The sequence below is a fragment of the Peromyscus californicus genome, unplaced genomic scaffold (genome assembly GCF_007827085.1).
Source record: "Peromyscus californicus insignis strain IS unplaced genomic scaffold, ASM782708v3 Scaffold_6__1_contigs__length_162567912, whole genome shotgun sequence".
In the NCBI taxonomy this organism is placed as follows: Eukaryota; Metazoa; Chordata; class Mammalia; order Rodentia; family Cricetidae; genus Peromyscus; species Peromyscus californicus.
The window spans coordinates 19,437,170-19,506,238 of NW_026294584.1; the positions used below are offsets into that span (position 1 = coordinate 19,437,170).

Sequence of the window (69,069 nt, forward strand, 5' to 3'; positions counted from 1 at the left end):
TTCCTGTAAAAGCTACAGCACATGGAACACAGCACAGAAAATGCATTCCTGGTAAACATGGAAAATAAATCCGAATACCAAGAACCGGGGCACTGTGGCTAGCTAAGGAAGATTGGATCGTAGGCCCCAATGAAGTGGATGTTGAGATTGACCACAGGAAACCAGAGACCACCTCTCCCCTCAATTCTCTTGATTATAATCAGCTTTGATTCTCCCTGGGACGAGGAACTGAAGGCTGCAGCTAAGGAAACCCCAGTACCGGTCTTTGTTAGCCATTTGTGGTAATGAGTGGTTTTGCCAAGAATGTCAATTCTGGCTTTGCCTTGCGAGGAGAACGTACCTACCTGCTTCCAGTTCATTCGTAATTGTGAAGGCACAGGCATTGAAATGAAAGAAAGAATGTGAACACAGTGTAAAAGGCAATGATCTGCTTAATTCATTTATGGAATCTAGTGCAGCTGAATGAAGTACCGTGCTGTTTTGATAGACTTGACTTCACCAGCCACATTACAAGTTTGCTTCATTCATGTGGGTGACAGTGTTCCTTTTCTCCCAGGAGGGCGTTCAGGATTCTTATCTCCAGAGCTGCAACTTTTTTCCTGTACTTCCTACCAATGTCTCGGGTACCCGAACAACAGTCAGTCATCAATCTACATTCAGGTACCCCAACGACAGTCAGCCATCAATCTGCATTCCTTACAACTACGTTTTAGGCCTTCCAACTCTCTCAGGTAAGGTTGACTTTCATAAAGGAAGACAGATTCGAACAAACACTGGAATCTTTCCTTTAATCGGTTTTCATGTCTCCTTTTTGGTATCACTTTCTTCCCTCTGGGTCATTTCAATGAAATTAGACCTTACCATGCCATTCTAAATGAAGGGCAGAGGGAGAGAAAGACTAGGAATTAATGAAATTTGGGTAATGTAATTCTTTTAATGAAATTCAGGTTTATTGCTTTAAAGAACCAATGGTAATTAAAACTCGACTGAGAACTGCTTCATTGAGATTCAGATTTAATAAATAACGAGGGAAGATTTGCAATTAGAATATCATAGCCGGGTACCAGCACAAAAGCTGCCAACATCTGCGAATATTGTATGTGGTAATTCTTTATTCATCTGTCCCATTCACTCCTTCAACATAAACTTGTTGAACAGATATTACTTAGTAGGCAGTATGCTCGATGCCCAGAGTATTACTGTTAACCAGACAGAATTATTTCTTCACCTACCTGTTTTTTGTCTACTCAGAAATACTTTTCCTCTCATTAATCTTTCCCCTTATGATCCCATTTATAATACTCAGTGTGTTCACATAATCACAAACTCACAATTAAATCTGAATTAATGAGCCTTTATTTACCTCTTTTCAAGGGCAGAAACTGATCAGCAACCCTTCTCTTTTTCTGCAGGTGTGCACTGAAGACAAGAAGCTGTCTAAACCTGTGTTCTTTTCCTTTGACAACCTGAGCGAAATGGATGCCTTTTGACCAGGGCTAACCCAGAAGTTCAATCTCCATTTCTGTGATGCCAGTTATTACAAGAGTCCAACCAACGGGATGTTAGGGTAATGCTGTAAAGAAAACACAGCCCTGCATTATACATGTATATATATGGCAGAAAGAAACTTGAAATAATTTGAAATCACTAGCAATGCACAGTGACCTGGTTGTCTTGGGTGGCAAGGTGACTGGCCCCTTCAGCAGGCAAGAATAAGGCTTACAGTTCTCAGAAGAATGGATGACACTTCCACACAACACGGGAACCTGAAATGGCTGAGAGTTTTTGAAGAAGAAATTAGTCCCGGAAGTCAACCCATCACCTCTAAAAGATATGGCTTACTAAACAGCTCTGGATTGAAAGTGAAGTCTCTTCAGGTTGTCGGTTTTACTGAAGTTCCTGGTATAGGTGGGCCCTTTTGCCAAAATGATGTCTTCAGCCAAAGGAATCTACCATCTTTGTTTCTAGAATTACAGTAAAGCCCAGAATTGAATCCCAGATAAAAGATTTTTTTTAAGTGTCCTGAATGTCACCCATCCCACTCTCCCATGCTGTTTTGGGGGGGATCATCTGAGGAGAATGTGAGCCCATGTTGAACCCTCATCCTCAATACTTCAAAGTTTAATCTTACTTGAAGGTAGGCTTTCCATAGACCTAATAAATTTGAAATTAGGTGATTTGGATGGGCAATATTAGTGTCTTTATAAAACAAGGAAGCTTGTGTACAGACTGATGTGGGTGGGGGGCTGTGAAGATAATGTGGGGACACAGAAGATGGATGCCCTGTCCAGTTTGAGAGCCCAAGAATAGCCCTACCCCCCCACCAGCTCCCAGTAGACTGCCCATGGAAAGAACAGGTGTACCAACACCTGGAACTTAGAAGTCCAACCTCTACAAGGGTGGGACCATGCATTTGTCTTGTTTAAGCCTCCAGATCTATGATACTTGGTTAGAGCAGCCCTAGCAAGCTGACATACCCCATAAGTTAGTTTCAGGGAAGGTGGGGTAGGTGGTGGCCTGGATGAGCTTTATCTATACCAAATACTACAAAGCAGGGGCTTGAAACCTGGATTCACTGCATCTCTAAATACAAACCCCAGGCCGTATGCTTCCCCTCTGTGATTCCTCTGCCCAAGTCTCCCTCTTCCCAAAGCAGCATACAGCATATTTTAACTATAGACAAATAGGAAAATTTTATGTAGAAAACTTAAGTCTTGCTTGTCCATGTTTCTCTGGCACCCCTTCTTCCCCCAGTATATTCTTCTCTGTGGCTGTGCATACTAGCTGCACCCCCTTTCAGGTAGAATAGCTATCCGTATATATGGGGTCAGTAGCTGGGGGCTCTGAGACATTGTGGAGAAGAAATGACCTGATGAAATGGTGCTCAGTGTAAATTGATAGTAGCAATCCAAAACAGGATGAGAAAGAAGAAAGGAAAGGGAGAAGCTGAGAGGTGACAATTACTGTAACAACTGAAGCAAGTGAAATGGCCAAGTAGCCACTGGGATTACTGGCCCAGAGCTCCACAGCATCAGTTAGAATCAGAGCCCACTGGAAGACATGAAAACACAGGTCATTGAGGCTAACCCTGAAATCTCATTTTGATGTATCTTAGGTTAGGTCCAGAATGTGTAAGAATACCACCTTGATGATAAACAACCACACGAAGTTCTGTCTTATTGGGGGATTTTTATTAACTAGAAATTGAGGCCTCAGATCCAAACCCCAAGGCAATAACCATGAACCAGTGTCCTCAAATATAGCTACCATCTTTACTTCAAAGTCTGAGTGACACCTGTCTTGTTCTTCCTATTGAGAAGCACCAATTTATAATTTGCAAAGCCTCTCGACTTGATTTTAAAAAGCAATTGACAAATTTACAAATGCTGTTTCTGCTTGTCACTCTGTATGTAGGCTGAATAAACATTACTCTTAATTCACAGATGAGGCTGGCAGTGCTGCGGGGGTCTTACCCTTCTCTCAGATCTGTTCTTGCCAGGATTTTAGTAATTTGCCAAAAGCTTAATAACCTAGCTGCAGAAGCTACCACTTAACTCACAGAATAGGAGAAATCGGACACTGATCTTTACATTCACACAACCAATTTAAAGCAAGGCGCCACACAGAGTCAGTTAAACACAGCTGATCAACACTAACGGACTGCTCTCCATGATAAATGATGGGTTCTTTTTGAATATCTATCTGATGGGACTGATCAGACATGCTTCTTTTCCTGTGTTGTTAAAATTCTTCTTATACACAGTAGCCTCACACCACACATTCAACAAATAGTTCCTTACAAAATGAGAGGAAAAGACATTTCTCTTTTCTGATTTCCTTCAAGTTCATGGCAAGAAAAGTCCTAAGAACTGGAGTTTCTATTAAATTGAGAAGACAGATGTGTCATGGGGAAAGAATTCTGTCCAACAATAGCAGCAGTGCCACATAGCTGACCAGCTGGAACCCTGCCTGGCCAGAGCTCCTCAGACCTTCCTTCCAAAGGGAAGCCAGCGTGGCTCAGGAGGCTCCTCCCAGGGAAGCTGATGCTCAGCCTCCAGCCCAGGATCATTCCTTGCATGCATCTGAAAACTTTATAATCTCCCTGCATCCCTTCCCTCCCATCCCCCACTCCTCTCCTGCATCTCCTCCTTCCCTCCTTCTCCCCAACTTCACCAGAGTAGCAAGTTAGCTCCACTCACGTTATCCATGGGAACTTAATTATTTTACACAAACGATGAGGATTACTCTTACACTTTATCTTCAGTGGAGAGGGGAGGAGATGGAGAGAGGAAGACGTGAGGAGAGCAGGAGGGGGGGTGAAGAGGAGAGGAGAAAGGGGAGAGCAGGGGAGAGGAGAAGAGGGGAAGAACAGGAGAGGGGGAGAAGGGGAGGGGGAGAAGGGGAGGGGGAAAGGAGAAGAGGGGGAGAGGGGAAAAACAGGAGAGGGGGAGAAGGGGAGGGGGAGCAGGAGAGGGGAGAGGAGGAGAGGGGAGAGCAGGGGAGGGGGAGAGGGGGAGAGGGGAAAAACAGGAGAGGGGGAGAAGGGGAGGGGGAGCAGGAGATGGGGAGAGGGGGAGAAGGAGAGGGGAGAGCAGGGGAGGGGAAAGCAGGGGAGAGGGAGAGCAGGGGAAGGGAGAGCAGGAGAAGGGGAGAGCAGGGGAGGGGAGAGCAGGAGAAGGGGGAGCAGGGGAGGGGAGAGCAGGAGAGGGGAGAGCAGGGGAGGGGAGAGCAGGGGAGGGGAAAGCAGGGGAGGGGAAGACAGGGGAGGGGGAGAGCAGAGGAGGGGAGAGCAGGAGAAGGGGAGAGCAGGGGAGGGGAGAGCAGGCGGGCTTTGCCATTCTAGCCTCTCTCTCAGAGTACTATTTAAAGCACTGTCTCCGACCTGGAGAAAATGTAATCTATAGTTCCTCAGTGTGTTTAGTTAAGGACCTCATGAATCTTGTGGATTTCTCCACAACCTAAGTGGTTATTATGCTGACCCCAGGGTGTGCCGTTTGCTGAACACTTCATCTTTGTGTTCCTGTTTATTTGTAGCAAGCAGGTTCAGTTCTGTAAGACACTGATTAGAGGGGCAATGGAAGTTGCTATCTACTGTGAGCAAAAGGCTGCCCAGTGTTGTTCACACAATTGAATGTGTGGACCTTCCCAGCTTGCAGGTGATTTTTGGTTTGGGGTCTTCAGTTCTACCTCAGTCTCCCCATGAGGCCACCGCTGCTCACCTTACATGCTTCCTTTCAGGAAACAACACACAAATGGCTCTTCTGCAAGATTGCAAAGGAGCTGCTGCTGCTTTTCTTAACTCCATCTTGTGTTTAGCTATCCCGAAGAAGCTGCTGCCTTTGTTTACACCAGATTTCAACTTTGCTGGGAATCTTAGTAAGCGGAGGGAGGCAGTGGGGGATGGGGATGGGGGTGAGTTACTTTGTACAATTCCGAGCTGAGTGTGAGGGAGATGCTGTACTTTCTTACAGCTGTTACACATCAAGAGACAGGCTTGTGTAACTCTTTCTTGTCCAGCACCTCCCAGATAAAAGCTAGGCACTCACTTGGTTTTGTAAAGATTTTCTCGTGAAAACGTACACGCAGCATAATTCTGTGCAGTAAGTGTGTAACAGTGATTAGTACAGTGTGTCATTGTCTGTGAATGTGTCTTGGATTGTCACAATTAAGTGTGAGAACACAGAAGCAACATTACTCTAGTTGGCCCTCGCCATCCACATGGCCGCACTTCCTGCTTCCTTGGAGAGAACGCAACCATCTTCTCAAGAACTGTAAGGAAAGAAAACAAGATTCTGAAAAGCAGAAAGAAATAGCCTAGGTCTGGACCTGCTTTGGCCAAAGCCTAGACTCTTTTAAAAGCCCTTCCCTGAAGGGTTAAGTGTGGAGCACCTCCCAGGAAATGACAAATGGCCCCTCAGCCAAAGTTCTACCCGCTCCCCTGCCCCCACTCCCAGTCTTTCAGACATCAAATACTTAGAAACTGTTTGGTTTGAAATGATTCCTGAGATACAGACTCACAGACCACATTCTTTTTACCCTCCTCCCCCAGCCTAGTACAGAGAGAGAGAGAGAGAGAGAGAGAGAGAGAGAGAGAGAGAGAGAGGTACTGTGGAGGGGGTGGGGGGTGGGGACTAGCTTGAAATTCTAAAGATAGAATCTCACAAAATTGTCCACGTTGCTTGCTGGAGGGAGGTGGGTAGGGAGAGACTAGAGCGGTGGTAGAGAGAGGCAATGGAGAAAAAGGGGGGGGGGGGGGAGAGGAAAGAAAGGGGAAGGAGAGAGAGAGAAGAAAAATCTGTATCAAGTAATGGCTCAAAACAGTGTGTTTCAATTAGAGATATTTGTCTCCAATTTTGTTTCTTTGCATCGTGAATTCTTGCTAAAGCTTTCATTTTATGATTGTTCCACTCCAACAATTAGTTTCATTTTATCCACACAGAGTTCTGTGAAGTCTGTGGTCCTTGGGTATCCATAAATCAGAAAGTCAATCTGGAAGCCCTTTTTATCCTGCACATGCTTGGGGCCCACCCTTAAAAATTCTCATTGTGGGAGCTGAGAGATAGGGCTCAGTACTTAATAGCACTTGTTGCTCTTGCAGAAGACCCAGGTTCATTTCCCAGAATCCACATAATGGTACATGGACATCCAGAACTCCAGTTTCAGGGGGTCTGACACACTCTTTTTAGCCTTGTGGACACTATGAACACACATGTTACACAAATGTACCTGCAGGCAAAGCCCTCCTACATATGAAATACAATAAATAAACATATTCTAAAAATGTTTGGAGTCATGGAAAGTAACAGGAAGTAATATTCCTCTAGTAAGGCTAATGCAGAGCTGGATTTTGCATTGTATACACACACACACACACACACACACACGTGTACACACACACACGTGCACACACACACACGCACACGCGCGCGTGCACACACACCTACCCTTAATGACATCATCAGATAAAAACATTTAACACTGGGAGTTCTGCTTATAGGCCTTAGAGAGGTAGCTCAATGGTAGAAGACTTGCTTAGCATGGAAGATGCCCTGACTTCAGTCTCTGGCACCAGAAGTGTTAAAGAAATGAATAAGCAAGTAGTTGGTTCATAAGTCTACTGTAGAGATGGTCTAGTTTTAGTTTTATTGCTAAACTTGTGGGAAAAAGTGATCCTGCTTCCTGAGCCCACAGACGATCACAGTAGATGTAATCTGGCTTCCTTCGAATGACCCCTCTCTCAACAGTCAATAAGTCAATGGCATCTTAATGCTTTAATTTCAAGTTCTTTGTTCTGCCTCAGCATCTAACAGTTGACAGCTGACGCTCTTTTCTATCTTGAAACCTCATTCTCCTTTGGATCATGGAAACCTACTATACCTATACCTGTTTCTCTCTCTCTCTTTTCTCAAAATCCTCATCTACCTTCTGTTACAAAAATCCTCATTAAATTTATCTTTAACTAATTTTAAATTCATCTTCACAAATTCTATTCTAGACTATTTATTCAATCCCACAGCTTCAAAGAAAATTTCCTCCCTAGCAAACTCCAGACCTCTATCTCTCTCCTCCCACCTCCTTCCCAGATCCCATCCCTCTTCCTTTACTACTTGCAAGATTCCTTAGGTGTCTTCCCACCACACCTCCAGAGTAGCATGTCCTAAGGGACCTTAGTCTTTCCTCCCAATCACACTGCTCATCTGATGTTTCCTAATCCTATGAATAGTAGCTATGGAGAGCCAAGTGACCATGTCATCTCTGGTTCATACTGTTGGCCTTCACTACAATACCCAAAGATGAGAATGCTTCCATACAAATACCAGTCTTTATCTTTCTATCCCAACTACCAGATTAAAAAATGGTACTATCTCTCAAAAATGAGGAAAATGGTTTTTGAAAACTAGAGAATCGCCGGGTGGTGGTGGCGCACGCCTTTAATCCCAGCACTCGGGAGGCAGAGCCAGGCGGATCTCTGTGAGTTCAAGGCCAGCCTGGGCTACCAAGTGAGTTCCAGGAAAGGCTACACAGAGAAACCCTGTCTCAAAAAACCAAAAAAAAAAAAAAAAAAAAGAGAACTAGAGAATCCACTGAGGGATTTAAAATGTTCAGTGTGAACCTTGACTAATCCTTGAGCGTTAGGATGTCATATGGTGGAAAGATACACACAGCTATAGCTCGAGATGCAGAACAGGTGAGTGCAATGAAAATTCATCTGAACACAGTCAAGTGTGTTTATTAATCTTCAAAGGGCGCTCCTTATGGAAACACGCCTCCAGGTGATTGCACCATATAACCTGTCCTCTTGTATCTCAGTCAGCACTGTGGGTGTCCTTATCACAGGATACAATGGAATGGATGATATCTAACTTCCCAGGATAGGACGTAAGTCTTGCCGTATTCACTTTCCTCTCTTCAAGATTATCACTTCATGCTAAAGGTGGGGGAGCTCACATTTGTCTCAGAGCCAAACACAGGCATTTCAGTCAACAGTTCAGCTGAACCTGGCCTTCTAGTTAGCCTTTGCATTGGACATGTAAACCCGCCATCTTGGATACTTCCTCCCAGACCAGCTGCCAGATGATCCCAGTGACCACAGCCAATGCAAGGTCAAGCAGAATAATGGTCCATCTAAGCCCTACTTGAATTCCTGGGCCATAAACCAAAAGATATAATAATGCTGCTTTTGAAAGCCCCATTATTTCCTCTGCAGCAATAGATAAAGTGTTTTGTCTAGTAGAAAACAGGGTTAGATACATATGCTGGTTCTAATTTTTACAGATACTCTCTACAATGTCAAGCAAAGAGACTCTTCTTGCTGATGTAGAACATAAGAAGCCAATGGAAGTTTTTGAGCAAAAGAATTATAACTGTAACATAGTTAGTTTGGCAGAAATGCATAAAGTGGATAGATGAATGATGAGGCCTTGGTAATTTGATTTGGAAGACATAGGGCATCAAGTTGGCTGCTTGCTGCTATTGACAAAATTGTCAAGCATATCCCAGAGGAACATTGTCATGGCTAAATGGATAATGTATAGGACATGCTTTGAAAGATCATTCTAAACACTATGTAAAGTAAACTCTTGTCAAACATCAAAGCGATAATAGAAATGGCAAGAGTAGCTAGGATGTTGCAGTGCCAGGTTTTGTGTGGTGCGGTGCATTCCTATCATGGAGTGCTGATCTGCTCCTGATGGAGCCTTATTTTCTGCAACTTTCCATTACACAGTTTCTACTCTAGCTATGGTAACTGTGGATGGAGGCTTCGTTCCCCATGCAGGGCCTTTGCCTCTTTCTGCCTCCTCCTCGTTCTTCTCTGCCATCCCCTTCCTAGTCATCATTAATACTTAGCTGGAGTTTTGCTTTTCTTGTAAACTTTCCCTTGACTTTCGTGACTTCAATTGGTTAATCTTTCATTAGGACAGCCACTATACATCATAGTCTGTCATTTCCATTTCTTGTTTGTCCTTTTGGTAGTCCTTTACTCCGATCACTTTTGAATATCTGATACATTATAATGTCTTAGTAAGTTTTTTTCTTCGCTATTTAGTAACAGTAGAGCCAGCAACATAACAAGGGTGAAACAAGAATTCATAAATGGAAACAAAATGACTTTATAATTAGAACTAAGACTGTAGAAGAACTGGAAGTGAGGTTTCACATGTGTACATCTAGAAAAACATTAATGCATTACAAGACCCAGAAAAAAATAACAAGGACTATGAGTATTATGAAAGAATTTTGGAAAGTTAAGATATGAATATGTCAAATCAAGAAAGTGGTATAAAACCCAAACAATAGTATACAGAGACAATTATGTATATAAGGCCAACACTGATGACCTGCTTTCCAGTCATGGGAAATTACATGCAAGAACTTTAAACAAAATACAATTAACAGACAAGATAACTCATTAATTTTTTCACACTCCCATATCTTCTTTTCCACCAGGATTCTTTATTTCAAAAAAGGCCGAACCCCAGAAGTCAATTGTGATCCATTCTTTGTTCTGATTCTCACAGCCCAAGGCTAGCTAATTTTCCTCATCAGTTCCCACTCTGCAAGCCAGGAAGAGGACCTTCACTGGCGACCAACTCCACTGGCACCTTGATCTTAGATTTCTCAGAAACAATAACAGAGAAAAGTATCCGTTGTTTTAATCTACCTGGTGTGTGGTCTATTTGTTCTAGCAGGCTAACTGAGATGCCACCGAGTTTGTCCTTTCCTTATAGACCCTCTTTGTGTGCCATGCCTTTGTCGCATGTCCCATGCCGCCCTGCATGCTTGCTGAAAGACAGTTCATCAGCATTTACTGCCCAGGCTGCTTAATGTCTGTCTGTTTGTTTGTTTGATAGACTATAAGATCGTGAGGGCAGGAACCTTCTGACTAGAATCTTGGTGCTTGCCACAACATCTGAGACATAGAAAGCATAAAAGGCACACTTAATGAAGAAATGGAGAAATAACTTGATTGTACCATATTATTGTGCTTGTTAATTTTCTTGCTTATTTCCTGGAATGCAAACCCAGCAGATTCTGGCCTATCAAGACTTAGCCTCATCCCTTGGGGAATGACCTTAATATTCTCTGGCCAAGTTAGACATCTCATTTCTGTTTTCCCATGCAAAGCCCTTTAATACTAATCTCCACACATTGTTTATTTATTACATCATCACACTTAACTATGAACAACTCAAAGGCAGTTCTCATCGACATATCCCCCTGTTCTACCAGTGCCTATGTTTTGATACATGCTTTGCTAGGGAAGAGAAAGAATGATTCACTCATTGGAAAAGTAGGTGCATATCTGTTCTTTTTCTAAGGGATGAAGCTATCCTGACTATTCAGCACTTCTAGATTCTTGTTACCATATCCAATAGGTTTATAAACATATAAAAAAATCAACATTTTTGTTTTTAAAAGAACAGAAAATAAAAGTATAAATATCATCTTTTGCATTGGGGATTTGTTTTTAATGGGTTGTGGCAACCACTCTGCCCCTTCCTTACTAGTCCCTCCATAAACTTGTTGCCCATTCTTTTTTTTTTTAATTTATTTACTGTGTATCCTGGGGATCTGAGCTCAGGTTACACCACACTTTACCAACGGAGCCATTTCCAGAGCCTCCTCCTATTCCTTATTTAAAAAAAAAAAATACAAGTTAGATATTTGAGAATTCTTAATATTCTTCAAAAAAGCATTTGAAACATTAAAGGAAATTTAGGTGATATCTTAAGTTTGCACTATTTGATTTTAAACAAATTTTTGAATTCTGTAATCTTATTTATTACTGCCATCATTTGCCTTTACTTTCTGACAATATCTTGGAGATCAAGGCTATAAAAGGAAAAAGATTCAAGTTCCAAGACCTGGTGAACCTGCCTATTTCAGACCTCTGCCACTGGCTGGTCACATGACATTGGCAGAACCACTTATGTCTCAAGAATAACTCCATTATGCCTCACATGAAGTGTAGCAATCAGGACCAGAAAAACAGAGAAAATGGTTTCTTACTCACTTCACTCTCTCTGGCTCCTGCCATAGGCTTCCATTGTTGCTGGGGCTTTATCCAGATAATTTCTCAGTTTGAAGAACACTGTATACTACCTGAGATAATTATAGAGTGTCTTCCTTGATTCACTGCATTTTCACTTGTCTCTCTCATAAGACTGAGTGCTTCCTATAATAATAAAAGGAGAGATGTGTTTAACTGAAACTCCAAAATGGTTTTTGTTATGTGAATTAACTATCTTAAAGTATAGTTAACTCCTTTAATGTGTAAAATTCTGTGTCCTCTAATACATTCATGGTGCTGCACTACCATAACCACCACTTAGAGCCAAAATATTTTATCATCCTCAAAAGAGGTCTCATGTACATTAAGCAATCATTCCCCATTGTCGTCCTTCCCTGGTTCCTGTCCACCATTAATGGTTTCTATCTCTGTGGATTTATTTATTCTGTATATTTCATGTAAGTATGTCACTAACTATCTTACCTGTGTAACTAATTTTCATCATTTGGCATATTTTCAAAAGTTTGGTTCATTGTATAGTATGTATTTACTTCATTCTTTCCAATGATTCCATAAGACTCTCTTTTATCAATACACTACATTTAGTTTATCCACCTATCAACAGACAGGAGTTCTTCCCATCTTTGTCTATTGTGACTAGACTATGGACATGGCAACATCTTAAGAATTAGGATTATTTATGTTGAAATCCTCAAAGCTTAGGTAATGCATTAATCAAATGTGTATTGAAAGTGGGGATCTAAATTAATGCTTTGACAAATGTTCAAAGACAAACTCATAAATACAAACATATAAACCCTGATTCTCTTCCTGTCTTTTTTTATCCTGTGTAACAATACCAATACCCAAGTCAAAAACCTCATCCTATCACCCATACTCAACCAATCACCAAGTCCTATCAGTTCTAACTCCTTGGCATGTGTGCCATTTGTCCTCTTTTCTCTGTCTCCTCTGCTGAGCTTTAGGCTAGGTTCTCACTGTCTCTGGTGTCCTTGTTAGCATTAACTGTCAACTTGTCACAGCCCAAATCTTCTGAAAAAGGAATCTCAATTGAGTAGCTGTATTTATCAGGTTGGTATGTGGTCATGTCTGTGAGGGATTATTTTGCTAGTTTGTTGATGTCGAAGGACCCAGTTTACTGTAGGAAGTACCATCTCTAAGTAGGTGATTCTAAACTATATAAGAGAGTAAAGTTGAGGGACCCAGGAAATGATTCAGCATGCAACCATAATTTCTGCGTCAAGATTCTGCCTTGGGTTCTTACTTTGACTACCATCATTGATAAACTGACCTGGAAGCATAACCTAAGTACACCCTTTCCTCCCAAAGTTGTTTTTGGTCACAGCAAAAGAAAAGTAACAAGACTGGACAATGGTTACACATGCCTTTGGTCTCAGGACTTGGGAGGCAGAAACAGGTGGATCTCTGAGTTAAAAGGCCAGCCTGATCTACAGAGCTAGTTCCAGGACAATGAGGGCTACATAGAGAGACCCTGTCTCAAAAAACAAAAGAGGGGGCTGGAGAGATGGCTCAGCAGTTAAGAACATTGGTTGCTCTTCCTTAGGACCTAGGTTCAATTCCCAGCCCCCACATGGCAGCTCACAACTGTCTATAACTCCTGTTCCAGGGGATCTAACACACACACACACACACACACACACACACACACACACACACACACACACACACACACCCATACATGCAGGCAGAACACCAATGTACAGAAAATACAAATAAATAAATTATAAGAGAGAGAGAAAAAAAAGAGGGGGGAGATAACTGGCCTGCAGGATCATCGTTCCTTACTAAGTAAATGCTTCCCACAGAGCAAAAACACCTTAAGCAGAGGGTCACTGTTCTGGTGGGAGATCATTCTAACAGTGGTACTAAGAAAAGAGCAGTGGGCTCTTCCCGCTGCTACTTTGTTGGTTACTAAAACATAATCAGATAGTAACAGTCTCCTGCATAAAATCCTCCAGTGGTCTTCCAGGGACTAGACACTGAAAGAAGATTCCTGAATAGACCACAAGATGCCCTTCCTGATTTCCCTCTGTCCCACTGACCACCTGATTTTCCAAACACTCTTTAATTAGGCCTCAGTTCCTAATCCTAAATATCTATTGTCTCTGATCTCTCAAAAATAAAAAATGTCACATGAGTGTCGACGATGACTCCAAACCTGCTAGCTCATACAGACATGGTGGAGAATGAAACAGGCTAGTCCCAGCCCTCAGGAGTCTCGCTGTACTCCGTTGTGTCGATGCTGACATGGATGGAGAGAACTCTTTGTGTGGTAGCCATTCTATGTGTTGAAGGATGATGAGCACTGTTCTGGCTTTTACCCTAAATGCTAGGTATACACACTCCTACTCTTAGTTATGACCATCAAAAATGTCTCCAAAGATTGCCGAAAGCTTCCCATGGAGCAAGATCACCGTAAACCGAGAGCCACTGTTGTAGGGGGAGATCTTTACAGCAGTGGTTGTTAAGTGAGTTATTATTATTACGATAGACACCATCTCCTTCTACACACGCATTGTGTCATCTCCCTAGAAAGGTTTCCCTTCTGCCCCTTGAAGTCTTCCAACACTCACCTCCAATATTTCCTCCTGCTGGCAGCTTCCTTAGCGTTCCCCAACAGCACCAGCTACTTCTCACTCTCTTTTCCTCCTTATGAATGCCTTTGAGCCTTGTGATACATTGCTCACTGTATCAATACAAAGTCTCTGTGCTTTAAAAGAGGAAAGCATTGCTTTCTCGGGTTAGGTAAATTAATCCGTCCCCATTAGTGAATTACCTTCACTTTAGATTTTAGGGAACAAGGGAATTCAGTAAATGCAAATTTAGTTTTTGTGTACTTTCTCCCAGCCACAAGAAATTTCACTCCAGTATATAAGAATTATGAGTCACTCCTGTTGGGGATAATTAGGAAAAAGGAAACTGGGTGTTGGGAATAAAAACATAGAGTAAAGCAGATGGCACGCAGGAGGAGGGGGGCTTTGCCTCCAGGCTTTAGGAAATAAGGGAATCAGAGGAGACGTAAACCAGGACCTGAAAATGGCACTCCCACAGCTGCGAGGAAGGAGGGAAGTGGCATTTGTGTAAGAAGGACCTGATGGCATGAGCTTTGGGGAGTTATCTGTGGGACCGAGTGTGCAGGAGTTAACAATTCCGAATCAAGCAATCAGAAAGGCATTGGACACTTGGGGGAGGGGGGACTAGATCCTGCCAAGAGGTTTTCACATGGATACTGTCTTCAGCACAACAAAGCAAATTTATGGGCATTTTGTTGAAATAGCGGGAAGAAAGACCCAGAGAAATTTGTACTGAGTGAGAAATGGTAACTGGAAAGCACACGCCCCACAACCATTGTTAGTAATTAAAGACGTGATGATGAGGCAGTGATGCTGTCTTTGGTGTGCTGTCTTGAACATTCTATCTCAGATAAAACAAGGAAGAATTATAAGGGTTTACATTTCATCTCTTCCTAATTTTATTTGCCTCCTAAAATCTTAAGTACCTCGATCTGCCAAAAGATTTTCTTATCCTCGAAATTGGAGAAAATCTATTGTGCAAGTGACATTCTCCTGCGACTGGAAATTCTATCTTATCCCTCTGTCTCCACATCCACACCTGCCACACAATAAGACCTCCACAGTTATTTGTTGAACATACAGTTCAAACAAGATATGGGGGGAACACTGCCAAGACTCATCCCCTTCTCTCAGATGGAGATTCGGAGAGAAAAATGGAGATTGGGATCAGGGACAACAGAAACCACCAGCTGCAGCTAGCGGCTGCAGTTAGAAGCAGGGAACGCATAAAGACAAAATGCCCGGACTGTCATCAGAGAGGTCCTGCAAGGAGCACTGCAGGTGTTAGAACATGTGCTGGAGCAGAGAACCCTGGGGAAGTGCTGCAGGTGACCCAGGCAAGCACGTCCACACCAGCCGGGGCCACGAACACGCAGTCGTGACACTGAAGCCTGAGGGATCCCAACCTCCTGGGCAGAAGAAAGGGGTAAGGCTGGCAGAGCTGCCAAGAGCATGTCTCAGGCCCAGTATTTCACACTGTGTCTTGCATAGACTATGAGAGCGTGATCAAAAGAATAGACAAAGGGAGGGAGTGATTGGTTTTATCAGACATAGAGGAACCAGGCACATAACCAAAAAAAAACAAAGAAAACTACCTATAACAAGATGAACTGGAAGGCAAGATGTCAAACTGGGTGAATCATTCAGCTCAGACAAGAGAAAGAGGTCCAAAGGACCACCCCCCAACACACACACACACACACACACACACACACACACACACACACACACACACATACACACACCTTTTTCAAGGTTCTGAAGTGCTAGTTTTATTCAAGTATTGAAACACGGTGTAGAAATAACAGATTAAAGACATATGTCTTTGATGTGTCACCTGGGCCCCTGAGGGCATCTTGGAGAGTAATGAATGGGTTTGTAGTTAATCAGGAGTCTTCCCTCCCTTTTCAGACCTGCTTAAGCAGTGATGATATCCAGGGTCCATGGTGGGCTGTAATGGGAGGCTCTGTACCAGGGATGAGTCAGAGGGTATGTGGAGTGATGATATCCAGGGTCCATGGTGGGCTGTAATGGGAGGCACTGTACCAGGGATAAGTCAGAGGGTATGTGCAGTGATGATATCCAGGGTCCATGGTGGGCTGTAATGGGAGGCTCTGTACCAGGGATAAGTCAGAGGGTATGTGCAGTGATGATATCCAGGGTCCATGGTGGGCTGTAATGGGAGGCACTGTACCAGGGATGAGTCAGAGGGTATGTGGAGTGATGATATCCAGGGTCCATGGTGGGCTGTAATGGGAGGCTCTGTACCAGGGATGAGTCAGGGTATGTGGAGTGATGATATCCAGGGTCCATGGTGGGCTGTAATGGGAGGCACTGTACCAGGGATAAGTCAGAGGGTATGTGCAGTGATGATATCCAGGGTCCATGGTGGGCTGTAATGGGAGGCACTGTACCAGGGATAAGTCAGAGGGTATGTGCAGTGATGATATCCAGGGTCCATGGTGGGCTGTAATGGGAGGCACTGTACCAGGGATAAGTCAGAGGGTATGTGGAGTGATGATATCCAGGGTCCATGGTGGGCTGTAATGGGAGGCTCTGTACCAGGGATAAGTCAGAGGGTATGTGGAGGAATGATATCCAGGGTCCATGGTGGGCTGTAATGGGAGGCACTGTACCAGGGATAAGTCAGAGGGTATGTGCAGTGATGATATCCAGGGTCCATGGTGGGCTGTAATGGGAGGCACTGTACCAGGGATGAGTCAGAGGGTATGTGGAGTGATGATATCCAGGGTCCATGGTGGGCTGTAATGGGAGGCACTGTACCAGGGATGAGTCAGAGGGTATGTGGAGGAATGATATCCAGGGTCCATGGTGGGCTGTAATGGGAGGCACTGTACCAGGGATAAGTCAGAGGGTATGTGGAGTGATGATATCCAGGGTCCATGGTGGGCTGTAATGGGAGGCACTGTACCAGGGATGAGTCAGAGGGTATGTGGAGTGATGATATCCAGGGTCCATGGTGGGCTGTAATGGGAGGCTCTGTACCAGGGATGAGTCAGAGGGTATGTGGAGCGATGATATCCAGAGTCCATGGTGGGCTGTAATGGGAGGCACTGTACCAGGGCTGAGTCAGAGGGTATGTGCAGTGATGATATCCAGAGTCCATGGTGGGCTGTAATGGGAGGCTCTGTACCAGGGATAAGTCAGAGGTATGTGGAGTTGCTGAGGCTGTCACCAGACTCAACAGCACCAGCTTCAGCTTTCGTTCCTATCAGTCAACCTGCTTGAAGAGAGGAAGTACGTCTTTAGGCATCCATTTTCCCATGTAAGCCTTGCTACCCAAATGATAGTGTGAACTGATGAAAAGTGTCTTCTTTTGACATTACAAATACTGCCAGTAAGAAACAACTAATAACATTTCCAGATATTCCGCTTATAATCAATAAAACCAAAGAGAATCAAGAATAAAATCAAGTGGTGGAAGAGGAGTGGAGAAAAAAAAAAAAACACTATTCAAGAGCAGAGAATTTCAATTAAGAGGCATCAGCATGGTGGCTGTAATTATATATTTATTTATATTTTATAGTGTGTTATATATTTCAGCATAACTGAAAGAGAAGACTTGAAATGTTTTACATGTGAATGCACAGTGCGTATGTACTAACGTGTGTGTGCAGATGTATGTGTGTGTAAAACCATGTTGAGAGCAGAGAACAACCTGTTCTTTAGGTACCAAACAACATTGTTTTAGAGACAGGGTCTCTCATTGACCTGGAACTGGCCAAGCATACTAGGTTGGCTGGTCAGTGAGCCTCAGGGACGTGCCTCTCGGCCACCCAGGACAGGGATTACAAACTGCTACCATCCCCTGAGTTTTGTATGTGAGTTCTAGAGATCAAACTCTGTCTTCATTTTTGCAAGTCAAACACTGTATGGACTGAACCATCACCTCAGCCTCTTAAATGTTTTTATCATTAAGAAATGCTACATAATGAGTTGATGGTTATGTTAATAACCTGCTTTGATCATTTCACGGCAAACATACATATTGAAACATATTGTAAACATCATATGCCGTTATTGCATACAATGTGGGGCATGCTGGGAAACCTAGGACCTCAGACATACTTAGCACATACCTGATGCTCCCATCTTTGTGTCACAACCATATAATTAGATTTTTAATTTTTTTGAAGCTTTAGAAACAATTTTTTTAAACAAGTATCAGGTAAATCGATAAATTTAAAAAAATTAGTGCCACTAGGTATGGAGGGGATTTGGGGAGTTATAGGAACAGAGAAAAGTAATTGCCCTCTTTACTGGCCACCCCCATTCTTTCTTGTACTGTTCAGATCTACTCTCCACGATGCTATGGAAGTGATTTGTCTTGATCCAAGTATAACTGTAAAGCCATTCCTCAGTACTAGCAGTTTTCAACATGTTGTCTGATCATAATCGCCTGCTGGCTTTGTTAGAGCATAGATTACTGATGACCCAGAGTTCCTAATTTGCTGGGTCTGACATGGGACATGGACATTCGTGTTTTAACAAATTCTAAGGTGATGTCAATAACACTGGTCCAGGGACCACACTTGAAGAATCACAGCAGTAGAGAGAGGCTTTATCTCTCACAGGACTCATTTTTCTCCTTACAAAAGAATAGATATTCTTCAGGTTGTTGCAAGGGTTGAATATTTCAAAACATCCTATGCAAATGTTCAGTGCTGTCTTAGTTTAAAGGAAAGGGCCAAAGACTGCAATAAGAGGTCAGCCATTTGGTTAACACATCTACCATGAACTGGCTAGTCTCTTGCCCTCTCCTGGTTTCTCATTTATAAAATGTATCAGTTTGTGTAATCAACACTATTGAATGACATCTGCATTTACAGACCCTTGTTAGAAACATGGCAGGAACAAGTCTTAACTATATATCCTGTATCTACAGTGATTTGGAAGATGTTGGAGTTACCCTCCAACCTTCAAGCATCTGTTCTTCATACATTTGTCTTAACAAAATAAAAGATCAATAGTTAGGAAATAATTAGATGCTACTTTTCAGAACTAGCTTGACTATATATATCTATATATCTAGATCTAGATATATAGATATATATATATAGTGTGTGTGTGTGAGTTAAATACTAAAAAAAAAATCACTGACAGAAAACAGCTAGTATTTATATTGAACTCTATATTCTCCAGTTGTGTCCTGTCAAGTCATTCTTCATTATTGGATCAATGTTAGTTGAATATCTTTAACTTAGAGAACACTTTGCTAGATCTAAGAATAGGTGAGTGAATTAAATGGGCAATTTTGTGTAATAAAAGAAGCCAAGCAATGAACAATTTATCCTTTCAATTAATCAATCAAGCAGGCTTGTGGTAGATAATAGGTACTAAATATTAGAAGAATGAAGAATCTTAGGAATGTGCAGTGCTGTGGGGAGTTGGCCCATCATGGCATATCAAGGAAGTCTGAATCTCAGTATGTTTCCTCCTAAAATTGGAAATAACAAAACATACTCCACCAAGATTTAGATAATGATTGTTGATGGTTTCAGATAATTTAAAATTTCTACCACCGTACAGCACTTAGCATACAGCATAATAGGCAGTTGTGTTGTTCGTTATTAATTGGAATTTTAGACTTTAACAAGCTCATTGGTACTATCGTTCAATTTGCTAGTTATTTTCAATAAAATGTGATTATAAGAACACTAGATGTGTGATAGCACATGAAATTAAATCCTTACAACTTTTTTCTATATATAATATATTAACCACAGAATATATATCTTCACTCATTCATGATTAAATCAATCAATTATTAACATTTAGACTCTTTCTTGCAACTGCAATAAAAGTCTCATTTTTTCCCCAGACACTTGAAAAGAATTTTAAAATTAAGAGTCTGGAAATCAAGCCAACCAAAGTTCTTGTAAGTCAGAGAGGACATCCAGAATGCATCAGCATTCTGGGACTCTTCAATTGAAGGATGGCCCAGGAACTGGCTGAAGAAAGACAATCAGTATCTTCTCAAAAAAGAGGTGGGCTTAATTGAAAGTTAAAATTTGTGAGTCCCAGTGCATCCTTCTGAGTTATGGGGCTGAGTATAGTCAATAACAAGACTCTGCAAAACAATAATTTCCATACCATCTGTAGACAAGCACACTCAGACATCAGCGTAAATAAAGAAGTAGTGTCTACTCCATATTTCTAAGCTTGAAAAATGAGGCACTGCAGATGAAACTGGAATCTATAAGAGGTGAGATAAATTTTCTGTCTACTCATTTGAAAGAGATTTCACGAGAAACACTTGATTATTCATTCAGTACCAACTTGGAAAAAAATCCATATGCACTTAAATGTCCCATGCCTCAACACCAGAAAGCAAATGAGATTGTGTGAAGAAGCTGAAGGTTTCCCTGGAAGACTTTAAAGTGGGGTTTAGCATCAGAATTACACAGCTACTCCTGGTGATCTTATTCTACACGAGGATAATCCCCTTGCATTTTAACCCAACATTACCCTTAGACTACACCTGGCCCCCTCCAGCCACTGATGTAGCTAAAATTCTATAGCACATGGCTTGTTGTCTCACTTCTCTCTCACTCCCGTTCTCCACCCTGAATTCCATTCCAGGAAAGCTCCTTCACCAATATCCTACAAGATGATGGTTTATATATTTTCGTAACCTTGATCTGGCCTCTCAGACAAATAAGAAACTTTTTCTCTTTTCCACCCCAACAACCTGTGTCCTGTAACCTCTGTGACAGAGACATTCTGGATTTCCTCCACCCAATGCAGTGAAGGTACGTCTTCCTCTTTATTCCTTTCCTTCAGTATTGGAGCTTTGCATCCTTTTTCCCACTATTCTCCGATTTCCATATGCATATACAATCTACCGGATTTCCTACCATGATATCAGGAATCTGATGACTCCTTGACCTATAAATCAAGACCAACATGAAATGTGTACCTCAGACATATCTGTGAGACCTAGCCATTTGCATAGTCCATAGCTGGATGAGTCTGTATACGAACTGACCCGTTTGTCCTCTTCTCCCTCACCCTAATCATCCTCTTCTCAAATGTTCCCAATTAAATGGACCCTCACTTCAGCAGTTTCCATAGCCAGAAACCTGCTGGTGCTTCTTGCATCCCCCTCCCTCCACCTACCTCCGTTTCCACAATCAAACATCAGAGCAGTTTCCTTCCACCTGTCAAGTATTCCTGTAGTTCAATATCTACTCTCAATTCTAACAGCACTACCCGAGTCCAGGCTCCTCCAATTTCCTTCAAATTACTCCTCACTGGTTTCCCATCTCTACTTTGTTCTCCTAATCATCCCTTCAGCATGCAGCCAAAGTCCTTGCTTTTAAAACATTCTTTGATGGCATACTTTCTCCACTCAAAATCATCCATCCATATGCTCTCACAAGACTGAGGAAAACACGACAACCCAACAGCTTCAAGGTCCATTTTCATATGGCCGCTGTAAATCTGCCATCCTTAGCCCTAACTCCTTCCTCTCCTCTCACCTTCAGCCGTCACAGTCTCATCATGCAAAATAAAATGCCTCAGACTGCCAACATTTGAAGAGCTTCTGTAGCCTCTCCTTTTGTTTGCAGGCAGGACCTTGCTATGTATCCCAGACTGGCCTTTGAATGTGAGACGCTCTTACCTTCACCTTCCAAGTGCTAAGATCATAGAGGTTAACTTCCTTGCTGGTTCTCTATCCTCCTTATAAAATGTCTTTATATGGAGGCTTGACAAGATATTGCAGCCCCAGAGAAGCCTAACTTGATTCTACCACCTAGATCTAGAGCTCCCATAAACTCAGAACTATTATTCCCTGTATGTTTTCTATCCTCCAGCAGACCCATAAGCCCTCAGAGGGCAGTGCCTGGTCATTCCTTTTCTAGTGCTTCCAACTTGTCCAGTGCCTAGCACAACCCTAGGCACTGCCTGAGTAAATGCAGCTCCAGTTCTACTTAGATATTCAATTAAAACTGAATATCCTACTTGACATGATAGACACCAGGAATCTCCAGGCCTTCCAAATAAATGTAACAGCAGAAGGAAGGCAGCCATCAGGCCTACTCAGCTCCCACCAGTTGCTGAAAGCTTGGGAGAGCTTTTCTCTCCTCTGAAAATGATACAGGGATATGAATACAGGTGTCAGTGGTCTAGCAGCAAAGTCATGGAAGGCTCTGATGATTCCCTGCTCCTTTTCCCACTTACTCCATCTTGGTTTCTTCCCTCTCCCTACATACCATCTGGACCTGAACAGTCAGTTCAGTTCAGCTGTTTGCCTCAGCTCTTCCAGTTCCCTCAGCCCCACCCCCAACCCCCAACTATAACAACAAAGAACTGACTTAAAAGATTTGTTATTTTAATGCACAAAGTATTTAGACAATATTAAAGGCAAGCATTAGAGAATATTAGAGAGAGTGTTTCCTTTTAGACAAAGACTTCATGAACTATAATCTGTCCCCAAAAGATGATCACTAAGAGGAAGACCGTCCAAATTATCCACAAAATGGCTAGAATTTTAGCCTGTCTCACACACACACATGAGAGAGAGAAAGAGAGACAGAGACAGACAGAGACACAGACAGGCGGGCGGGGGCTGGAGAGGTGGAGGGAGAGAGACAGACTGCTCTTTCCTCCTCTGGCTGCTCTGTCTAGGGCTTTCCACCAAGTGCTGACAGGGCCTGCCACATCAGCAGGGAGGGAGCCCTGCAGCATTTGGTATTTGCATCAGTTTCCAGGAATGCTTTGCAAGTTATCAGCTCACTCTCCGGCCCTGGGTGGAGGTATTTATATACTTATGTTTGAAACCTGGTTTCTCTAATTCTCAAAAATCCACCTAGGGCCTTTTTCTTTCTTTTCTTTATTGTTTTTTTTTTTCTAAAAAGGAAAATATAATCAAACTTTCAAAGGATGTTCTATTCTTGAGACTATTTTGACAATCACAGAAAACCACAGAGCAAAATGGAATGTTTAAGGTCTTCGGTAGCTATTGGAAAGCAAGTGATCCGGCCAAGGCAACCCTAAAGAAAGTTACCCGATAACTTCCCTGAAGGACACTTAAGGAGTTTCCTTCACAAATCTGTTTTCTTACCCGAGTCTTTCGTTCAGAATCAGTATCTGATTTTCAGGAACAGAAGACAGAGGCACAAGTGACAGCGTGTAGAAACAAGCCAGCACATTGGCAAAAATGCTAACTTGTGCTTCTGGTTAATGCAGAAAAAAATCAGATGTGGGGTTTGGAAGTTTTGCTTTCCTTGGTATGCTTTCAGAAATCTTTCACTCCACGTTATTTCAGAAACGCATCCCAACTTGTCTCTCAAATCAGTGTTTTTAATTGGATTAAAATAACTTTATTGAAATTTTTAGCTATTCTTTTCTTCTATTTCTAACATCTTTCTTTTAAATTTAGAAAGAGAAGCCCGTTAGTTAGCTATACCCAGCCCCTCTGGTTTATAGCAGCTGCTGGAGGAGTCAACCTACTTGGGCAGAAATTCTTCCTCACCAGAAAGCAGAAAAGGAGGGGGTGGGGGAAGAAAGGAGAAGGTTCCCAAGGAGCCCACCCATTTCTGCTTCATGGAGATAAAATTGGCCTAAAGATGCTGTTTGGGGCATGACTTCTGGGACAGAATGAGACTCTGAATAGATCTCTGCTGCCTCATGAGGGATGCTTGACAGGCCAAAAGTAGTCTGGGACCCCCAGGAGCTTGGAAGACGTTCTAAGAGGCTTGGGGAAGGAGCACTGAGCTTGTCATAGCCACCATCCTGGACAGCCAAGGTCCCCTACTCCAGTGCTTCAGGATCAAAGTCTCATCCCAGGGAGGTGGCAGGGGAGTCTCGGGAGAGTTCACATCTGTTCTGGAGAGGGCAGTGGGGATATTAAGGAAAAGGCTGTGTATACCCTAGGTGCCAAATAAAACGTTTTAGCACTCATTCCCACATTTTCTCCTAAACAGAAGGAGGATAGGTGTGAGGATGAAGGCAGAAAGGTGTGTGAAAGAGGTCATGTATGGGAGGGGCGGGCTGGGTTTTCACTGATATGTTATCTGGTCCAGGCTCGGAGTCCGGTTGGTAATCCTGCAAAGGGTCTCTGGACAGGGCTGGAACTTGGAAGGGAAGGACTTCCCGGAGACTTCACCAAACCAAATCTAAGAGTGCAAAGCATATCCTCTGGAGGGAAATGTCCACTGGTGCCTGCTCCCCTCCATCAACAGGGGGGAGAGAGAGAGAGAGAGAGAGAGAGAGAGAGAGAGAGAGAGAGAGAGAGAGAGAGAGAGAGACAGAGTTGGGCCCGCAGGCCCCAAAGCTGGAGAAAAGCTGGGGCGGGGGCAGGGTGGAGTCAGCCCGGGAGGGCAGCTCTAGATCTCGCCACGCTGTCGCCCTCCTTCCCTCACGCCCCAGCCCCCTCCAGGGTGCGGATGGCCCACAGGGCACAAGGTGAGGCAGGACTGGACAGCTCCTGCTTTTTCATCTTAGGTCTCCAGGTCCCTTGACACCTGCCCCGCTGCCCAGAGATCTGTAAAGTGCCCACGTAGGTGTCCTAAAGTGGTTCCAAACTTGGCAAGAGCCGGAGAGGGCGGGAGGCTGGGGAGGGCGGAGGTATGCAGACAGAGTCAGACTTTCCCCTCGAAAGCCTCAAAAGTGTCCACGTCCTCAAAAAGAATGGAACCAATTTAAGAAGCCCCGTGGCCACGTCCCTCCCTCCTCGGCTCCCTCCCCTACGCCCCCGCAGTCTCCTCCCAGCACTGTGGCCCGGGCCCCTGGCCCCAGCCCTCCCATTGGTGGAGACGTTTTTGGAGGCACCCACCGATCGGAGAAACTTTTGCCATATAAATAGAGCAGGTCTGGGCTTTATTATTTTAGCACCACGGCAGCAGGAGGTTTCGGCTAAGTTGGAGGGACCAGTCACGATTGCATGCCTGCGCTCGCCAGGTGATACCTCCGCTGGTGACCCAGGGGCTCTGCGACACAAGGAGTCTGCATGTCTAAGTGGTAGACATGCTCAGCTTTGTGGATACGCGGACTCTGTTGCTGCTTGCAGTAACTTCGTGCCTAGCAACATGCCAATGTAAGTGTCTTCCGCTTGTTCGGGGGAGATGAAGGAGAGAGGCTAGCTAGATGGGTACCCTGATCTGTCAAGGGGAAACTTCTCCCATTTCCATATACAGCTTGTGAGGATGCTCTCTGGCCTGTGGGGAAACGCCCGGGCGAAGAGAAACAAGGAAAGTACTTTGAAAGAATGGAAACATAGAAGGCTTGACTGTTGCCAAGAGTTGGGAAAGTTTTCCCTTAAAACCAGACAGCTGGCCTGGATCTCCAGGTTGTTGACGCTCACAAGGAGGCAAAGAATTTTGCCTCAAGATAAGACAAACACTACTGACAGAGTGAAAGAATCAGAGGACTCCACTCTTCAGTCCCCAGAACTGTGCTCATGGCCACCTTGTGATGAACCTTGAGGCCTAGTTTAGAAAGCCCTTTAATGTAACAATACAAAACTCACCCGTCTCCATTTTCTTGTGGGCGTCAGAGTTGGTCTGGATGACGTTGATGGAGATAATGATGAAAAGGCGCCCCCTGGAGGGGGTAAGGTGAAAGTACAGGGACCGGGCCTTAAGCTAATGGACTTTCCAGTTAAAGACTTCCTTGGTCCATAGAGTGGTTGACACTTCTGGGCCATATGTGGAGGTCTCAGTCAGAGTATCTGGAGAAGTGGGGTGTCTAGGCTTCTACTTTGGTCTTTTGATTAGTTAAATTAGCCTCCCAATTCATTGCACGGTCATAGAAATGGTAATTTTTAGCTACAATCAACTCTTGTTTAGTTAGCCCTCAACATGTTCCCACCAGTACTCAGACATGAAAACAGCAGATTTGGGAAATATCAACCTTGGCCTGAGATTCGAGAGCCTGGAATTCTCCCCATAAGTATCTTACTCATTTGCCGTGTGGCTTCAAACAAACCAACTGGGCCTTTTTCTAAAATGTGGGATGGAAATTAAATGTGCCAACTTCAAGACCACTTTCCGTTTCTAGCTCGTATGACTAGACTTTGATGTCGAAAGAATGAAGAAAATCAGTCGGGTTTCATCTTGAAAATGGCTGCCTAATTTAACTAGACAAAGCTGTTGGCTTGATGAGGGTTGAGAGATGCCTGGCCACACCCAGCACTTCAAAAGCTAGCCCCACCCACATGCCACGTGTCTACCATTGCCTGATTTCTGATGCATGTATGTTCCCTCCATCCACTTTCATGTACCCACTGAGGTTACAAAGGAGGAATTGCATTGAACACGTTAGTGTTACAAGTTAGCTTTATATGAAAACAGAGAGTAGAAGTGTGAACTCCCACAGAAAAATACGATAGACCTTGGGAAGGTGGAGATGTGATTGTCAACGTACCTTCTAATCAACATCCAACCACTGTGTGGAGAAAAGGTTGCCCAACACACATTGTTCAAAATGGTTCATAACTGAGTAATTAAAAGGCAAGTCTCCAAAGGCCGTAAGGCTGTAAGACTTCTTTATCAGTTCAAGCAAACTGTTCTTCCTCTGATGGACACAATAAACTAAGCATAGCATTTATCTAATTTAACAGTAATTCTCATCAATTGCCCATAAATGTTAATGTTGGAGGCAGTGTACCCTCCCAAATGGTGACCATTGCAACAGATGTTCTCATTCCAAATGACATACTTCTTGACCACCAAACTCAAGCAATTTTTAGGGGTGAATCATCCTGGAGCAAGTCTGACCACAATTATAGACCACATTAATCTATAATTATTATACTGTAGGAAGGTAATCCAATCTTTAACGTCTTATAGCAATTGTAGCAAGAAGGTATTTTTTTTCATTATTTTTCAAGATCTTTTCAAGTTTTCTCTTTATACAAAATGATCCCTCTTAGGTAACAAATTCGATGCACGTTAACCAAATGACCTTACCTAATTTAAGTGAACTACTTAAAGCAAAAATCAGATTCCTGAATCAATTTGCTTTCATGTATGCAAATTAGACCTTTGGGGGAAAGGACTAAGTCACTTCAATGTTTTATGAAAAACCAACTCTGCTTTAGGGTGCATACTCTCCTAAGTGTTCTTAGATTCTTATGTATTAAAGGTGATCTAAACCATGAATTATTTCCTCATCAATCAATTGGTGTGAGAGACAGTGATTCATCTACGCCACTTCCCCCATAATTGCTGAGCATTAGAAATATCCTCCAGACACATTAATATTTCACAGCATTTATAAAATAGTAAAGAATTAACCATTTAATTCAAAATATATTTACATATTAAAACTGTAAACAATTCACCCTGCTGCTCCCTGGTATGTTTTTGACCTGAATAATTTGGAAGTCATTAGGATATTCTTGAGAAGAAATAGAAGGGGTATTTTAATCAGGTTATTCAATCCTATAAACCAGTGTATCATTTGTTAATTACTGCTACTGATAATGAGATGATATCACAACTATTTCTTATTTTCTTCTTTCCTCTACAGCTTTACAAGCGGTGAGTAAAACTATTTTCAGAAAAATATGATGTTCATACTTTGATTGTCTTGATCACAGTAGTTAGTGTATTTTTCTAGGGAGGGGAATTGGACAGTTTGGTTTCCCAAGGAAATTGTGAAAGGGTATAGTAGTCCAAACCTTTCTGGCTTCAACTGAAATACCCACCCCATTTTCCAAAGTGGGTGGCGCTACTAAGTAAGGCTGGTCTCATAAAATACCCATAGGGAGCAGAGAGTAATTGGGCCAGTTGAAGCTTGGGTTTCAGCATCAGCTACTCTGAGCACAAGATCTCACTGAGCTAAAGAGCTTCTTTCTTTCTTTTTTTGTAATTTCTTTGGATTCATTTGCAAAGAATTAGGAATAAATTTTTAGCGCATGAATTAAAATTGCAATATAATTATAAGTATATATATATATATGGTTTTGTAGATAACATTTTGTTTATTTGTAAAATTTTACATTTTATTTCAAAATGTTAGGTTAAGATAATAGAAAGAGAATGATGTAGTGACATCTATAGATATATTTGTATATAATATCAAAATATTAATCACCTTTAATCTATGGATATATACATAATTCTTCCCATAAAAGTCATTTACCTTCTCTAGGGATCTTCAAGAAAGGTAAGAGTCTAATATGTCTCCATAAATACCTGATATTACCAGAATGATTTACATTTGAATATGAATTATAGAAATAAAATACTTTAAGATTTTACCCATGAAAATATGTATTCACCAAACTATAAAATAAAATAATGTTAATGTTTGATTAATGAAGTTTTGTTATCTTCCAGAAGCATCTCTAATTGCATTTTATGTTATATAAATTGATGATTTACCTACTACTACTAAAAGACTTTCTAAATATTTGTTTATATTCTGATGGGAGAATGAATATTTTATTAATTATTAATAGTAAATCAAAGTTTATTTTAAAGATCTGACTCTGTAAGTGTGCATTAAAAATGTAACAGCATGGTTGTTTTATCTATAACAACCATTTTACTAAAAATGCAATGGATAATATTGATTTGACCACTAGCAACTATAGCAGCCTCAAGTCCTCTCATTTGGAAAAGAAATTACATACAGTTTTAACAAAAACAATGCACCATCATCTATTGTTTTATACCAGGTCTTTTGGCTGCTGTTTAATAAGATTTTAGTGAGATCAGTCTGAACAACTAATTATTTTCCAAATAAGTTTGCCTGTTCGCTGTAAATTACTTAGACGTGTTCTTTCTCTGTTTTTGTCTTCCTTTAGGGCCCCACTGGAGATAGAGGACCACGTGGAGAAAGGGTATGTAATTTTTGAACCATTAAAGGGCTTTGGCCCATATTTGAATAGCTATGTATTGGAAGCTACAGAAGACTGACAATGTGTAAGAATATTATGTATTCAGATAATTATACCACCTTTTAAGTAGATAATGTCCTACAGAAGAAGTAAATGAACATTATTATATATAATCAATATCCTTTTTCAGTCAAGATTACCCTTTCATAAAAAGAAACACTATTATAGGCAGCCCAATTCTTTGCAAGCCTATCTTTCTTATTTTAATTTGACCTGCCCAATACATGTATAATGAAAATGTATCCCCTACCACATAAATCTCTTTGTAACATGTTTTGTTTCTTTTGAAAAAAAAAAAAACAACAACAAAAAGATCTTTGTATAGATTGGAATTAATTGTGGAGCAGTCGGCAGCAACATGTTTGTCTGTCTGTATTCATACATGTACAAGCCAGGCTGCTATTCTATTTGCTAATTCTTTGCTACATTTCTTTGATATGTGTAACTACATGGTTTTGCATGGTTTGCATTATATAACATTTTTACCAAAACACAAATAACAGTATCTTGTATCTGTCATGAAATGTGGACTTACACACATTCTACTCAAAATATTAGTTGTATAATTATATCAGTTAATTATCCTAACAACATGAATAGAGTTAAAGCAGTGTTCCTATCCTGTGATAAAATGATCTAATCAGTTAAGCTACTCTTCACAAATCACATACTGAAACAATTAATCTTCACAAGAGTCAGAAACTAGCATCAACCTACAAAGTGTCTCTTTATATACCGTGAAACATGTGACATTCACAGAACCAGTTCCATTATGAATTAATATTCAGTGTCTACCCTGTGTTAGCTACTACTTGTTATTTTCACACATCAATCATTAAAGGTCCTTCTAAATTAAACCTATGTTGAATGTCAATCAATGACAGATACAGCATATTATATTTCCACCCATTCACATCGACAAGTCTAAACAACTGACCTTAGCATATGTGTTCTTAGGTCTCTTTTCACACACTATACAGGTTTTGACAGGGCTATTCTAACCCTGCCCTGATTCCCTTTGTTTATGACAGGGTCCAGCAGGTCCCCGAGGCAGAGATGGTGCAAACGGTCCCGATGGCCCTCCTGGTCCCCCTGGCCCCCCTGGCCCCCCTGGTCCCCCTGGTCTTGGTGGGGTAAGGTTTCTTAAGTAGTTTTTTAACTTATTTCTGACTTTAGTGTCTTGCTCTGTTAGAAAAATGTTAATTGTGAAATTTATTTTTAGCAGTTAAGGAAAAAATCTTCTACTTGGAAATTCGTATATATTTTATCTCATTTCTTTAGTTTCTTCATTCAAGGTTCTGCTTTGCCTGTCCTCTTTTTGAGGCCTTGTCAATTACAGGCTGGGTCTTTGTGTTCACTGAAGTTAGCTGCAGCCATCAGCACCATTATTTAATTTGGGGATTTAATATCTTTTATCAGTAAGGCACAAATGAGAGGTGTTGCATTATTAAAGAGTTTGATTAGACTGAATTACATAAGTGAAGCCCCTGATCTTAAGCAATTTCACAAACAACCAACGCTCTTTATTCTCCTTGGCTTGGAGTCTGCTGAACCAACATTCAAAGCGGTCTTAGGTTTAATTTGCTTGAAACTAATTTAAGAAAAGTACATTTCCCTTCTTCATTAATATCTTCTTCTGGCTTTATGTCTTTGACAATGGTATGAGTGCCAAATGGCCTCACGGCAGGAAGGAAAACATAGCTGCTTAATTGGTTAGCATTAGGAATCAGAATTCTGATTCTAATACCCAACTGTATGCCAGTAAAATAAGACCTTTCTCTCCCAAAGATCTTATTATGATTGCTTATCTACTGAGTGTATTAAAAAGCACCTTCTTTAATACAACTACCACTCCAAGGGAGATCTTTAACAGGGAAGTTATTACTGTGAACTATTTTTTAAAAGCTTAATCTTCTAAGGGGCATTTTAATTTTCCTATAACTTGAAAACTCTTTATATCCTTTTCTGAAACTCCAGCCAGAACAAAGAAGTGTCTTAGTGGCTTGTGGGCTAAGGCAGCAGCTGCCAGTGCAGCCTGTTCCCCTGAACTCTGCTTCAGTTGTGAGGGTTCTGGGGGACTGTAAAGGTTTAGGAAACCATTCCTCCTCACTCTAGAGGTAGGTGACAGCTGGGGGACTCTACTGAATTCTAAGTCATTTCTACTTAAAACATGACTCTCTTTTAATGCTATCAGGAAATTTATTAAAAGCAGAATGGAAAATAGAAGTATATGACCATTGACATTTATACTTGTGTGTGTGTGTGTTTTATCCCCTCCAGAGATTTGATGCCCAGTATTCTGACAAAGGAGTTTCATCTGGCCCTGGACCAATGGTATGCTAGTGTCTTTTTATTCTAGAAGAGGAAAAAAAGCTTGTATAGAAACTTGATGTTAAACTCCACAATGATAGTTAACACTTCATACTTAGATCAAATGAAAACAATTCCTTTTTCTACACTTAGATATCAAAATTCAAGTCAAGGTTAGGAGTTTCAATTTTCTCTACAAACATGTCTCATAAAAAGGTCAGCTTTTAATGTCTAAGAAATAATCTTTGGACATACTGTCCATAACTCCGGCAGATCAGTTCAATCAAAAGATTAACATCTACAGGCCAGGCGGTGGTGGCGCACGCCTTTAATCCCAGCACTCGGGAGGCAGAGGCAGGTGGATCTCTGTGAGTTCGAGGCCAGCCTGGACTACCAAGTGAGTTCCAGGAAAGGCACAAAGCTACACAGAGAAACCCTGTCTCAAAAAACCAAAAAAAAAAAAAAAAAAAAAAAAAAAAAAAAAAAAATTAACATCTACAAGTTTTTCTGTGTCTTTCCACATTCCTTAAACGGTGAAGCAGCACTGAGAAGCAGGGACTGACTATGCTCCATGAACCTGTTGGGAAGGGCCATCAAGTTCTGCTTCAACCCTTTCATCTTGTGACTGGAGAGTCTGGGGCTTTTTTCCCAAAATCACTCAGGTTGTTAAGGACAGATTTAACCTGTAGGCAAGATGCTTGAGAGACAACATATGGCTCATGTAGTTAGTCCTTGAATAGAACACATCCTTCATCACAAGTATTTAAGAGGTGCCCCCAACAGGTTCAGAACTACACTATTCTTAATTTACTACTAAATTGATTCACTCAGCCAGCAGCAAATGACCTCACCCTCTGGCTCACCCTCAAGGACTTAATAATATAAGGAGTGTTTCTTTTTTTCCATTCAGATGAAAATTCTTTTTCTTGTCTAGTTATTAAAATCCAATATAGAAGAGAATGAGTCGGATGTAGCATTGATGTCATCAGCACACATCCTGTCATTTTTGTAACGATTTATGACCTAGTGAACAAATGAAGCTTCTACCAAACTATCACTGAGATGTAATAGGGAAAAAACAGACATAATCATGAAAAATATGTAATAGTTTATAAGAGAGAATGAATATGTCCCAGAAATAAAAACATTAGATTGATATTTAATATGCAAGCACACAACTTGGTGATTCTAATTATGTTTTCCAAAGGCATTTATCTGTTAGTTATCATGATCTTTAAAATACAACTTTTACCTGGGCCCTACATCGGTGCTCTATCGTCACAAGACAGTCTTCTGAAGCTAATGGGCCGAAATAAACTAATGTACTATAAGGGCAAGATAATATTTTCTGTAAATTAAAACTCTCACTCGCGAAATAATGTAGCTTTAATTGATGACTTCCAATTTCTTGATTTTCCCGGTAATTTAAAATGTTCATATCTGAAATGAAAGATGTAAGCATTCTTTTGGCTTTGTTTATATTGGACATTTGAAATGAGTTGTTTCTGCTAATGCTGGACATTACTCAGCTGTAAAGTAGAACCCATTTCTCAAGAAGAGACAAAGTGGGAAATAGAGCAGAAGTAGATGTCACTTTATTTTAAAAATTAAAATGGTGGACAAAAGCTGGAAGAAATTAATATGGATTACAGATTCTCTTGTCTTTAAAGCCTCTCTCTGGGGAGAATCAAGCAAAATATTTCACTTTAAAATATCAGTGAAATATAATTTAAGTTTGTACATCTACACACTTCCACAGACATATGCAATCAACAGATATGTGTTTAACAAATAGAGAGGATAGGCAGCAATAAAGTGTTAAAATAATTTTCCATGTTGGAAAATCAATAACTACAAAACCCCATAGGGTCCTTTTCTGAATTAATCATAGTTCATCTTACAGCCTCCACAAAATAAAATATCCTTTATGTAAATGAAGTTGTTGCAAATATAGGGAAAGATGAATAAATACAATTAAAAATTCATGATGTCAAAGAAAATTATACTTAATGGGTACCTAAAAAATATTTTTATTGAAAAGCAACAACTTCTTTTTAACATGGAAGCAATTTCTAAAATAAAATAAATAATTTTCATAATTAAAATAATGTGCTTCTTTAAATAAAATACATATTGTCTCACTACAGTCATTTAATAAAGTGGATAAGCTCACTGCAGAGTCCTCATGGTTGATACATTATGAACAAATTACTCAAAACTTGTGCAGGAGGTATTTTCAACTGTAGAGGAATGGGTCCTACAGTTAGATGATACAATACAATACACAGCATTGATTACTACAGAGGCTAAAGAAAAGCACATTTAGCTCAAAAGCTCATAATATTCTGTTTTACTTTACATTTGTGTTCCTGAAGAAAAAGGAAAACAAACTACTGTCATTTGTGTTATGTTTTCAATATCCTATGATAGATTCTTCCAATAGGCTGCCTCAATAATAATTGATTTTTCCTTCATCCCTCATTACATCCACTTTTGCTTGACATTTTCATCAGTCACCAACAGCCCTGAAAGGAGCTTTACGGTTATAATAAACCTCCTTTTAATCATTAAGAAGGACTTTTGATCCTTTTCAATTTATGCCCCTGTGGCAATAGAAGTATCAATTTCTTAACTAAGTATGACATGGAGAGATGACATAGGACGAAGGGAACTAACTGAAACGATTTGTCAGCCATTATATCTTCTGTTCTGGTGCGAAGATCAATTCACCTCACTGCCCCGAACACTCTCCGGATGCCCAATTTCTCACAGCTTGAGGAACTTGTGGCTTCCCCCATACAATTCTCACAGAGTCCTGAAGATTTGGTTGGTAAAAAAGAAGTGACAGACAAGAAAGGGTGCGGGTACAGGAAATTTGGGTTCTTAAATGCTTCTTTGGGAGGGAGAAAAAAAAACTATGAAATAACACTAGAATGGTTTTGCTCATCTGTCCATCAAAAACAGCCAGCCGCTCAGCAGTACTGTTTCTAAATCTAGTTTTCCCAGTTCAGCTAACACTACTCCAAACAAGGACCTGAGTTCTTAGTACTAACGATGTGTATGCTCTTGGCAGGGCTTAATGGGACCCAGAGGCCCTCCTGGTGCTGTTGGAGCCCCTGTAAGTACCAAAATCTTACAATCATTCTTACATAAAATACAAGGCTAAGCATTACTCTCATGAGATGGGGATGCTGCTCAATGACAAAGTACTTATCTATCATGCACAATGATCTGAGCTTGATTTCATAACTTTCAAATAAGTAAAAAAATGTTCCTTCTCCCCTACTTTAGGGCCCTCAAGGTTTCCAAGGACCTGCTGGTGAGCCTGGCGAACCTGGTCAAACGGTGAGAACATTTTCTCCCTGTGTGAAAAAAAAATGTCTTTGCCGGGAGGTTTGTAAACACAGTCTTCACCTCACAATGCATCTCCGTTTCCTTAGGGTCCTGCAGGTTCTCGTGGTCCAGCTGGTCCTCCTGGCAAGGCTGGTGAGGATGTAAGTGTTTATTCTCAAACTCTTCCAAAACAACTTTTTAATACTCCCATCTCAACAGAAGCATGTAAATCCAAATTAAGTTCCATGCTGAAGGCTCAATATACTTAACATGAGCCTCCCCATATGGGAAATATTACTTTAATGAAATACTAATTAACTTGCTTGTACTTGAGAGATATGATTGTTAATTAAACATGCATTTGAGCCCACAGTCTTAGGTGTACCTTTCTCTCCTCACGGTTTGCCAAGTAAAGGCTGACCCTATGCTGCTTTCACGTTTTAGGGTCACCCTGGGAAACCTGGACGACCCGGCGAGAGAGGAGTTGTTGGACCACAGGTGAGGTCATTGACAACAATATGTAGTCCAGAGTCAGTTGTAAGGGAGCATGCATCTGATGGTGGTACAGATGCCACTCACACTTGTGGCATGGATTAAAGGCAAGGGAAAGAACCAAGGAAAGAATGCAAACATATTGTTTGTGCCAGTCAATCAGACTATGAAAAGCTAAACTACATTTTCTATAAATGCCGCCATCTTCGTTACTCATATCATAGCTATTGCTTTGTGACTCCATGCTTACAACACACCAGCCTTTGATTCCAAACTTGAGCTCTGAGGAGAGAATTGATTTGGAAAGAGGAAAGCATTGCCTTTTAACTTCTAAGAAAAACCTTATTCACTTGGTTCTGAACTGTCTTTTTTCCCAGGGTGCTCGTGGTTTCCCCGGAACTCCTGGACTTCCTGGCTTCAAAGGCATTCGGGTGAGGACAGTCTCCGTCTAAATGAGAAAAAAAAATGCTGATGGGGGTGGGGTGGGGGCGGGAAGAACTCCATTGTATTTACATTCCTGGGAACAGATCCTAGTTTCCTCGTCTCTGAATTTTCAAACTGCTAGAAATTAAAGGGGAGCCAAAACTCACCAAAAACTGAGATTGATGCAGAAAAACTGGGTAGATTACAGATTATTTTTAAGTAGTTAGAAGTATCTGAAAACCATAAAATGGTTAGGAGGACAAGGATGTAAGGAAGCTTGTCCAGCATCCTTCCCTCTTACCTGACCCAGGTTGGTGGAACCAGCTCACTCGAGCTGGGACATTGGACTCTGTTCTAATTTAGCAGCCAAAGGATCTGTCCAGGAGACATAATAATTGCCAAGATGGAAATTACAGCATGACAGCATTTTAAAAGTGCCCATTGCCTTTCAGGGACACAATGGTCTGGATGGATTGAAGGGACAGCCTGGTGCACAGGGTGTGAAGGTAAATACTGAGTTCAGGACACTGTTTATAAGCAGTTCCTTTAAATCTGTCATTACTATCAAAAAGGCTGTTTCACTGATGACAACCCGCATTTCAAAAAATATCTTGTCTCCTCATCTATCCTACAAATCCCTCAGTGGTAGAACACTGAGATCCTATGACAAAAGGCCAATTACTAATACTTATTTAACTTCATGTTTATTTAAATAATCAAATGAAAACTAGTGTTACTATTTTTCTTCCCCCATCTCCTTTCCTCCTCTTGCAATGTCACTCGATCTCTGTAGCCAAAACAAAGGTAAATAAACATATGATCAAGTATTAGAGCACAGTGTGCTACTTTAAAGTGTAAATCCTCCCTAGCCTTGCACTAATTAGGTATGTACATTCATGTCACAATACATTTTTCAACCTCTTTCCTCTGATTTATCTATGCACACTCAAAAAAATTTTAATTAGGTAATTAAAGTCTCAGAAGTGTGTTATCTCTGGGCTTAGCCTCTTCTCTGACAGCGTTTCCAACCATAAAACGTTCTCTTTCCTATTAAGGAGATAATGTGATATTAAAGTGAATACCAACGTAATTACAAATTAATGAGTAACGAATGCTAGCGGGGCCAGAGACGAACATGAATATGGAGAATCTGGTCTAGCTTCCCAGCTGCCACACAAGTGGATAAGGTCAAACCCATTCTCCCACGAGCCCAGTACTATAGCTCAGACTACTAATCACAACAAGGTAAAATGTTAGAGCTGAAAGGTATGTTGTAGGTGTCCTCATTTTGTGGATGGGGAAAACTGAGGTCAGGTAGAGCTGGTGACTTGCCCAAAGTCATTCCTCTAGTGGTTAGAAAGGCAAACTCAAGAAATCCCATGCCACTCGTTCCTGAAGAACATTCTTCCCACGGAATCTTAGACCTACAGCTGGGGAAATGGCTCAGTGGTAGGGCGCTTGCTTAGCATGTGCCAAGTCTTGAGTTTATTCCTCAGCGTCTTTCTCTAAACTAGAATATCTTGAAGAAAAGTTCTTTTTCATCCCCCCCAAATAGGAAACTACCCACCACTGCCTAGCGCTCCCAATCAGAACCAAATTCCATGGCTCTAAAAACAATTATGATGCTTAGACTCTCCATGTATCTTAATGAAAATGATAACACTGAGCGTTCCAATATCATTCAAATATCTTTGAGGAAGGTAAATTTGGTTGTACAAAAAGAAAGAAAATGTATCCTTTGTCTTCTCTTTTTAAATAATATTCCTAATCTCTGAAGCTGCTTCCAAATGTATAGAATGTAAAGAGAAAATTGGAGAGGAGTACAACCAAATAATCACAACCTTTTGCATATTTAAATAGAACTCTTATATTTTTTTAAAAAAAACCATGTGTATGAGATCATTGAGAAACAATCTATATGTATAAAAAGGTGTTTTAAAATGTATGAAAGGCTCAAACTGACATAATAGGGTAAAAACTGCACAATCTAAAAAATGGTATATATAATGAACACAGACTCAATTTTTCTTCTGCATGTAGGGTGAACCTGGTGCCCCTGGTGAAAACGGAACCCCAGGGCAAGCGGTAAGTATTGATCAGTTCACTGGAGACCCAAATGTACACTCTCTGCATCTTGAAATGTCTTTCAAGTTTTTGCTAATTACCGTTTCTCTTGGCATTGTATCCTTGATATTTTTCTTACGTCCCTCTGCATATTCAACTTTTACCTGGTGTTAGAACGAGACTTGTATTTTTAGTGAATTGTTGTAAGTGTTAGAAATTGAGCAAAGTTACATGCTGCCTGTGACTTTTTAAGATTCTGGATTTTCCTAACAATATTTCTGCTTCTAGGGAGCCCGTGGGCTTCCTGGAGAGAGAGGACGAGTCGGAGCCCCTGGTCCAGCTGTAAGTGGTCCAGCTTTTTTCTTCTTTTTAAGTCTTCTTACAACACTGTCTAATGCCAGCTGCTTGACCTCCCACCTGACTGTCCATCTTTTCCTTCATAGGGTGCCCGTGGGAGTGATGGCAGTGTTGGTCCTGTTGGCCCTGCTGTAAGTTCTGACACTGGGGTGCTGAAAGGCTTGAAAGTATGGGGCGGGAGCTATCTTCCTTAACCTTTATGAAGTGATATAATTTTCAACACTTTTGCCAAATGTTCCCTGAGGTCTTTGGCAGTCTCCATTTATAAGTAGCAGAGGCTATTTCAAATTCCTGGAGCTACTGAATGATGCATAAAGTAAAACTCATCCTATGTTTGGAAACCTCGAAGTCTCTCCTTAATAGAACTTCCTGGTTGTTTTCCTCATCTACTTCAGGGAAATTTCTGCTTCGATTTCAGGGTCCCATTGGATCTGCTGGCCCTCCTGGTTTTCCCGGTGCTCCTGGTCCCAAGGTAAAAACACTGATTGCTGTCACCACCTTGATAGATTCTTTAGCATAATATGAAATATCAGTACTGTTTGCAGGAAGAGAGACAATTCCATAGCAATTCTCTCAATCAGCCTCACCCTCTAAACGGGAACAAAAGAGTTTTCTCAGTCTAAGTTTGCAACACACCTGTCTGTACTTGCACACTGTGTGTGGACAGAGCAGCAACCTGGCAACTGACTCCCTCTGTTGAATGTGCTTCCCAGGTTAGGGGGGCCTGAGTGGAAACCACTCAGGTAGAGACCGAGTCACAGCTGAGGGAGGGATAATGCCAGAAGTCAGAGCTAAGCTTGCAAATTAGAAAGAAAGCCAACCCTAAACTTAGTGATAATAAGCCAGACAAGCTAAGTGGTTGCTATCCTGAAGAAATTCCCTAAAATTTGGTGCTATACTAACAGAGATGTGGTGTGTCGTTAGTGACTGCTAATTCCCCGCTGTTACTTCCATTCTTAGGGTGAACTTGGGCCTGTTGGTAACCCCGGCCCTTCTGGTCCTGCTGGTCCCCGTGGTGAAGTGGGTCTTCCAGGTCTTTCTGGCCCCGTTGGACCTCCTGTAAGTAGTCATTGACCTTAACGACGTTGAGCAGAAAGACTGAAGGTGGGCTCAGAAAAGGTAAGAAATGCTCTAATTCAGTGATTTTTTGTTTCCTTTTCCTTTTACCCCTCACCTCCCTGCAGGGCAACCCTGGAGCAAATGGCCTCACTGGCGCTAAGGGTGCTGCTGTAAGTACAGCTGAGGAGTTGACCTTTGCTGCTCTGGGTTAGAGGCACTTACCTAAGGCTGCCTCTGCAGCCGGCTTCCTCCTGACGGATGTTGGTTTTTTTTTTTCCCCCCACAGGGCCTCCCTGGCGTTGCTGGGGCTCCTGGTCTCCCTGGCCCCCGTGGCATTCCTGGCCCCGTTGGTGCTGCTGGTGCTACTGGTGCCAGAGGCCTTGTTGTAAGTGGTCGCCACCAGGACGTTTATATCCTGAGATACTAGCTTTAGCGTTTCATATGTTCCTTGACTTTTTCTCGCAATTTTTTTGTCTTCCTCCTGTAACGTTTTGCAAAAGTTTGTATTTCTTGTGTAGCTGCCTTGTGTTCCTGCATAGGCCCTCCGCACACAATCTCTGTCACCTTCCTTCTGCTAGCTTAGAAGCTTGTAAAAAAAAAAAAAAAAAAGGTAGATGAGGTCAAGACCATGTGTGAATCTTAACCGTTCAATACCATTTTCCTACGTATGAATTTTTCAGATGACTTTAGCTTAAACGTCCCAAGAGACTTGTCTGTTGGGGACTGCTACACACTTCCGTCATTTGACCATTGTTTCTCTTGGATCTCAGGGTGAACCCGGTCCAGCTGGCTCCAAAGGGGAGACTGGTAACAAGGGCGAGCCTGTAAGTGGTTTGTTTCACAATCACAACGGTGTTCCTTGAGCCTCACCAGTTTTCAATCCCATTTCAGTTGCTAAATATGATCTAAAAATATTTTTCTACTCTTCTTACTCTTTTTTTATTGAATAGGGTTCTGCTGGAGCCCAAGGTCCTCCTGGTCCTAGTGGTGAAGAAGGAAAGAGAGGCTCCCCTGGTGAACCTGGATCTGCAGGCCCTGGAGGGCCTCCAGGGCTGAGAGTAAGTTCTGAATACTCCAGACAGACACAGCAAGACCATCATGCCTCCCCTTGGCTGGGAATTGGTCAGAATTTCTGTGTGTGTTTCCTAGACGAAAGAGCATCTGCCTTCCATCTGTTTTATTAAATTAGTGACTCTCAGTTTGGTATGTTATTAAATTGGTCTGGAAACAATGTTGACCTATTTTTGCCAGTTGCTCATCTGTGCATTCCCTTGGCGTTTGGGTAAGACGCCTTGGCGTGGTGTGCAGTGATATCTTCCTCTTAGAAGAAATCATGCCCTGTGTTCATAAACTCTACCCTGTGGGGTTCAAAGGTAATTCTCTAATTCCCCACGTCCTTTCCTACAGGGCAGCCCTGGTTCTCGTGGTCTTCCTGGAGCTGATGGCAGAGCTGGTGTTATGGTAAGTTGGCCTTCACTCATTTACCAGGAAGGACCTTGACCATGCTGGTGCACATGGCGTCCTCAGCATTACATTACCAGCCCCCCTTATTCAGCCCCTCTCCTATTGACAGGGCCCTCCTGGCAATCGTGGTTCAAGTGGTCCTGCCGGAGTCCGAGGTCCTAATGGAGATGCTGGTCGCCCTGGGGAGCCTGGTCTCATGGGTCCCAGAGTAAGTTTCAGATAAATCCTCATAAAGTCCTGTCTGGAATCAGTGCCTTCTTTAAAGGGCTTCTGAACACTGATGGTAACAACAAAAATCTCGTAGAGTAAGCTTATTAGTAGACTTGTTGATGTTTACTTTTTTTATTTTACTTTATCAAAGCCCCATAGAAGTTTCTGCGTGTTTGGCTAGTTCATAGGTGTCCTGTGTATTACTTGAATCAGTGACTATGAAGGTTTTGGAAAACTAGATCTATTTTAAAATATTCAAATTAGTTTGGTTCTCTTATCAGCACATATCTTTTATCTTATTTTGTGACTTTTCTATAAGGTATTCATGAAATGTATTAAGGCTATACATTATTAGTTTATTAGATTCATAAGTGAAACCATTTTTCCAGCAATCATAAAATGCTCTAATGTGTTCAGCATCATCCCAGCTATAGAAGAGTGACATTTTGATCCAGATATACTCAAATCCATAGCAATGGAATCATTTTTTTTTGCTCCATTATCTCTTATGGGTGAATATCAACTGTAATTTCATACCATAAACAAGTAATAGGGAACATCAAATATAGTAATAAAAAAATCCACCTTGGAAATTGCTTACCAAAAGTATTAGTTGTTTTTTCTCTTCCTATCATGGAGTGAATAGCATGGTACATTTTGCCCATACTGTATGTTGCTTAACAGTTTCTTCTGATGCCTATAAATGGATCAGTTGCACAGAAATAAAATACAAAGGAAAACACAAAAAAAAATAGAAGATCTCAGAGTTCTTTTCGTAGTTTCCAGCAAGGCTAATATTGATAATGATTCACCCTCGGCAACAGACAAGAAGTGAGGAGATAGTGCTGTGTGAGATTTCAATTAATTTGAGCCTTGAGTGTGGGAGCTGAAGAACCAATATGAAAGGACCCTCCTTCATTTTACAGGGTCTTCCTGGGTCTCCTGGAAATGTTGGCCCAGCTGGTAAAGAAGGACCTGTGGTAAGTATTGCTCATTTTCCATTACATTTTCAAGAACACTTATTGCACCCTCATCAAGTCTATTTTTGTGCCTTATTTATCCATGAATACATTGAAAATAAATATCAGCCACCTCTACATCATCTGGGAACAGAAGGTAATAGATTCTAATTAGTGAGTCTAAATGGATGCAGGACCGAAAGCAGAGAAGGGATAAGGAACCATGACTGGAGAAATTGAAGCAGGTGACAGGGGGATAGAAAGGGAAGGAAGGGGGCAAATTGCATACATATGAGATTGAACTGCCTGTCTCTGCACTGACATCCTATTAAGAACAAGGAAATGGAGTCATAATTTATTGACACCTTATAGGGGAAGTTTCGTGCATTCAGCAAACTACCCTGTTCCATCATGTGAAAACATCCTAAGCAGGAAACCATAGGGATGATAAGTAGACTTTAAACTCTGGTTTCAGGGTCTCCCTGGCATTGACGGCAGACCTGGCCCAATTGGCCCCGCTGGAGCAAGAGGTGAAGCTGGCAACATTGGATTCCCTGGACCCAAAGGCCCGTCTGTAAGGATCATGACTTCCCTCCCTCAATACCTCTTTACCCACATCTCAGCCACAGTCTCACATTTCTCTCCTGGTCCTCAGCAGTTTACCTCAAGGCAGATCCTTTCAACACAAGAAAGCTGTGGAGCACTCATTGCTTGAAAGCTTTACCTCCACTGTGGCCTCATACCCTGCTGGAAACCTACCTGAGTTGCACACCTCCACAAACAGAGTCCTTTTCGTACAGAGCTTCACAGTGTTGGAGCATGCCTTGGATAATAAATTCAAAGCTGAGACATGTCAGAAAAATACACAAACAAGCAACAAAATCAACATTTCAAAATTGTCAGGGGACATTGGACGTATAATCTTTTCATGTTCTGCTTATTGCACCAGCATTTTCCTCTTGCCTTCTATCCCTCCAACCCCTCCACTGTATCTGCCTCTGACTTGGTCCCCTCTTAAGATCATGGCATATATATATATATATGAAATTATATATGTGCGTGTACTTTTTTAATAGGGTGATCCTGGCAAAGCTGGTGATAAAGGTCATCCTGGTCTTGCTGGTGCTCGGGTAGGTATTAACTTCTACAGAGAAATCGCCCACAAAAAGTGCTTTGTTTGAGGCTGCCTTCTGCTATCATTGTTACTTTCCAAAGTGGCACCCTAAAGGTCCTTTTACCATGCTCAAATGTCTTTATTTTTAACTACATGGAAAAGGCAGTGAACTATAACAAATCAGAACATATTGTTCAAAGATACAGATGCATCTGGTCTTTCTCGTATTCATATTAGGATTAAGAGGTTATGAATACGTGCTGATATTCTCTGTCCTTTGTAAACTGCCTCCTATCTGTGGACTTCTCTTAAACTACATCAAAAGTCAATAGGCACCATTTAGAACTTGGTGAAACTTACAATGGGTTGCTTTAATCCTAAAAATGATAAACTTGTCTTGAGGAATTAGCTTTCAAAGTGCTTTGAAGCATATTAGGCTGCCTGACTTGTGTGTAACCCCCGGCCTTTCTATTTTATTTAGGGTGCTCCAGGTCCTGATGGAAACAATGGTGCTCAGGGACCTCCTGGACCCCAGGTGTGTACTTCTCCCTACTCCTTTCTAAAGCAAAGTAAGCCTTGTCCTTCAGAGCAGCTATTCTTTCCATAGTTACGGCAGCAAAATGACATCAGACCTATCTCTTCCATCACTGACATCAATACTATCTGACTTTGTTTTATGAGACTATCGTTTCTTGAAATTAACTCTGGCTTCCTACGTATGTGGTAACTAACAATGTAATAGGATTCTCTGATTAAAAATAAAACATCATAACCATTATAGCTATGCTAATATGCATAGACAAATGAGTAGTTTTTCCTTCACATAACTGGACTCATGAATTTGGCTTTAGACTCACAATACCAACACATTTTTATAATGCCAATAGGGCAGACATTAACATCAATGCTATCTCTTCTGTCACTTTCAGGGTGTCCAAGGTGGCAAAGGTGAACAGGGTCCTGCTGGTCCTCCAGGCTTCCAGGTGAGTCAACAAACATGCAAGACTCTGACTCCAACCTCACTGCTCCACCTAATTCACTGTGACATCACCACCACCACCCACCACCACCCAGAATGTGGCTTCAGAACTCAAGCAAAAGCCACAGTTATTCAAAACAAACTTTTCTGGAGTAGTTTAACAAGACATAATAGTGTTCATGTTCATGATGTTATTCCCTTTGCAAGCCCAGTTATTAGCATTAATGTGGCCATAGTATTGAGATGTCCATGTCTCTTCATCTAGGGTCTGCCTGGCCCCTCAGGTACCGCCGGAGAAGCTGGCAAACCAGGAGAAAGAGTGAGTGAACTACGTGATGACGGCTTGACCAACTCTTAGCATTGCCTTCTTTTTACATTCCCTTTTGCCATGTAATTACAATACAAAAATTTTATACTTCGCACACTAATTATAGCAGTCTACATTGTTGGTGTTGAACAAGGGAGTGAAACAACTTATTTATATTTTGTTCAAATTGCCTTATTTTATGGATTGACTGAAACATCACAATATGAAAGCAAAACCTATTGACTATTTCATGTAATAGCCTTACTTTTTGTGTGTTCTTTGCTATATTAAAATACAAATTATTTTCTTCTCCATAGTGGAAACGTAAATGCACCAATTTTCCATCAAACCAGAGCCTGAAAAAAATTGCTTTTAATGTTTTTCTTGGCATTCAAACATTACACTGCTATCCACAATCAGAGCATGAGTTCCGAGTCATTTTCTCTAATTGTGATGAATGCGCCTCAATTTAGTTACATTCTGTGGCCTGGTCTCCTTTGTCAACAGTGGGCCACATTAGAGAGACAGCTGGTCAGTAATAAAGGAGATTCACATGGGTATACAATTAACTAGGTAATGTACAGAATATGATCATTTCTATTAAGAAGGCAGTCCGTTATATAGCTAAAATGTTCAATGCCTGGCTGTGTTTGTTACTACTTATCACATTATCAAAGGAGGTAGCCTGCTTTGTCGCTTTTTAAAAAGATAGGAAGCTGAATAATGGGAAAAGAGTTTTCTGACAGCAGATCTGGCTCGGACACATCTTTGACAGCAGCGCCAGTCTCTTTTTGTGTCTTTCTATAGAGCCAGACATTTTGTTATACAGTCTAGCCTTTATGTGAGCATTTATGTGAGTAGAGCCCATATAGCTTTATTTTGTAATTCAGAATATTTTAATACCTTAGCCACAAGTGACTGTAGGGACCACACATAGATTTCATGATTTACTTACTGTCCTGTTTTTACCTAGGGTCTTCAAGGTGAATTTGGTCTCCCTGGTCCTGCTGGTCCAAGAGTAAGTGTTACTTGGTTAAATTTCATTAACTTTTAACAACATGTTTTTTTTTTAAAGAAGTAGTGCTTGTCCCTAATACCACTGATGACCTTCCTTAAATGACATTCCTAACCTCCTCTGTAGATACCATTGGGCTTCTAAATTAATAGTAAAAATTTCTCATTAGTTGCTGGTATTTCCTATCCAATGACCTTATGGTTACGAGAAACATAAATGAACAAATATATGCTATAATAAATTACTTAGACAAATGTGATGCACTTATTACAGCTGCTGATTTTGAGCAAAGAAAAGTAATACTAAGGTGAATATTTATAGGATGTGTAGGTGTTGGGAGTCTAAAGCTAAATTCATGAGTCCAGTTTTATGAAGGAAAAACTACTTGTCTATGCATATTAGCATAACTAGAATGATTGGATAGTTTTTTTTTTTTAACAAAATTATCCCATTATGTTGTTAGTTACCACATACCTAGGAAGCCAGAAGTTAATGAAAAAAAAATAGTGCCATAGAACAAAGTTAGAGCAAGGTCCTTTGATATAATTGCAATGTGAAACGATGGGATAAATATTCAGGACTATAAAATGTTATGTTGTGGTGATGTTTAGATTGCAAAGTCAGAGGTTCTCAGCTAAATAGACACAAATGAACACACACACACACACACACACACACACACACACACATACATATCTATATATCTATATAGATATATAGATATATATATAGATATATATGTGACCTATGTTGACTATCCTGTTACATCATTACTACACAAGGTTGTAGAGGGGCAGTAATATGAAAATATAATCTTATCTGTTTATGACATGGCCATTCAACTAAAACTCCATGATCTTCCCTTCTGACTACTAAGCATGACTGACATCTGATTTTGCCTGTGAATGTAGCACAGAAAAGACTATCCCCTTAAAAGTAAATGGATTCTAAAAGTTGACTATAACATTTCCAAAGCAACAAACTGTGGAATCGCAGTCCCAGAACATCAGAAGTATATGATATCTTAAAGATTATCTCACGCCTTCCCTTCATTATAGGAGGAGAAAAATGAGAAGTGAAAAAAACTTTAATTTGCTAAAATATGGCAGAACTCAATCTAAAACTCTAAGCAAATAAGAATGTGTCAGAAAGTGCCTGACTTCTTTCTCGTCAGAAAGAGAATGACTTCTGATTGCTGTCTTATAGGGAGAACGTGGTCCCCCAGGTGAGAGTGGAGCTGCTGGCCCTTCTGGTCCTGTTGGAAGCCGTGGTCCCTCTGGAGCCCCAGGGCCTGATGGAAATAAGGTAAAGCTATAATCTATAGATAGATGGAATCGGCCCATATGTTCAAGAATAAGTAGATCCAACAGAAGAGTGATTGTTTTTGAAAGTTTTTATTTTTTCCAGTTGTGTGGTGATTTCTGCCTATTAACAATATGATTCCAGTTAATATTATTTATTCCAAAAGAAAACTTGGAGAGGGAGGGAAATCTTCGTTCTAGACGTCAGCAATGAATAGTATGGTTTTGCCATTTTCTGATTACACTGTTTATGCTTTTGTGTAAATCTAGAGCCATCCTTTACTTTTTTAGAAAATAGTTTTTGCTTTATCAACATCCAACCCCATACAGTAAAATTGCTAAAAAATAGTCTAAATTATAATAATAAAATTTATAATGATTTAAGTCTTTACTCCAAAGGCACAGGTCTACAAGTTTATGTTCCAAAGCAGATTTCTAGTTTAGGTTTTTAAAAAGATAAGATTACAAATCTCTGAAAACCAGGGGACTTGTACGCCTCCCAGTTCTTACCTTCAAGGGGGAAAAGTGTAAAGAGTAGTTTCAAAAAGCTATTTCATTGCGTGGAAGAGTAGAGAGGGGGAAATGGAAACAACGTAAGAGGGACGAGAAGAAAGGACCATGGTGACATCCAGCAATGCTTTCAAAGGGATCTATTCATCTCAGTAGCTAGCCAACAGGTTTTACGTGTAGAGAATTGTGAAGCTTAATATAAAAATGAAACCCACAGCCCTACTCTTATGGAGACAATCATCTCCCAGTTGATGAGGTCTCTTTCCATGTCACTTGCCTGGGCTAAGAGACTTATCATTGAAAAGGTTGTGGGCAAACAGTTTTCAGTCTCTCCTTTCCATTGTCCTGTCTTCTTCTTTCCCGTGTCTGTCTTCCCTAAGAGGACAAGATGCAGGCCGTAGAAGAATACCAGTCACCCACTCTCCGCCCTCTTCTCTTCAGTCACTGTGGCGTTGATAGCGGGCCCCTGTGCCACCCTTCTTCCTTTCAACGGCGCTCCTTTGTGACTCTACACAGCCAAGAATGCCAGCTATTAAATGTTTCAATTGGAATTCTTCAAGAGTTTGCGTCTTGGCTTTCTTCTCTTGCTGCTGAAATAATTGATTTCACATGGTTTTGATTCCAGGGTGAAGCTGGTGCGGTCGGTGCTCCAGGCACTGCTGGTGCCTCCGGTCCTGGTGGTCTTCCAGGAGAGAGGGGTGCTGCTGGCGTACCTGGAGGCAAGGGAGAAAAGGTACCGCTTTTGGACCTTGATACATAGTGTCCATGAACTCCAAGGAAGAAAGCTGTGCAAGGATGCCAAGTTGTTCACCATCCTTAGCAGGTGGTCCAGTAGCATCTTGACATCTGTGTGCATTCCCCTCTGCCACCTAGCACCTACTCACGTCTAAACTCACTAATCTGGCAAAATTCCTTGCTACCATGGAATTTCACGCAAGCAGATGGTGTTGAGTAATACATGAGGCTCATTTTAATGCCACTAACAATAATGCCTCATCCTGCCCTAATTAATGGAGGAAGCTACATTGAACAGCTGTCAAGCGTGCTATGGCATTCGTTATGCTGTGAGAGTGACCAGGCACCACGGCCCACTGCCATGTTGCCTTGTTACTCCAGTCTCATCAATTTGAAACTTGCTTCATTATGAATCAGAGGGATATTTATTTTATAATCTTCGATAATAATCTGAAAGGGCACTTAAAAGATGAGTTTCATACTGTTTTCCCCATTCAATGTTCTACAGAGTGGTAGGAAATTGAAAACACTAAAATCCTTAAATGATGGCCGACATAGAAACTTCTGTAAAAGATTTTACAGTTCATCTCCACTCAAAAATTTAGTCGGAAAGCAAAAACGTGGCCCTTGCTTTGTACTTTCAGGGTGAAACCGGTCTCAGAGGTGAAATTGGAAATTCTGGCAGAGATGGTGCTCGTGTGAGTAGAACTTTGTTTTTAATGTTTGTTAGTGCTTAAATTCTGTTTTTATGTTTTACTCAGTTTGAATTCAGCATATTTCCAAGGTAGAACTACAAAATAATTCAATTTTAGTAAGATTGCAAGCCATTACTTCTTAGGTCACTAGTAATATCATTTTACATACTCCAAAAGAAAATTTAAACATGATACGCCTTGAAAATCACATCCCGACTTCTTTCAACTATCTTTCACATTCAATATGCTAACTCCAAGCTGCACACCCAGAGCTGTAGGTTCAGAAGAACAGTGATTGCTTGTTTTAAGTGATAATAAGGCTTTTAGAGAAGCGACATTTTCCTACATTTTAAAAAGCCACAGCCCCCAACAATGCCCTATGCTTCACTTTTCTGCCCTAAGATTTGATCTAAGGGCAGCTTCAGAGATGAGCTGTGACTACCATAGGTGTCACAGATGACCCTGAGGAAGTATAATTATCTTCCCTGAGCTGCCAGCACTGTGGCACTTCCTCCTTAGTCTGCTCTTAGTCACCTCTTCCTGCAAGGTGATAACCACTGCAACACATTCCTGGTATTCTTTGTCTTGAGTTGCGTAGTTCCTGCAGTTCCAAACAAGGTTACTTACTTGCCTCCCTCCAGGGAATGTCACAAGAGTGACAGAGTTCAGAGCTCCCAAATCCTGCTCCTCTCTGGCCTTTCACATTTCCATGACCTTTATCAGCTCTTTCCTCAGCTGTTCTGTAGGCCTTGCTTCCTGAGCTTGCTTCCTGGGGGACCGTGATAAACAGCACCAACATGAATCCAGAGCTTTCTTTTTCTGTTACTATTACAAATGTGTGTGTGTGAGAGAGAGACAGAGACAGAGACAGAGATAGAGACAGAGAGATGGAGAGAGAGACAGAGACAGGGAGACACATAGAGAGAGACAGACAGAGAGAGACAGAGAGACAGAGATAGAGACAGAGAGATGGAGAGAGAGAGACAAAGAGACAGAGTCAGAGATACAGAGACAGGGAGACACACAGAGAGAGACAGACAGAGACAGACAGAGAGACACAGAGACACAGAGAGACAGAGACAGAGAGAGACAGAGATAGAGACAGAGAGATGGAGAGAGAGACAGAGAGACAGAGTCAGAGACAGAGACAGGGAGACACACAGAGAGAGACAGAGACAGACAGACAGAGAGACACAGAGAGAGACAGAGACAGAGAGAGACAGAGAGAGAGAGACAGAGAGAGAGATTGTGCATGTGCCTATTGAGTGGATATGTGCCTGTATAATAGCTAAATGTGGAGATCAGAGGACAAGAGATGAGTGTTGCTTGTCTCCTTCTTATGTGGTCATCAGGCTTGACTTCAAACACCTACTGAATCATCTTGCTGGGCCTTGGGAGCTTACTTGATGTCCTACCATAGTATGCAGTTGCGGGTGTTTGACACTTCATGAGGAGCAGGACAGAGTTCAGTCTGGATGCTGTGTGTTGTTTTCAGTAAGACTTGCTTCCTTTTTGCTTCTAGGGTGCTCCTGGTGCTGTAGGTGCCCCTGGTCCTGCTGGAGCCACAGGGGACCGGGTAAGCATGCATTCGAACTTAATTGTATACATTTTCCCTGAGTTGTAGTTCTCTGAGCTGATAGAACTATCTGTAATCCCCTGCTTGCCCTGGTCCCAAAGAGCTTCAGTTATTCATATTTATAGCTGGGTCTAAAGCACACTTATTAAAAAAAAAAAAACTGGCTGGTGTGAGGCAGCAGCAAGAAACAAATGCTGCTGTTGGGTGTTTGCTTCCGAGGCCTACAGGTATACCAGCTGTCTGATCTATACCGTGATCCCTATCATTTGTTTTAAAGACTTTCCCTGTTGCCCATTAACAATATCCTAATGCACTAAGCCTTCTCCAAGCCTTCAATTGTAAAAAGGGAAAAAAAATCAATAAAATACATAGTGTACCCATTTCACATCGAACAGTCCATTTAAAATAGACCTTATTTATTGTATTGCGAAGATTGCGGCAAATAGATCAGTCCTGTGTCCATCTAAAAATTAAAATGTCCTCCTCCTGGTATTATGGGGACTGATTTATAGTGTTTCTTCAAGTGAACAACGAATACCACTCCACCTTTTAAAATGAATCCAGCCTTAAGCAGAGGAAAAATTCACCTCATTTTAGTTTCTAAAATGTGCATTAGTCTCTTCCAAGGTCACTGCAAACTCTAAAATGGCCTGTCTGCTGCTCTTTTCTCCTCTCATCATCTATGTGAGGTGCATTAAACAACTTATCTCTGGCCTTTGGTCCATTACAGGGTGAAGCTGGTGCTGCCGGTCCTTCTGGCCCAGCTGGTCCTCGAGGTAGCCCTGTAAGTAGAGATCAGAGCTTTCTGGATACTCAGATTTCATGGTTTACACACATTCATGAAACTGCGAATGTAGCAACATCTTTCCCTTCCACCTAGGGTGAACGTGGTGAGGTTGGTCCTGCTGGCCCCAATGGATTCGCTGGACCTGCTGTGAGTATCACTTACGGCAGATTAATCTGCCACCACCACAGTGAATTGGAAGGCCGGTGCTCACCGCTCTTCTTCCAACAGGGTGCTGCTGGCCAACCTGGTGCTAAAGGAGAGAAGGGAACCAAAGGGCCTAAGGGTGAAAATGGTGTCGTTGGGCCTACTGGGCCTGTTGGAGCTGCTGGGCCATCTGTAAGTTAAATTCTCTACTGTCCAACATACTCCAGCATTTTTATAATCCAATACATGCCCATTAGGTGCCTACTACCTACTAAGCATTCCAGATAAAACACCTTATTTTTAAAACTTCACATTTAAACACCACTTGAAAGTTTTATAAATATCTTGTTTTCATTCTTAGTAATCTATAGTTAATACTAAGAAAAGAACATTTATTTCATGTGACATAGATAATTGTGTTTTGGTTCTAAATTTTCTTCAAGGATGGAGGAAATAGATGAGAATGATCTGTCTGAAAACAAGAGCAACATTTGTACGAGTTACTTGTTTTATGATTTCATGCCACTTTTTTTCCTTGCATTTAGGGTCCAAATGGTGCACCTGGTCCTGTCGGAAGTCGCGGTGATGGAGGGCCCCCGGTGAGTGTTTACAATTGACTCGTCACTCTTCTTTCTTAGCTACATACTAGTGACAATTTGAAAGTTTGAAGATCTTGATAAATTTGAGCGGTAATAAGGGGATGCTTGAGAGTCATGTTCATTCTAGTCAGAAAAAGTATGAAGTTAAACGGTACTGAGATTAGAGTCAGCTACGTGGGCATTAACTCAATCCCCAAAGCAACTTAGGGCCGCAGATGGTGCTACTGTCTCACTCAAGGGAATGAGCACAAACCCAGGTAGTTTAATTGGGAAATAAATAATTTCTTTCCTACCTTTTATCCTTTTGTTAATGTCTCACTTCTTCTGATTGACCCTCCCCATCCTTGCCCTGGCTCATTTTTATACTTCTGTCTATAAACAACACTGCTTTTTCTAGTATCCTTTCCCTTCTACCCAGCCAAGCAGGCAATAGATATTCACATTTCATAATGAAAATATCTTCTGCTCTCCCCTATCACCATCAGATAACCTGTTAGCATTTCAAAAAGCATCATCAATCTTAATGTAAACTATGGGCATTACAACTATTTGCATACTGGTAAACCAGGACCCTAGTTGAGTGGCCCCCTACCTGAAGCTAAGTGCTACCTCTTCTGTGGTCCATCTCTAGTGTCCCATGATGATTTTCCAAAGAGAAAATGTTTATCTTATCCTAATTCTTGGAGTTGATTTGACCGTGGAGTTTTAATGTGCTTGGTTCTTAGGGTATGACTGGCTTCCCTGGTGCTGCTGGACGGACTGGTCCCCCTGGACCCAGTGTAAGTACATCACTCCAAGTATATATCTTCATTTACACTTACCATAAGACCTGACCTCTAGTAGGAAATTAGAAAAAACTATTAAAACAAATTATTAATATTTGCTAATGCTTTCCCAATTTAAAATTATCTTTGATGAATGATGAAGGCAAAATCATTACAAATTATATTTTAAAATATCAATTTTAGTAGCTGCTATTCGTGTAAATACCTGCACCCTCTGGAATGCACAATTTCTTTTTAAAAGGAAAGAAACCAGAATCTTTGGTCCCATATCTGATATTTCTGTATCTAATTACCCTTTATAGCTACCATTCTGCTTCCATTCTCAAACTGTAATTGTTCCTGAATTTAAAGGTGGTTTGGCCTCTAATTTAATTTTCATTCAGTCCCTCCTGTCAGGACTCAAGGGAATTTAATTAATTATCAAGGATTAAGTATTCCAGTTAAGGTTTCAGGGGGAAAAATATAGCAAAGATGTTGATTTCTTGGAATCTTTTACAGATTCATAACAGAAAAATCCTCACTCCTTGTAGGCATTTAATTAAACCTAGTCAAGAGCATATGCAGCTCCTCAGTTATGAACAGAATGCCAGGGTTGGCTTTGCTTAAGAAGAAAAGGGCAGAGTCTGCAGGAATCCAAAGCCCCCTTCATTTACATCTAAGACTTAAATCTCTTCTTGGTTCTGATTCCAATATACCAGGGTACAAGTGACATAACATTAATTGCCTTCATCACTGCTGACTCTGCCTCATCAATTTGCCTTGTTATAGACAGGAATTGCTTCTATCTATGAGAGTCTTAAAATTTCCAAAAATGGCTGGTATATTATTTTTCTGAGTGACATTGTTTGATTCCTAATATCTAGGAGCTGCACAGCTCTGCTCCAGGTCTGTAACAAATAGAAAATAAATAACTTTGTATATTTGATCACAGGGTATTACTGGCCCTCCTGGTCCCCCTGGTGCTGCTGGTAAAGAAGGGGTCCGTGGTCCTCGTGGTGACCAAGGTCCAGTTGGTCGAACTGGAGAAACGGGTGCATCTGGCCCCCCTGGATTTACTGGTGAAAAGGGTCCCTCTGGAGAACCTGGTACTGCAGTAAGTGATTACAAACTCCTTGTTCTCAATACTTCAGTTGAGTTTGAATAAAGCCCCTTTACAAATCCTCAAGTGGAATGTATCTATTAGTGAGTAATACAGGCTCTCAAGTTGAGCTCGGTTGAGCCAGGAAATCTGTCCAGCACACGATAAGGTGTCATGGTGTTAGCAGATACCCTGAAAGTACAAAATAAGAATGACAGAGGATGAGGAAATGCAGCTTCACTGCAGCAGCCCTTTCTCCTCGCAGGGGACCCAAGAATTAGAACAGAAGCCTATTGCTGTGGCCATCCTTCCGTCAATTAATCAAACTTCATAAGCTGCTGATTTAAACATTCCTGGTTCAGAGTCACTGCTGCTCTGCAAGGTGCCCATGTCAGACCTTAGAAGTCAAGGTCAAAATTTGCTTCCCTGCATAGAGTCTATAAAAATTAAAGCTGGGCGGAAGTGGCACACACCTTTAACCCCAGCACTCGGGAGGCAGAGGCAAGCAGATCTCTGTGAGTTCAAGGCCAGCCTGGGCTACCGAGTGAGTTCCAGGATAGGCGCAAAGCTACACAGAGAAACCCTGTCTTGAAAAAAAAAAAACCTCTGTGAATGGTTCCCTTACTCTCAACTACACACACACACACACACACACACACACACACACCCCAAAATGTAAACTTATGGTGATCTTCAGAGAAAAGACATCCAAGGAGTCACTGGCTGTTCCTAAACGCAGGATCCTTCGTTTTCACAATCCTTGAGCTAATCTGTATTAGGAGATAGAGTCATACCAGTTATAACCAATGGTTTTTTTCCCTCTCATCTAGGGGCCCCCTGGCACCGCCGGTCCTCAAGGTTTTCTCGGTCCTCCTGGTATTCTGGGTCTCCCTGGCTCTAGAGGTGAACGTGGTCTGCCAGGTATTGCTGGTGCTCTGGTGAGTGTTTGACACCATTTTAGTTCTCATTAACATAATAAAAGATTTTAAAAGCTGCCACTTCAAATGTGACAGATTGATCACTGAATAACTCCACTTAAGATTTTTATTCATGGCATTTCCTTTATACAGATCACATGTCACTTATCTAGGAAGCTTGAATACCACCTTACTTAGACACACACCATAAAGACACAGTTTAACATTATGCAGAATGATTTTTGTTCTTTCTACATGCTTAAAAACGATATAAGCTCTAATTGCATTTACCTCTCTGCAATGTAAAAGGCTGGCATCGTTTATCCGGCAAGAAGAATGAGACTCTGAAAGTCCATGAATCATTCCATTTAACCCTATATATGACAGCAGCTAGGAACCATCTTTTATCCAGAAACTATCAACTACATGAATTAATTTTATTTGGGATGTTGGATGCCATCAGACTACCGCCCCCCTTGTACACAGCCACATCCACACAAATGACCCTCTAGGTGTAGAGACAGGGCAAGTATGATGCCCGTGGTGCTCACTACCATATTGTGGCCCATCTACATTCAATTTACCTTCTCTCTTAACTAGAATTCCCTGGGAGTTGTTTTGTAAGGGTGAGGTTAGCATTCTCTCTTATGATAGTGATGTTATTTTATCTTCTCTGCCACTCTAGGGTGAACCTGGTCCTCTGGGCATCGCAGGCCCTCCTGGGGCTCGTGGTCCCCCTGGTGCTGTGGGTAGCCCTGGAGTTAATGGTGCTCCTGGTGAAGCTGGTCGTGATGTGAGTGCAATGCTTGGTTTGTAAATAAAACTAAGGAGAATTTCATTGTGTGTTAACTTCTAGTTGAGATGAGGCTTCATGCCATGAGTTTCTAAACTAGATAATCTACTTCTCCAGATAGATTTTTCTTGGAGTAAAACTATGGGCATTACTTGGGTTTGAAAATGGCCTTTAACTAGCATAGTTTAAATTGGGGCCCACATATCTACAATACTTCTTAAAAATTGAACTGGGAGGTTCTTGCTCCTATTTTTTTAACTGTCTGAACACTGGGAATAAAGCAGAGTAGCAGAGACAGTGAGGCTAATGGACCACAGAACCTTGCCAGGAGTATTCATTTGCATGGTATTCTTCATAGGGTAACCCTGGCAGCGATGGTGCCCCAGGTCGTGATGGTCAACCTGGACACAAGGTCTGTGTACTTTTTCATCTTTCTCTAATTTGAGAGTGATTAACATACTGACAGATTAATGCTAAGCTTCACTTTTGCCTCTGGTAGGGAGAGCGTGGTTACCCTGGCAACATTGGTCCTACTGGTGCTGCAGGTGCACCTGGTCCTCACGGTTCTGTGGGTCCTGCTGGAAAACATGGAAACCGTGGTGAACCTGTAAGTATATAAATGTTGTTGCCCTTGTGGACTTCTCTCTGACTCCACATTTAGAGGCTGTGGGGCCATCAGGAGAAAGATCTCGGACCTAGCTGATGAGTTCTGTTTTTCTTTTCTAATTCACAGGGTCCTGCTGGTTCTGTTGGTCCTGTTGGTGCTGTTGGTCCAAGAGGTCCCAGTGTATGTACATGGTGATAATTAACATTTAAGAATTAAGAAGAATAATTCCAAACCATCTGCTTAGACAATTGATGATATACAGGCTAGACTTTGGTATTTGAATCCATGCTGAGAAATGATTTAGATGACTTTATTTATCTTAGTCTATTCTGCTTGTTTGTATTAGTTAGTCATAAGGATTTAGCCCTTTATGCTCTACTCAGTCAAAGGAGATGGCCAGAGAACATGGCAGCCCAGTTAGACCTTTGTGTGCCTTAATTTTCCTTTGTAAATGAATTAAACACCCTTTGAAGAGAAGTGTTATTGTTTTGAAGGGGTAGAACCCATCTCTCTTTCTTTCTTTACAGGGTCCTCAAGGCATTCGAGGTGATAAGGGAGAACCTGGCGACAAAGGGCCCAGAGGTCTCCCTGGCTTAAAGGGACACAACGGCTTACAGGGTCTTCCCGGTCTTTCTGTAAGCACACTCTGACCATCTTTCGTGAGTTCTAACCTGAATGACCCTCAGCTCAGAAGGCCCCTTCTCAGACATCCACTGCTAGCATCCTAAAACGCTCTGCCTCCCACAGCCATTCCAGTTCTCTAGCTAACTCCACCTCTCTCCAAGAGGAGAGAGGATGCTATTTCATATCCTAACACAAAGAGGTAAGGGTTAAAGGAGAAAGAAACATACGTCTATTAAAATCTCCTGGCAACTGTGTCCTTCAACCCCACTTAAAATAAATATAATTAGAGGGATGACTAATACTGCACTGTTGAAATAGCTTGTGGAAAAAAAATAATTGAGCATAATAGATATAATGGGAGAAAAGAGCCCACTTTACATTTTCAATTTTCTCAATCCAGAGTCCATTGAAACTAAAGTTTTCCATTCAATTTGAGAAAAAAAGCTGTCTACTGACATGTGTTCTGAAAGTATGATTTTTCTCTGTTCTCTTTTTAAAGGGCCTACATGGTGATCAAGGTTCTCCTGGCCCCGTGGGTCCCGCTGGTCCCAGGGTAAGTGAATCCAAGTTAAAATTCATCTCTTGAACTAAAGAATTGTCCAGGCAATGAGCCCTGGGCTACTGTCACCTGTGGAGTTTTCCTCATTGACAAGCGCTTGGTACCCTTCTTCTATAGGGTCCTGCTGGTCCTTCTGGCCCTGCTGGCAAAGATGGTCGATCTGGACATCCTGGACCAGTCGGGCCTGCTGGCGTTCGTGGCTCTCAGGGTAGCCAAGGTCCCTCTGTAAGTATGACTTGGAGAGGTAGCTTAGGGCATCCCCTGACCAAAGGAATGTTTTCTTCGGACTGTACTGAGGAGATTTTGATAGCTCAGGGGAGGAGCCCCACCTCAGCTGTTCTTTGAGAAGTTTGTAAACAGTCCGTACGTGATGGGGTTGGTCAGTCCATCTCGGTGTCACTGAGACCAAGTTGTTTATTTTCATAAGCTTGTTTCTATTTCTCATTATTAGGACGTGTTTTTACGTGAAGTGCATGTTAAATTTTCCTGTCCTGGCTGCCTTGCCTGCCATCACCAATTAAAACCCCCTCTCCCACTCCTACTTCCACAGGGTCCTCCTGGTCCCCCAGGTCCTCCTGGCCCTCCTGGTGTCAGTGGAGGTGGCTATGACTTTGGTTTTGATGGAGACTTCTACAGGGCTGACCAGCCTCGCTCCCAGCCTTCACTCAGACCCAAGGACTATGAAGTTGATGCAACTCTGAAGTCTCTCAATAACCAGATTGAGACCCTTCTCACTCCTGAAGGCTCTAGAAAGAACCCTGCCCGCACATGCCGGGACTTAAGACTCAGCCACCCAGAGTGGAACAGCGGTGGGTCAAAATAGTCAAACCACACTGATCCCTCCCACAGCTGAGCTTCTCAAAAATCCGTTTCCATTGATGTTTAGAATGCAAGTGTATTTGAGACCAAAAAAAATCTACACTGTCAAAAATCATACCCACTTAATGAAGCATCATTTTCTTCCCCCAGGCCACACCCACCCTTAAGTTTGTTGAGTGATTCATTTATTTCCTTGCAGTACTAGGGATTAAATAGAAGGTCTTAGACGTGCTAGGCAAGTGTCACACACAGAGCTACATCCCCAAGCCACGTTTTACATTTTGTTTTGAGACAAGGTCTCATTAAGCTGTCTAGGCTGGCCTTGAATTCACTCTAGTCCCAGTAGGCCTTTAAGTTTTGATCCCCCTGCCTCAGCTGGTGAAAACATCCTGATTGGATATTTCATGAAGAAAAGGGAATTCTTAAATGTAGTCCCCTTCTTCCCATTAAATGTGGAATAGGTGATGTAACAGCACCATCAAGACGTTTTTAAGGGAATCAGTGTGAATGACAAGTTATTATTAGAATCTACATTTTGTAGTAAGAAGTTTACCAGCTGTGTTTTCTTTTCTGAAAAGATTACTACTGGATTGACCCTAACCAAGGATGCACTATGGATGCCATCAAAGTCTACTGTGATTTCTCTACTGGTGAAACCTGCATCCAGGCCCAACCTGTAAACATCCCAGCCAAGAACTCATACAGCAGTGCCCAGGCCAACAAACACATCTGGTTAGGAGAAACCATCAATGGCGGCAGCCAGGTATGAAATTCTCCAAATACTCCTCCTTTTAATAAATATGATTTTCTTGGGGTCATTTGCTTTTTAATTATTTGTGCTTTAATCCTTTACCCACATGGGCTTATTCAAAGAAACTGTACTTTTTACAGTTCCAATTCTATCTTAGATTGCACATTCAAACAATGGACACATCCATCTAATTCAATGTTATTATTCAAATTTGACTTAATGGGTAATCATTGGAGAAATGGCTAATGTCATTTCGTGTAAAGGTGCCCTGGCCAGCAGATACCCCCCAGCTATGCATATGTATTTCAGAACGTGAGCAGCTTTTCTGAAATTTTAATCAAACTTTTCCACCAATGTTACTGAATGACACTAAAATTCAGTACAGCACAGAAAACAGAATGAGATCTGACTGTCTCACAGTCGCTAATTCTAATGAAGGGACATTCACAGGAATGCATACCTGAGTCGGGTGCTCTTTTCTGATGCTCTTGTCCTCACTGGGTAGATCTTATGACCCTAAGGCAACTGAAGTTTTAACAAGTTCTTTGGGTGTCCTTAAAAAGCACCCTTTTCCTAGGTTCCAGCTATGACTCCATTATTTCTCGTTATACAAGACTTTCTTTATTGAGTTTTGATACGAGTCTTCCACTCAACTGGAATTCTTACCTTCTTCTCTGTAGTTTGAATATAACATGGAAGGGGTAACCTCCAAGGAAATGGCAACTCAACTGGCCTTCATGCGCCTGCTAGCCAATCGTGCGTCTCAAAACATCACCTACCACTGCAAGAACAGCATCGCATACCTGGATGAGGAGACTGGCCGCTTGGATAAGGCTGTGGTCCTGCAGGGTTCCAACGATGTCGAACTGGTTGCTGAGGGCAACAGCAGGTTCACCTACACTGTCCTTGTAGATGGCTGCTCCGTAAGTAATAGGAAAATGTAGGGAGAGCATTTATTTTAGTAAATGGGGTGAGGGGGTCCAGGTTTGACTATTAAATGAACAGATGAATGAGAGACCTAGTTTTATTGGCCTTTCTTTTATAAACACATTTAAGTTCATCCAACAATTCTCTGATAAATACAGAAACTATTATTAGATACTGCCTTCTAAGCAACTCTGATATACTGAGCTGACTCCTATGTCCACATAGTCATTGCTTTGCCTTCAACATTTAGAGATTAGCATATACCAGAATTTAAAGTTTCTTGAGATTTAAAAGGCTTCAATTACACCTTAGATGTAGTATGGCCTACATTCATTTTTTTGTAGAATGTTTCCTTTATAAAGTATGTAACCTATTTTATATAATACGCTATAAGTAGAATAAAATTTTAAATGTAAAATTACTATATACCTACCCAGTTCTCTCTCTCTCTCTACACACACACACACACACACACACACACACACACACACACACACACACACCTTAAAAATGATATTATAGAAATGTCACTAGAATGTGTGTCCAAAATTGAACACTGGTCATTTGAAACTTATCCTAAGTAGGAACCCTCCCCTGAAATAGACCCTTGACCCTGTAATAATGTCAACAGTGACATTGTTAATCAGGGACACACATCCTCAGAAAAGTGTGGACCTGCCGAACAGTGGCTCTCCTACACTCTGATGCTTAGATGTAAGTCAGATGCAGAGGTAATGTCACCTTATGCATTCTCTTCCTTCTCCATTTTTTTAACAGAAAAAGATGAATGAGTGGGGCAAGACAATCATTGAATACAAAACAAATAAGCCATCTCGCCTGCCCTTCCTGGACATTGCACCTTTGGACATCGGTGGCGCTGACCAAGAATTCAGTGTAGACGTTGGCCCAGTCTGTTTCAAATAAGTGAACTCAACCTAAATTAAACAACCAAAAAACCCTGAAAATCTTTCTCTTTGCCATTTCTTCCTTTTTTTTAAACTGAAAGCTGAATCCTTCCATGTCTTCTGTGCACCTACATCTTAAACTGTGGGCAAAAGAGAAGGACTGGTCAGAGCAGTGTGCAATATGATCCAATTAAATCCCCTCCCTTGGCCCTTCTCCAAAATATTTTCGATGTGGTTTTGTTTTTGTTTTTTAATCTGACACCTGTTGTGGAAATTGTCAACCTTTGTAAGAAAACCAAAATAAAAATTTGAAAAATAAAATAAAAAAAAAACCATGAACATTTGCACCACTTGTGGCTTCTGACTATCTTCCACAGAGGGAAGTTTAAAATCCAAACTTCCAAAGGTTTAAACTACCTCATGACACTTTCCTGTGAGTGTAGACCACCTCGGTGGGAATCGACCCAGACAGACACGGACAGAGGTACTCGTTTTGATCTGCTTGTGATACAAAGGTGCTAATAGTATTTCAGCTACTTGAAGAATGTCAACGGTGCTAGAAGAGTTACAGAAGTATTCTTCCATCTTGAGGTGTATTATGTGGGTTTTTAAATTTTAACTTAGCAGTCCTATATCCCATCTTATTCCCAACTAAAGGTATGCAGATCATTTGCCCAACATTTTCTCTCTTTAGATTCAGCTTTTATTCTCTGCCAGTCTCATTTCATTCTTTTTCATCGTTCCAAAGAAGTCTCGTTTCTTGGACAAGCAGAAAAATTAAATTGTACCTATTTTGTATATGTGAGATGTTTAAATAAATTGTGAAAAATGAAATAAAGCATGTTTGGTTTTCCAAAAGAAAATAATATTGAGTAAAATTCCTTGCTTCGATGATCTTTGCAATGTGAATGTAGATCTCTGCCAGCCATTAGATCAAGGGTACCTCATGAGGAGGAAATTATACAAAATGGTAGGCAGAGCAGAGAACAAGGAAGGACTCAGGAGACCTGAACTCCAGTTTCTGCTGTGTCCCTTGGAGCTACATCACCTTCAGCCTTTGTGCCTGTGTTTCTGCTTCCAGACTGATAACACGGGGGAAATTTCTTTTCTGTACTGTAATGCATTTGTCCTACTTGAAATATGTGGTACCTAAGCAACAGGATATTGTTGATCTCTGTTTTCTATAAGCAAAGGTCCATAGAAACCTTTGGTTTATTATCCACCAAGCATTTTGTAACTGTGGCTGAAAGTTGGTCTATGCACAATTAATATTATTAACTAAAACAGTTTCAAATATTCAGTAAAAATGCCACACACTTAAATATGATGCAATTGAGTACAATGCCTATTAAGAGATGATGTGTGTGCTGTCAATCATCATAGACAGTTATGGATAATAGTACTAAGAACACCTACCTGCCAAATCAAGTTCATTTCCCTCCCCTGCACCTTTCAGTGACATCTTTAACACCCTTAAACATAGTAATGTGTCAAGTAAAATGTTAAGATTCATTTAGTACTTATTCCCTATTGCAGAATGTGATTGTTATTGTAATATTTGCCACCTGTTATAAGTCATTTCAAGATTCAATTAGTTTAAAAGCAAAAGACTGAACATGAGGAAAATTTTAACATTAACTCTAAAAAGTTAGAAAGGTCTACTAACCAAATGGGAACGTCAAACTGAGGCCTTTCACCCACAAGAATCTGAGCACTGGGATGCCACCCAAGGTACAGGTGTACATTCCTCATCCACCAAGTCCAGGTCTTCTAAGGAGTCAGTGCCTGTACTTACCCTGTGAACTTCGGATTCTGTGCTGAGTAGAAAACGATTCCCTAAGGTCTCTACATGCCCTTGATGTCTCTAACATTCTATGTCTGACAAGAATGAGTCAATACACTCGATCACATAATATAAAGAAAACTATAAAGCCCCTGTCATCCAAATACTAGGACTCTCTTAAATTAGCAATTGAAATAGTAAGGGCAAAGGTACACCATACAATTGTTAGAAGTCTTCTGTATTGAATATAATTATGGCTTCTGCTTGTGATCTGAGGAAGAAAACCAGCATTTCATGAGTTCCAACTGTGGTTCAAGGACCGTGCTAGAATAGTCACATCTGAGCATTCTGCCAGCAGTATCCACGCTTGTGGTCTCTGAGTAAACACTCTGTCACCAACGCATCACAACGTAAAAGGAGGAAACAAATAGATAACACATTAATAGACAATGATGAGAAAATGTTATGTTCAAGGTAATGATACAATAAGTAGTTGAAGTTTGGATATCCTAATAACAATTATGAGGCTGTCTAAACAAAAGAAAACCTGCTTTAAAAAGCCTGTCTTTACAGATACATTAAACATGTTCGGAAAACTCTCAGGACTGTCATGGCTTTTAATTCCTACATTTTCCAAATTTGCTATAATACAGTCTTATGACCTCTATCATGTAGAACAAATGATCTCAAAAGAAATTAGTAGTCAACAAACCATAACAATCTTGATGGAAGTGTGGTCATCTCTAGGAATGAAGTGCCCACCTTCGCACTCAGCTTCTTCTGGAGAGAACAAGGAGCGCTTTCCTGGTCTCTGGCATGTGCCAGTCCCTTTGAGAAACACTAGGAAGGACAACAAGGCTGAACCTGACAGCAGTGTCCTCAAGGCCTGTACAGCCCAGTTGCTAAGATGTATTTCAGCATGGATGGATGGATGGATAGTATTTTAGACAAGGTGCCATGTGAGGATAACAGGATAATTTATTAACACTATTAATAAATTAGAGGGCCTCTTGAGAGAACAATCTCAATCTCAAAGAAAACAAGGGTATTTGGACAACTGGTCTCTTTTGCAGATTTCATTTCACTCACCAGTACTTACCAACTCAATTGGTCCACTGTGAATATTCCTTGAGTCTGGGCTAAGAAAATAGCCATAGAATTATGTCCTGAAGATTTGACCTTTCCATGATCAATTCTTTCTTCCAGGCTAATCATCAGCTCTAACAGATTCTTCACATGACTTTTTCTGACCCTTTGCCAAATGAAGGTTAGCCACCTCTATCTCATGTAAATGTGCTAGAGAAGAGGATGGTACATGAGAGGGGGGTCCTGGGAGGGGATATTAATCAAGTCATTGAAAATTCTAAAATCAATATACTTAATGTACTGGCAAAGAGTAGATGTCTGAGCAATGCTGGATGCAGTCGTTATCTATAATGCTGAAAGACTTTTTTAATGTTGTTCTACCTAGTATCACTGAAGAAGAAGTTCAGAAATTGTATTACAGATAAGAAAAGTTGGAAATGTCATTCTGGGTCAGAATAGCAATCCATCTAGATCAGTGGTTCTCAGCTTTCCTAAAGCTGTGACCCTTTAATACAGTTCTTCATGTTGTGGTGACCCCAACCATAACATTATTTTTGTTGCTATTTCATTACTGTGATTTTGCTACTATTATGAATCATGATGTAAATATCTGTCTTTCCCTATGGTCTTAGGTGACCCCTGGAAAAGGGTCATTCAACCCCCAAAGGGTCACAACCCACAGGCTGAGAACTGCTGATCTAGGGGAAGGCTTTGCCTGTGACCGTTGCACCAGAAAAAAATTTGGGAGAAAATGGTTGGCACAGCTCTTGAAACCAGCCTTAAAATTCCTGTTTAATAACCCAAGTATAAATCTTCTTTGTACATAGATGTATCTAAACCATTCCAGAGCCCTCTATCTGTTTTGAAATATTTTGTTATTACAGTACCAATAGGAAAGAGCTAATGTTGAGTTTCTAGCTTGGCTCCCTGACCCTCTGATAATGTAACTAAAATGTGTTTCTAGCCCTGTGGCTGGACTGGCCAGGGACTCAACAATTCTGTACCATCAGGGGGCGCCAGTAACTGCAGCAATGATGGGACTGTAGACAGCCCCAAACGACTGGCTTATCCCTACAGGTCAGGAAAATGAGCAGGTAATTTGTGGTCAGGAACCTAGATTTACCAGCCTGGAGGCCTTTGGGAAGCCTCTTTAGTTAGGAGAAGATGGGGTTAACATTCTGGCTTTTGGGGGGCTGGAGAGGTGATGCAGAGGTTGAGAGCACTGGATGCTCTGGTAGAGGTCCTGAATTCAATTCCCAGCAACAATATGGTGTCTCACAACCATCTATAATTAGTTCTGATACCCTCTTCTGGCGTGCAGACAGAACACTGTATACATAATAAACAAACAAACAAACAAACACTCTGGCTTTTGGACACTTGCATTGGCACATCTACTCTACCCGTGTCACAGAACCCTGGGAAACCCAGTAAGCACTCATGGAGGTCTGTGTAAAGTGCAGGCGACGCCACTTGACTTCCAGTCACTCACATGAGCATCTTCACTTAATTTCTTACTCCTGGACCTCCAATTTAGGGAGAGTCTTGAATTTTAAATACAATTAGCGCTGCTCCTTTACTCAGAACCATGTGGCTTCCAATGTCTTACGCAGAACGTGTTTCTTCACATAAGGTCTGAAGTAGTCATCCAGGACCACCCAAATTAGAGTTTCCCTTTTGTCCTTCACTTCCCTGGAGTGAGATCTTTGTTCTGAACCCAGACAGGCTTGATCAAACCAGCCTCAAACTCTGTCACATAAAAATGAACCTATCGCTAGAACCTCTGTAAAGAAAAGTGAAGAATGGTCAATCATTATTATATCCCTTTTAGGTAAAATAAAAATTTGTTCAATATTTAACTTTAAACAAACATATTTAATCTACAAAAAGACTGCAATGTTGTAAGAACCATGCTGGTAGTTTATGCCTAACCCGAGGAGGAGGAGGAGGAGGAGGAGGAGGAGGAGGAGGAGGAGGAGGAGGAGGAGGAGGAGGAGGAGAAGAAGAAGAAGAAGAAGAAGAAGAAGAAGAAGAAGAAGAAGAAGAAGAAGAAGAAGAAGAAGAAGAAAAAGAAGAAGAAGGGGGAAAAGAGGCAAGAACACCAAGGCCATTCTGTTTTTTATAAGACAATAATTGCTTCCCAGGGATGTTCAAATGTCTAGTAACCTAGCCTCCTTATCCTACTGCTCCTAAACAATACTATTATTATGAGTCCACGATAAAAAGTCAGTTTTGGCCAGAATTAATGATCTTGACAGAATCTAGAAAGACAAATTTCAAGCTGAAAATGACCAAGTATTAAAATAAATTCATAAATACAAAAATGTGTCTTATCATTGAAGTGAGGGCCGTTTTCGAGTGTAGTGTTTCTCATGGTGACCAGTCTCTTAATTAACTATTAAGAAGATGAAAAGAAAACAGAAGCAATCTTTTTTGAATGGACTCTGTTAACGGGAGGCAAGAAAGAATCACGGACAAAGACACTACCGAGTCGAGGGACTTTACCCACAGGACGGCACTTCAAGTCCACTGCTCCCCCTGCTGGCTGGATCATAGAATACCCCAATGCACACCATTTGAATGGAAACTCGGTTCCTACAAGAGAAACAAAAGTTTTCTTCAGTTCCTGTCCCAGATGCACCTTCCTTGTCCAGTTTCCCTTTCTGGTCTACTTCCATGCCTTTCTTTCCCCCCTCTAACTCCTTCCTACCCCCTCTTTCAGTAGCCTTCTCTATCTATTGTCAGTATTTCTCCCCTGGAACTGATAAGCAGTCACAAAGTGGCAGAGGTAAGTCCCAAGGACAACAGCCTTCTAGGTGTAGAGCTGACCAACTCTGCAGAAGTTGCCCCAAGTTGTGGTGAGTTGAAGTCAGCAACCAGCCTCTGAAGATCTAGACAAGGGGAAGGGATAGGGGGTGCGGGGTGGGGGTGGGGGGTAAGCTGCAAAGGTTATTTTGAAGAGGAGAGAATGTTGAAAAACAAAAGCAAGGACTTGAGGCAGAGCCGTCTGCATTTCCTTCCTCTCTGTGATATTCATCTGCAAAAAGCTGGCATGCTGATGTACACAGTGATGGTGGCGGCACTGTGAGGATAAGACAGAGCACCACAGAGCTGCTTGTCAGGTTGGTAAAGACTAGGCACTCCACCATCAGGACCGCTGTGCATCAGCCCCACAAGGGCTGAATCTTCCCCTAAAGACCTTCAATTCCACCATCAAAATTAGTAATCACCTTTCCATGGGTACTATCCTCTCAGGTCATAGTGAGATGAAATGATAACATGTCTGGATTTCAATTACACATCAATTTCTCCTACTATAGAGACCTGCTAATTCCTAAACCCTCCCAAATCTGCTAAGTTCTGTGCCAACATCTAAGAAAAGTATACTTGGCTTTTATTAACAGTTTCAAATATTAAATATATAAAAATATACTAGCCATCCCTTCTTCACAATTTAAAAAATTTTTTTAAAGTAAAATGTCTGACAGAAAGAGGGACTTGCTGTAAACTGACTGCTGCTACGTACCATTGGGCACATTCAGTTTTGAAAAGAAGGTTCCCAAATGTAGACACAGCTTTTGTGCTTACTAGGGACTAGCTTGCACACAATGAACTACAACTCACATGTCTACCAGAAGACGGACACTTAAGCTTTACAATTTGATTTTTTTCTAAAACTGTGGCAGAGGAGATACTAACTCAAGTGTTATCAGCATTACAAGTAATCATAATTATTAAACTCCTGTCCTCAGGGAACTCTCTTGGCTTATATGAATTTACTCAAGGGCTTTAAACACCATTAAATCACCTATAATCACTGGTGCTTTGCATGGCTATATGGGTAATGTTATAAATGTATCCACTTCAAAGAAACATAGATGATTTGATTATAATTATTTCCATCATGCTTTTTCGATCACTGATTATAGATCTAACTTTCCCTTATAATACAGAGATCTGGAATAATTTCTAAAGTGTTATCAATGTAACTAAATTAAAATTTCCATTTACTATTTTGCCCACCGCCATAAGATTTGTTCCTAATCAAATGAACCTTCAAAAAAAAAAAGAATTGCCTCAGATAATATCTACAAAATGTATCATTTTACAATTTTCTCCAGATTGCTCACAATGAATATTTACTCTCAGTTACTGCTTAAAGTGATATATTAAAATTTTAAGGTCCACATGCTTTCTTAGATTTTTCTTCAACTAAAATATCACAATAACAGCCACCTGAACACTATAAATTCTAAGAGGGAACTTCAATTCTTCTGCCTGGAGCGGGAGAGGGCTATCTATCACAAACGGCACTAACGCCACTAAATCCTTTGAAGCTTTGAAGAGAGAAAGGCAAATTGATGCCCAAAAGGTGTGCTTTCTCACCAACGCACAAATCAAACTATGTGCTTTTTAAGATTTGCAGGGTTACCAGACCGTTCTCTATTCTCACCGCTGTGAGGAATTTGCAACTTGAGACTAATTCAGTAAAATAGATTGATAGATTTTGGGGGGTGGTTAAAAAAAAACTCTAGTCTCCTTTTCAGGTTAGAAAAAATGCAAATGGTTTCCTGCCCTATATCACAAATATTATGATTTAATTGATCCAAAATGTTGTTTTGAAAAGTCCCTTTGTCAGTTATAATTTACAAGCTATCTTGACAAAATTAGTCTGATGCCACAGGGCTCTGGAATCGTCCTTCAACTCACGGGCAAAGTCAGACATCTGCAGATATGCCCTTTCTCACAGCAGTATGGAATATTTTGCAACACTTTTCCAGACCCCACCAAATACTGTCCAAACCAGAATTTCTGGAGTGACCCCAGGATATCTGCATTGTTAATTAATGTACCAAGGTACTTCTCACGTACTATCAAAGTCTGGGATCCATGTTGGCATGTTGTTGTGCCCAGGTTCTTAAATGATCCTGTGTCACTCTCCCCAAAACACTTAGGACTGCTCTCAAAGTGTGGACTCTCTAAGCGGCTTTTAAAAAGGAGATGGAACAGCTCATTGAACATGTGAGCAATTAATTTTGGAACAGTTGCAGTATTACAAATGTGATTACTTATTGCAAACCCAATTAATCCAGTCAGGAGGAATGTTAATTACAAAGGAGTATGAAAATTAGCATGAGTGCATGACTAAGTACCTAAATTGAAGCTTATTACATTGTCTGTCTGGTAATTTACTTTCAGAGTTCTTCTTTGGGAAGTCTCATGTATGTTCGTGTGCGTGAACGATTAGGTAACATTAGTGCTCACTCCAGGCTTGATTAAGTCATGTTGGGAAAATCCCAATTAGGAAACTCACAGCTTTAGAGATGGCTACCTTGGCAGTTTTGAAAGAATTACTGAAATTTACATCCAAGGATGTGTTCATTTACATCAAATATTTAGAAGTTACATTTTTTATTCAAATAATGGTCTTGAAAATATATGGCTAGCTAATAGCTATTTGGAATTAGCATAATCATCCTTATCTTGATCTACTTGCAACACACCACTCAGTAACAAGACCTCAGGAGAAGCCATGACTCCTATCTCCCTCCCAAATCCAGAGGTCCCTTCTTTTCACTCAAAACCCTTGAAATGGCTAAAATCGACTCACAAAATGACTCCAAGAAATGAGGAAAAGGCAGGAGATAGCCAAGAACACGACTTACAAAGCGAATCAGGGCTTAATTGATTTTTTTTAATGAAATGAAACAAAGCTCAAAACAGTAATCTCATTTCTTGTATGAGCAATGAAATACCAATCAAAATGAATCCAGACATAATAGAAAGCAATTGGGAAGGCCGCCAAGCTCCCGTGAAACCAGCCCTCCAATGGAAACAGACAAATTTCCTAAGTCTGTGTGTTGATGACCATCCCTCCCAGGCATGAGTGTAAATCAAGAGGAAAAGTTTAGCCACGTTGAATCATTTAAGGTTGGGAGAGGAGAATGGCAGGGGACAGTGGAGCCACTGATGAGAAGGTGTACCAGTAGCAGCACTCTACAA

The 69,069-nt window shown here is 41.2% G+C and overlaps 1 protein-coding gene across 1 annotated transcript; it reads left to right on the forward strand.

Annotated features, from left to right (window-relative positions):
• The first annotated feature begins 24,809 nt into the window (after window positions 1-24,809).
• Window positions 24,810-60,544, forward strand: Col1a2 (collagen type I alpha 2 chain). The gene is made up of 52 exons (XM_052721165.1): window positions 24,810-25,189; window positions 27,625-27,635; window positions 28,249-28,263; window positions 28,907-28,942; window positions 30,031-30,132; window positions 31,280-31,333; window positions 34,383-34,427; window positions 34,601-34,654; window positions 34,750-34,803; window positions 35,087-35,140; window positions 35,512-35,565; window positions 36,010-36,063; window positions 37,598-37,642; window positions 37,910-37,963; window positions 38,065-38,109; window positions 38,397-38,450; window positions 38,939-39,037; window positions 39,163-39,207; window positions 39,324-39,422; window positions 39,808-39,861; window positions 39,988-40,095; window positions 40,445-40,498; window positions 40,611-40,709; window positions 41,638-41,691; window positions 42,146-42,244; window positions 42,747-42,800; window positions 43,266-43,319; window positions 43,714-43,767; window positions 44,029-44,082; window positions 45,044-45,088; window positions 46,292-46,390; window positions 47,522-47,629; window positions 48,276-48,329; window positions 49,849-49,902; window positions 50,633-50,686; window positions 50,783-50,836; window positions 50,918-51,025; window positions 51,379-51,432; window positions 52,158-52,211; window positions 53,149-53,310; window positions 54,126-54,233; window positions 54,898-55,005; window positions 55,364-55,417; window positions 55,505-55,612; window positions 55,739-55,792; window positions 56,140-56,247; window positions 56,736-56,789; window positions 56,913-57,020; window positions 57,346-57,604; window positions 58,193-58,377; window positions 59,046-59,288; window positions 60,070-60,544. The coding sequence occupies exons 1-52, from the start codon at window positions 25,120-25,122 to the stop codon at window positions 60,214-60,216; spliced, it is 4,110 nt and encodes a 1,369-aa protein (XP_052577125.1). The 5' UTR covers window positions 24,810-25,119; the 3' UTR covers window positions 60,217-60,544.
• The last annotated feature ends 8,525 nt before the right edge of the window (window positions 60,545-69,069 follow it).

Bases quoted from the DNA above. Each gene is read 5' to 3' on its own strand.
- Col1a2 (XM_052721165.1), top strand. From the start codon at position 25,120: ATGCTCAGCTTTGTGGATACGCGGACTCTGTTGCTGCTTGCAGTAACT. The intron at 55,613-55,738 runs GTAAGTATATAA...TCTAATTCACAG, and splicing joins ATGGAAACCGTGGTGAACCT to GGTCCTGCTGGTTCTGTTGG. The intron at 55,793-56,139 runs GTATGTACATGG...CTTTCTTTACAG, and splicing joins TTGGTCCAAGAGGTCCCAGT to GGTCCTCAAGGCATTCGAGG.